Source organism: Muscardinus avellanarius, assembly GCF_963383645.1.
Source record: "Muscardinus avellanarius genome assembly, chromosome: 11".
NCBI classification, from domain to species: Eukaryota; Metazoa; Chordata; class Mammalia; order Rodentia; family Gliridae; genus Muscardinus; species Muscardinus avellanarius.
In genome coordinates this window covers 56,493,643-56,554,590 of record NC_137797.1, presented here as the reverse complement: position 1 = coordinate 56,554,590, position 60,948 = coordinate 56,493,643, and the positions used below count along the sequence as shown (strand labels likewise).

Below are 60,948 nucleotides of genomic sequence, written 5' to 3'. Positions count from 1 at the left end.
AAAGGAAGTTGGGATTTGGCTTTGTTTCGGGGTGGGAGTTACGCTAACCAGTAGTTTTGTTTGGTTTTCTGAGCAAGGAGCCTGATTGTAACACATCTTGGTTGTTAAGGGCATGGGTCTGGCTCATTTTAGCCACCAGTGGACCTGTGTTTGGCCCTGTGTGATTCTGAAGTGGAATTCTAAGGGTTTCTGTACTAGATGGCTATCCCATTTATACAGGTGCAACAGAATTGGTTTAAATTCTATGACTTACATAGCAAAAAAACATTAGTATCTTTCCCCAAAACTTAAAATTTTTGAATTATAATTCTTTGCAGGTGGGGTGTCAACAACTTTAATTCCAGCCTTTTTATTCAGAATTATAAATGGTGCCTTCAGATTTTGATTCAGAATAACAAACATTTCAATTTGTTTTCTTGTTCATGTGATCAATTTTGGGGTAAGATCCAAAATACCTTCTAATGCTTTATCCATAATAGATGCTTAGCTAGAAATGATAGCTGTAATCCCAGTACTTAGGAGGCTGAGACAGGTTTGCAAATTTGAGGTTTGCTTGGACAATTTAATGAAATTCTGTCTCAAAACTAAAATAGGGAGTTATAAGTTATAAACTATAAGTTATAGCTTAGTGGCAGAGCACTCCTGGGTTCAATCTCCAATATCCCCCCTCCAACATGCTTGTTTGAGAATATAAGGAAAACCATAGGAATTTAGAAACTTGGGTGCCACTGTCAACATACTCCAAGTTCCATTGCCTTTCTTCCAGATAAAATGTTTCTGGGAGTTGATTTGTGCTGAGGAAGAGAGTAAGCTTAAAGAAGATGAACACAGCTGGGCATGGGGGGGTGGGTGCATACTTAGGCCCTCTGCAACTGAGTAAGACTCTGTTTCAAAAATAAAGAATAAGCTGGGTGTGGTGGCGCACACTTGTAATCCCAGTATTTGGGAGGCTGAGACAGGGAGATTTCAGGTTCATAGCCAGCCTCAGCAACTTAATGAGGCTCTATGCAGCTTAATAAGACCCTGTTTCAAAAAAAAAATTAAAATAGGCCTGGGGGTATAGTGCAGAGGCAGATTGCCTCTGGGTTCTATCCTAAATAAAACCCCCCCCAAAAAAAAGAGTAATATAAGGCAGTGCTTGTGGAACACACAGTGCATATATTGGAGGTACACGCCTCATTATGATTTACCTGCTTGCTTCTTCTGTTCTGTCGTGTCTTTTGAAGACTGTGGATTTTTCTGTTGGGTGTCTAGCTTCAATTTTGACTTAGCAAATTTTTTAATTTATTATTATTATTTGTGTGTGGGGGGGTACTAGGGGTGGAACACAGAGGCTTTCTACCTCCGTGCTATACTCCCAGACCCATTTTATATTTTTTAATTTGGAAACAGGGTCTCACTAAGTTGCTGAGAGCCTCACTAAGTAGCTGAGGCTGGCTTCGAATCTGTGAGACCCTCCTGTCTCAGCCTCCCAAGCGTGGGGATTACAAGCGTGCGCCACCACGCCCGGCAGCAAATTTTTAAAAATCTCATCTGTACGCCATTTGCCACACACGGTTGAGGAGGATGCGGAGCAAAGTGCGCAAGTGAGCAGATGCACTTGGTGTCCAGTGCCACGTTTACTGGGTTTTGTTTTTTTCTTTTTTTGGTACTATGGACTGAACCCAGGGGCATACTACCCCTAGTTATACCCTTATCCCCTTTTTACAATTCTTTTATTTTGAAGCCTGGTCTCACTTTTGGAGGGCCTAAGTAGCTAAGGCTGGCTGCAAACCTGTGAGCCTCCTGTCTTCATCTCCCAAGTACTGGGATTACAAGTGTGCGCCACCATGCCCAGCACGTTTTTTTTTTTTTTTAGGTTATGAAGCTTTATTTATTTATTTATTTATTTATTATTTAATTGGTGGTACTGGGGTTCCTGGAAACCCTTCTACCTCCGGGCTACACTCCCAGACCTATTTTATATTTTTATTTGGAAACAGGGTCTCTTAAGCCAGCAAGGCTGGCTTTGAACCTGCGCGATCCTTCTGTCTCCGCCTCGCAAGCGTGGGGATTACAAGCCTGCGCCACCACGCCCGGCTATTATTTATTTTTTATTGGTGCATTGTAGTCATACATCTCAAGGTAAAGATGGTAGAGGTATACATGCACACATCACCCAGTTAGCCCTTAACTCAATTCCCAACCCCTTCCCTCCCCCTCCCTCCTTTTCGTGTTTGGTTTAGTGATTGACTTTGATATGTTTGTTAATGTACATCATGTGCATTAGAGAATTTCCCTCTTCCCCCTTCCATCCCCTCAGTTAGGATGCCTTATTTGCTCTTCTATAGAATCTCCTTCTTTGTCTAGAGTTCCTCCTATGACCTTTCTTCTCCCTAGCCTCTGCATATTAGGGAGAGCATCCAATTTCTTGTTTTTTATGACTGACTAATCTCACTTAGCATAATGTTCTCCAGTTCCATCCATTTCCCTGTAAATGATGTAATTGTGTTTTTCTTTATGGCTGAGTAGAATTCTGTTGTGTACATATCCCACAGTTTTGTAATCCATTCATCTGTTGATGGACATCTTGGCTGGTTCCATAGTTCGGCTATGGTGAATTGTGCAGCTGTGAACATAGATGCACATGCATTAGTTTGGTAGTTTGGTTTCCATTTTTTTGGCAGATACCAAGAAGTAGTATGCTGGATCATATGGTAAGTTCATTTCCATTCCTCTGAGGATCCTCCATACTGTTTTCAAAAGTGATTGCACTAATTTGCAATCCCACCAACAATCTATTAGGGTTCCTACTTCTCCACATCCTTGCCAGTATTTGCGTTTTGAATGAATTATTGCCATTCTAGTTGGAGTTAAGTGAAATCTCAGGGTAGTTTTGATTTGCATCTCTCTGATTGCTAATGATGTTGAGTGTTTTTTCATGCATTTATTGGCCATTTGAATTTCTTCTTTAATGAAGTGTCTGTTTAATTAACTTGCTCATTTTTAAATTGAGTTGTTTCCTTAGTGCTGAGTTTCTTGAGTTCTCTGTATATTCTAGATATTAGTTCTTTATTGGAGGAGTAGGTGGCAAAAATCTCCCATTCTGTTGGCTCTCAGTTGAGGTTCTTGATAGTTTACTTTGCTGTACAGAAGCTCTTCAGTTTAATGTAATCCCACTTTTTTTTTTTTTTTTTTTTTTGCGGGTCTGGGGGTGGAACCCAGGGGCATTCGACCTCCGAGCTACACCCCCTGCCCTATTTTTTATTCTTTATTTTGAAACCAGGTCTCACTGAGTTGCAGAGGGCCTAAGTAGCTAAGGCTGTCCGCAAACCACAATCCTCCGGTCTCAGCCTCCCAAATGCTGGGATTACAAGTGTGCGCCACCACGCCCGGCTGTAATCCCAGGTATTGATTCACCTTTTAGTTGTTACTGTTAGTTATAAAACAGTAACATGGTAGACTGGGGATATGGCTCAGCGGTATGGTGTTTGACTAGCATGCTCAAGCACCAAATCTGGCACAGTGGTGCACGCCTGTAATCCCAGTACTTGGGAGGCTAAGACAGGAGGATTGCAGGTTTGAGGACAGCCTCAACAAGTAGGGAGACTCATCAACCTAGTGAGACTCTGTTTCAGAATAAAAATAAGTATAGGGTTGAGGGTGTAGCTTGGAGGTAGAATGCCCCTGGGTTCAAACCCCTGTACCAAAAAATAAAATAAAATTAAAATAAAACTTTATGCAAAAGGAAGGAAACTGAGTTAAAACAGAACGTTTAAACTGGGCGTGGTGGCGCACACTTGTAATCCCCGCGCTTGGGAGGCAGAGACAGGAGGATCACGCAGGTTGGAAGCCAGCTTCACTGGCTTAAGAGACCCTGTTTCCAAATAAAAATATAAAAATAGGTCTGGGAGTGTAGCCGGTGGTAGAAGGGTTTCCAGGAACCCCAGTACCACGAAAGAAAGAAAGAAAGAAAGAAAGAAAGAAAGAAAGAAAGAAAGAAAGAAAGAAAGAAAGAAAGAAGAGAGAGAAGGAAAGAAAGAAAGGCCAGAACATTTAGCCAGGTGTGGCAGTGCACGTGTGTAATCTCAGCATTTGGGAGGTGGAGACAGGAGGATGCTGGTTCAAGGACAGCCCCAGCTACTTAGTGAGGCACTTTGCAACTCAGTGAGACTCTGTTTTAAAAATAAAGAATAAAAGCTGGGGGTGTAGCTTGGATGTAGAATGCTCCTGAGTTCCATCCCCAGTACCACAAAACAAATACCAGTAACAAAAAAATGGAATATTTAAGGCAGGTATGGTGGTGCTGAGACAGGATTGCAAGTTTGAGGCCAGCCTCAGCAACTTAGTGAGACCTGTTTCAAAGTAAGAAGGGTTTGGGGTATAGCTCAGAGGTAGACTACCTCCAGGTTCAATACCAAAAATCAAAACAAACCCAGAACATTTAATATTCTAGGGTGATTAGTAGATCAAGAAATCATTTAGGGTCTCCCCTTGTGATCCTCATAAATGCAGTCATAAAACTGTCTTTCTTCTCTGGCAAATTAGAACCGTAGTGCTCAGAGCAGCAGGGACTGGGGCTGCCTAGTCTGTGAGCCATGTGCAGCCTGGAGGCCTCAACCTGTTTCTAGTGTCTGCCTGCCAACTCCCTCTAGACAGTGTAGTTTAGGGACCGATATTCAGCTCATTTTGCATGTCTCCTAGCTGCATGGCAAAAAGTTTGCAGTAAGTTTTTTATAGACAGGCGGGGAAGCAGCCACTTGGGAAGTTGGAGACAGACAGGAAAGGCTCCTTTCTAGACAGACCCTACACAGCAGCTTCCTGACCTTCCTTCTGCAGTGTTAGCCTCTGGCTGCACTCTTAATGGCATTGCAGGAAGAAGAAAAAGAGCCAGGATGATGGGTCCACAGTTTCCCCCTGCTATCTAGAGGACCGGACATAGACCTGTGGGCTTCATTCTCTGCGGGGACATTCAGTAGAGAGAGGTCAAAGGCTGTGAAGGCTGCTCTGAGAGCAGATTCAAAATTATTCAGTACAGACTGCTAGAAAGAATCCATGTTAGCCAGGTGTGGTGGCCCACGCCTGTGATCCTGGTACTTGGGAGGCTGAGACAGGAAGATCACAGTTTCAAGTCCAGCCTCAGCAACTTAGGCAAGATCCTGTTTTAAAATAAAAAATAAAAGCCAGGCATGGTGGTGCACGCTTGTAATCCCAGCATTTGGGAAACGGAGACAGGAGGATCGCAGTTCAAGGCCAGCCTCAGCTACTTAGTGAGGCCCTCCGCAACTCAGTGAGACCCTGTTTCAAAAATAAAGAATAAATAATAGGGCTGGAGGTGTAGCTCAGAGGCAGAATATCCCTGGGTTCCATCCCCAGTACTGCAAAAAATAATAATAATAATAATAAAAATAAAAATAATAGGGGCTGAGGGTGTAGCTGGGAGATAGAATGCTCTGGGGGTTCAATCTCCAGTACCAAAAAATAAAGAATCCAAGTTGTTATGTTGACCTAATAATGTTATGTTGACCAAGTTATGTTGGGCCTAATAAGGCTGCTGTTCATCTAATCTGGAAGATGCCATGAGATGGGAACTGGGGGTAAAAGTCTGAAAGCAGCTGCTTGCTTAGGGACTGAGGCAGGAACATAAAAGACTGCATCTGAGCTGCTGCTGTCCTAGCAGCGTTGGAGGAGGCAAGAGTACAGAGTAGTGGCAACAGGTGCCTCCGAATCCCAGGCAGAATTAGGCATGCTGCAGCTGCCGAGGGGCCGCTCCTCTCCCCCGCAGCAGCTTTTGGGAGTTATGGAGAGCCACCGGAGAGACCGGGTTTGTGACTAGCCTGCCAGCCACAGGAGCCCATTAAAATATTTTCCAACATGTGCTAAGGACATTTTAGCCACCATTCCAACAAAGACTCTTCTACTTGGTTTTAGTAACAATAGCTGGGAACCAGCATTTATATTTTTGGGGTATGTAACATACATCAGACTTGTGCCTCCTCTGGCAACAAGTTGAATCTGTACCACTGGATAGCTTTGGTCTGCCCCAGTTTTGGATGGGTTTGGGCAAAAGACCTGGACCAGTTTTTATCTTGGTAAAGCAGCTTTGATCATTGTATTAGTCATGTATTGCTGAGTAATAAATTACTCCCCCAAAAGTAGCTTCAAACAATACTAGCCAGGCATGGTGGCGCCCGCTTGTAATCCCCGCGCTTGGGAGGCGGAGACAGGAGGATCGCGCAGGTTTGAAGCCAGCCGCACTGGCTTAAGAGACCCTGTTTCCAAATAAAAATATAAAAAGAGGTCTGGGAGTGTAGCCCGGAGGTAGAAGGGTTTCCAGGAACCCCAGTACCACCAAAGAAAAAGAAAAACAATACTAAACTTTGGTTGTATCATATTATTCTGTGCTGTGCGTGGGTGAGGAGTTTGGGACCAGACTGGCTGGTGGTTCTAGTTTGGGGGTTTCTCGTGAAATTGCAGTGAAGGTGTTGACTAGGGCTGCAGTTCTCTGAAGTTTTCACCAGGACTGGAGGAGTTGCTTCTGCCGGTTCATACACATGGCTGGTAGGTTGGGGTAGGTCTTTTGCAGACAGCTTAGTCTCTTACCGTGAAGACCTGTCGGGCTGCTTGGGTATCCTCGTGTGGCAGACTTCTCCCAGAGTAATAATCCAAGTTAGAGCAAGGCAGAAGTGGCCGCACGACCCAGTCTGAAGTTACACCATCGCTGGGCACAGTGGCACACACCTAGAAACCATGTACTTGGAGGCTGAGACAGGAAGACTGCAAGTTTGAAGCCATTCCCAGCAATTAGTGAAACTGTTTCAAAAGAAAAAGGGCTGGTGGTGTAGCTTAGAGGTAGAATGCCCCTGGGTTTAAAGCCCAGTACCAAAAAAAAAAAATAATAATAATAATAAAAAGTCACACAGCATCACATATGGCTTATTCTGTTGGTCACATGGTTCAACACCACGGGAGGGATGACGTAGGCTCACTGGGAGTTGTCCTGGAGGCTGGCTGCCACCACTGTGCTGGGAATAGTTAAATGCAGTATAGAATGAGCAGCTGTGTTTTTCTGCCAGCAATGGTGTGAAGAGGGATAAGAGGCCAACTGAATGGTAGTGGCACCTCTTTTTTTTTTTTTTTTTTTTTTTTTTTTTTTTGTGGTACTGAGGTTCCTGGAAGCCCTCCTACCTCCGGGCTACACTCCCAGACCTATGTTATTTTTGGAAACAGGGTCTCTTACGCCAGCACGGCTGGCTTCGAACCTGCGCGATCCTCCTGTCTCCGCCTCCCAAGCGCGGGGATTACAAGCATGCGTCACCATGCCCAGCTTGTGGCACCTCTTTCTAAGTCTGATACCATAATTTCTCCTAAAGACAAGTATGACAGCCAAGTTTTCAGTCTCTATAGTAGTGTCATGAAGGACTAGAATAATTCCTTTTTATCATTAACATGAAGCTCAGCACCAGGTAAAGTAGGCACTCAGAGGATGAGAGAGGAATAAACCCTTCATACATCATGGAGACAGGAGAGTTTAAGGAAAGATGGGTTTGGGGGTGGGGGTGTAGCTCGGTGGTAGAGTGCAGGCTTAGCATGTGCAAGGTCTTGGGCTCAATCCCCAGCAACCCCCACAGCAATGGATTAGAATCCAGACCTTTGAAATCCTGACTCTTTTTTGAGCTTGGGTATATTAAGCTGAGGGGAAAAAAAAAACCTTAACCTATTGATATATTTTCATCACAAAAAATGATAAGCATCCTTTTGTGTGTGTGTGTGGTACTGGGGATGGAACCCAGGGGCATTCTACCTCCAAGCTACACCCCTGGTCCTATTTTTTTTTAAGTCATTTTATTTTTTTGAAACAGGGTCTGAGTTGTGAGGGACCTCGCTAAGTAGCTGAGGCTGTCCGGGAACCGTGATCTTCCAGTCTCTGACTCCCGAATGCTGGGATTACAGGTGTGCACCACCATGCCTGGTTTATAAACATACTTTTTGTCTTTTGAGACCTGTCACCATCAGAGCTGCAGGCTAAGAGGATATGCATGGATCTCAGGTCTCAGAGGCAGGTGGTCATGAGCTCTTCCTCTTAAAGACTAAGGCCAACGAGGCATGATGGTACCCACCTATAATCCTGGCACTTAGGAAGCTGAGACAAGAGGATTGCATGTTTGATACCAGTGCTGGAAGGTAGAATGCCCCTGGGTTCCATTCCCAGTACAACACACACACACACACACACAGCCAGGCATGGTGATACCTACCTGAATCATCCACCCGAGAGGATGAGACAGAAGGATTGCAGGTTCGAGGCCAGCCTCAGCAACTTAAGTGAGATCCTGTTTCAAAAATAGAATAAAAATAGGGCTGAGGGTGTAGCTAGGAGATAGAATGCCCCTGGGTTCTATCCCTAGTACCACACACAACAACAGAAGAAGACCCACCACAGGTTTAGAACTGTCCTCTATCTACTCTAAGACACTTGAGGACTGGGTTCCCATATCCCACAGCTTGAGCTCATCTCTTACAGTGATTCCCAGGCCACCAGTAGCTGTCTTGGCACGATACTCTCCACTCAGGTTCTTTGGATTCTGTTTGTTGCCTCAAATACTTCAGTGTACGCATATGACCAGCCCTTTAAATCCACTGCTGGTAGAGAAAGATGAAACAAACTCTCTAGAGAATCTGGTTCTATGGGCAGGTGCAGTCTCCATGAGAACAGCGAGATGTTAGGAAGATGGGTCTAGTCAACTATACTTACCCTGTTTCTAAAGAGTCTGTGTGAATCAACACTGTCCTCATTGCTGATGGCTTGGCATTATGATGAAATTAGAGTTCCCATTTTTATGAGAGTAATTACATTTTATGGGTGCCCTATACCATCTTGTTTTTCTACCTGGTTACAGACTAGAGACTCACTTTTCTCCAGTATTTAGACAAAGGTCACACTTGGTAGCTATCAAAAGCAAGCCTGATCTGGACATTTAACCCATGTTAGCCTTTCCTTCTTTATTAAGGTTTTAGTATCTTTGATTTGTGTATGTGGTACTGGAGATTGAACCAGGGGCATTCTACATCTGAGCTCCACCTTCATCCCTATTTTATTCTTTATTTTGAAACAGGGTCTAAGTTGTGAAGGGCCTCACAAGTTGCTGAGGCTGGCCATCAACCTGTGATCTATCACAGCCTCCCAAGGAGTTAGGGTAACAAGCATGTGCCACCACGCCTGGCCAATATCTTTGGTCTTGAAATCTAAAAGGCCAATATCCAGGCTTTTCTTACTCTATATATTTCTTACCCTTAAATCAAGGGGAAAAAAAATCCTCATTTAAGCATTTATTTTACAGCTGCTACTCTTGGCCCATCTAGCTTTCCAGTCTTTGTAGACAGGAAAGGGGAAATATCCAGCTAGATGAACCCTGCTACCCTGCAGCTGAGAGCTGCTGGGGGAGGCAGTTCACCACAGGCCCCAAGCACTGCTAAACGTCCTTGCTGGGTATGCCAAAACCCAAGGCTCGAGATGCTCTTTATGTAGGATCTTGTTTGCAGTGAACAACTTTGAGGGATGAAATCATCCTCTTTGAAAGAGCAGGCTTGCTTAGTGCCTTGCAGCAGATTCTCCAAGCTCATTGTTCCTTTCCTGTAATGTAACAAAGCCCATTGCATGTGTGGCCTGCTGGGGGGGCCCTGTGCATGGCACCCACGGGGCTGGGGGCTGGAGCGAGCTAATAAGGCTGAGGCTCAGTGCTCTGCTGTAATAGTCATGTCTCTACCCCAGGAGTCTCACTTCTGCAAAAACCAGCATCCATGGAACCATCACAGGCTAACTGGTTAGCGCATAAGGATGAAATCAACCCCCGACCCTTATAAGTGACTGACATTTTGATATCCAAGTTACCTGTTTTTCTGACAGTATTCAGGCAACTTTATGGGCGTCTTATTTTCTACTTGGTCATTAGAACTGCTAAGTTATAAGGCAACTCACTAGGTCTGGGGTTAGCAAATTATGGCCTACTTGTTTCTGCAAAGCTCTATTGGAACACTGCCACACATACTCATTCACATATTGTCTAGGGTTATTTCTGTACTACAGGAGTTGCGATGGATATTGCATTGCCTAAAGCCTAAAATACCAGCTCTCCCTTTAAGAAAAGGTCTGCTGACCATCTCAGATAGGAGGCAAAGCACCTTCGAGGTTGACCTTCATCTATCTACTTGAAAGCCTGCCGAGACATTTTTTCTTCCAAAGCTATCTGTAGATAACGTGCCAGGATTTTCTACACAGTGCCTCATGCAGGGATCAGTAGGGAACATGTATATGAGCGCTGACCAGGTAATGAGGACAGACCGCTGAGGAAGCGTACCGCTTTCACTCCTAGGCGAGTGATTAAAGCAAACAGCATCAAGAATAAAAAGCTTCTTGTCAGAATCACTACTTGTGGACTAAAACAAAGGACACATTCCCACTAGAACAGAAATAAATTTTAATTCATTGAAAAGTGCAGCAGTGAACAGGGTCCTTTGAAGGGCACTTTCTAAGTGAAATGAGATGACACAGAGCCGGGCAGAGGAACTTCTAGGAGCAGATGATGCAAACACGGGAATTTACAAGATTCAGTGAGAACCAAAGTGGTAAAACTAAACCCCAGTACACCCATCTAATTCCACTGGTGGGTCAGCTGAAGTATCTCTTGCTTTCTCTTGATAAGGATCCTGGGACAATTTATCTTTCATTTAAAAAGCACTAACCCTTAGACACTAAAAAATAAATTTGAGAGCATTTCTCGCAGATTAAGGTATAACTTCTATGGCTATCATTACTTTGTACAAAACCCCTAGTGTCAATTAAAATGTGTCTGCAATAGCACCCTGTGTCAAATTCAAAGACTCAAAATGTGTTCCCTACTTTGTATGTATGTGAGGGAGAGCTTTGTAACAGGAGATCTTGTTAAGGCAAAAATCTTTTCATTCCCAAGGCCTCTGTTCATTCCGATAGTTTTATGTTCCTTACTTTGGAGGGCGCCAACGGGCACGGACCTGACCTTAAAAGGGAAGCAGAATCCAAGTCAGCACAATTAAGAACAAGGCAAGCCTCTTGCAATAAACATTTTGATTTGTCAGAGCACCCTGCAGTCTGTTAGGCAGAAAAGATACCAAAACTAAGAGGTTCAGAGAAGGCCATCCCCCACCACCCACACACATCAGCTGAACGTGAGAGCATGTGGCAGTGACACTGCTGGTGGCTGGCATCTATCACTCTCAGGGCGTCATCTGCTTTCAGGAACCAGCCAGCATCATAAAACTAAATAATATGACATCACAGCCCAAGACCTGGTAAGAGCTGGTTTCTTTTTATTTGGGAATAACTATGGTCAACTTTCATTAATAGCAAAGTTGACTGATAATGTTAAGAATCAAAATGGAGAATAAAGCCAATACCCATATTCAACACTATAGTTTGCTTTTAGTTACAAGTTTGCTTTTTTTAATTTAAAGTTTCTTTCTCTGAAGCGTTCACAGCAGAGGTGTTCACAGCAGAGGTGTTCGTTTCACTGGCCTACTCGCCCCTAGGTACCACCACAGTTGCTGGGGTCACGTGAGGTAAAAGAATAAACCCAATGGCTATTAACCCAAGATGGCTGTGTAGAATTCTGGTAGAAAAGTGACTTATGGCCATGTCTTACAAAGTGCTTAAAGCTTGACAGAAGGCCTTAAATAAAGCTAAAATCACATATTGCCTGAGTTGAACAGGTTGCAAACCATAGCTCTTCCTTCTCCCCTGCTGGTCCCTCCACTAATTGGCCTTTTTGTGACTAAGACATTAGAAATGGAATCTGTCTTCAAGTCAAGAAACAAAATTGAAGTTCTAAGCAGTGAGAAACCTAAACTGATTTCAACAGGGGCTACTGAAAGGAGCCCTAGTTTCACAAGACTTAAAAACTCAGGAAGACCTATTTGAAATGGGAAAAAGTGGAATAAACATCAACTAGAAGAGATTTTTACATCTTACAATAAGTGGACAGAAAGAGAGCAAAATAAAGGTAGTCAAAATGACTTCAAACATGGCACTGATACCCAGGGTCCCTGTGGAACAGGTACTTCCTTCCTCCCAAACATAGCCCTTCCTCCTGAAGGCCCTCAGGAATCACAACTCTCCCACCCCTCGGCCGCTTTCTCCTCACTGAACGACCTTGCCACCGTGGGGGGCGCCTCAAGGAGACGTTTCCTCGGTACTGCTAGTGCTGGCTGCCACTTCGCGTGGTGAGCAGCTGCTGCCCGGAATCCCTTAAGCTTGCTGCTCTCAGGGCAGCACTAGCCCAGAATTCCAAATGAATGCGCCACCTTATCACACTGTGATGGGTTTTATAAACAGTGTATCTCTACTTATTTTAAAATAATAGTACTTATTCTGAACCAGGTGACTCAGCTCTCAAGGTTATTCCTCATGTTCGCAGTTTTGATAGTGAGGTGCTCAGTCTGAGATGCCACTCAGGTGCTTGGATCTTAGGTCAAGCTGTACACCAAAAGGTTTTCTTCCAAAAACCTTTTTTGCCCTCAAGTATTCCCATTTATCTGAATGGATTACAAATTCAGACTTTGACCACAGGGGGACTAATCAAGAACTGGGGCCCCAGGGCAGAAAGAACAAAGACCTCAGGAGTATTTGCCTTCTCTGAGGGAAGAGATCAAGGGCAGCCACTCCCTACACTGGGGCAGAGTTCACAGTTTAACAAGTTCACAAGGAAATCAGTGGATGGGGTTGCTTTTCAAACAGGCCTTGAAACGGAGCAGTCCAGAGCTCTTCCAGGCATGGTCTCAAGATGAGCTACAGACACCTACTACAATCACTTCATCAGAAAGAGGCGTGCAGGGATCCAGCTGTGGAGGCCAGCACGGTCGCTACAGAGGGTGTTTTGAGAACCTTCGCATCCTGACGCTCCCATGATTGCTGAACATGAGACGAGGGTCAAACCTATACCTGGGAACGAGAAAGGAAGGCTGTCTGTCACATGAACTTTAGCTAGCTGCTGAGTACTTCCTCAGAGTGTTATTCAGCAGAAAGGTTGGCAGGGAGGTATATAAAAATAACAAAAGCCAGAAGGGACTCGCAGCAGTAAAGATTGAGCTGGGCATGGTAGCTCACACCTGTAATCCTAGCTACTCTGGAGGCTGAGGCAGGAAGTTCATAAGCTAGAGGCCAGCCTGAGCAGCTTAGCAAGATGACCCCGTCTCAAGACAACGGAAAGGGCTGAGAGAGTATAGCTGGGTGGCAGAGTGCTTGCCTAGCATGGAAAAGCCCTCGAGATTAATACCCAGTACCAGACAAACATAAAATTTCACAGTAAGCCAGCAAGCATAAGGTCACATAGTAGTATAAACTGAGAGGAGAAAAACAAGGTGTCAAAAAGCTAGAGGAGCCTTTTTTATTTTGAAGGAGGAGGCATGATCCCTCAGTTATAAATGGCCAAGTGGAAGGGTCTAGCCCCTTCAGGAAGCTCTGCTGGCATTTCAAAGCCTTTTCTTCCTTCACAGTTAAGACACACGTGGTAAGTGCACAAGAGTAATACTGAGACATTTTAGAATCTAGCTCTTGAACTCAGACGTGCTAGTAACCTCTCTGGCCATCAATAAAATAAGGAGGCATTCATGTAAAACAACACACATATAGTAATTTGACTTTGGACTTGGCAGATATAAAGAATAGCCATTGGTGCGGGGCGTGGTGGCACACACTTGTAATCCCAGCGCTTGGGAGGCTGAAAAAGGAAGACCGCGCAGGTTCCAAGCCAGCCTCAGCTACTCAGTGAGGCTCTCAGCAACTTAGTGAGACCCTGTTTCCAAATAAAATATAAAGGCAGAAAAGCCCCTGGGTTCCACCTGCAGAACCACAAAAAAAAAAAAAAAAAAAAAGAAAAGAAAAAGAAAAAGAAAAATCCATTGGCCAGAAATATTTTAGGTGTGCAGACTAGAAATAAATTGTATTTACTCTTACTTCCTATCTTGTGGGATAAACTAAGTCTAAGTCTTAGTATTATTTTACAACAGTGGTTGGCTTACTTTTTTTTTTTTTAAAGGGCTCAGTAACTCTTTAGGGACTGTGGGGCATACAATCTCTGTCCCAATCTTTCAACTTTATCGTTGAAGTGAAAACCAGCCATCAATATGCACAGGCTGGGCGTGGTGGCGCACGCTTGTAATCCCAACATTTGGGAGGCTGAGACAGGAGGATACCGGTTCGCAGACAGCCTCAGCTACTTAGTGAGACTCTTTGCCACTCAGTGAGATCCTGTTTCAAAATAAAGAATAAAAAATAGAGCTGGGGTGTAGCTTGAAGGTAGAATGCCCCTGAGTTCCATCTCCAACTCCGCAAACAAAAACAAAAACATGCACAGGATATGTGTGGCTGCGCTCTTAACTGGGTGGCCCATAGGAGATAGTCTCCCACCCTGTTTCAGAGGATTCTATAGCACCAAATATTTAGTAAGTAAGTCAGGGCTAATAAAACAGAAAATCAGAGTTTAAATAGCTCAGGCAAACTGGAGCTCAGCAAGGCCAGCATACAGAACCTTAGTTATTACAGGATTCCACAATGTAAGCAAGAACATTAGTCCCATTTAACAAACAAACTCTACTTGGGAAATAAGACCATACGGTATCTGTATGTTCCTTACAGGGGGACCCTTGGACAAATCAAAATCCAGCCGATCTCCTCACTTGATTTATCTGTTTGGGCTCCAAGAGCTATATAGAAAATCTGTAACTGAATCCTTCGAACACTTAAGAGCCAGATGTTCACAAGAAACTAGGCAGCTCCTGTATCTGCCTTGCACTGGGGGTGGATGCAGACGCAGCAGGTCTGTGTTCTACCCGCTGAGTGGTCAAGGCTGTTTGGGTTGACCTTCCATTCAGGGTTTTAGTTAAGATAGATGGTTGCCTTTAAATTTGGAGTCAGCCAAGGACTAAGTGGCTGAAATTCGTCAACTACTATAGATATCTTTGTCTGGTTTGATATGTTGTGAGCTAAAGTAGCTATTGGAAACTGCAGTCAGCATCTCAGCTGAAAGTGCTAAGCTTTTATTTTGGAGACTTAACTTCCTATTTCATGGAGGAAAGACCAATGCCAAGCAGTCAAAACACTTGACCAAGCTTGTGCCCTAAAAAATTACCTTTATTTAAGGTTATATAGTTGAAGTGATATAAATAATAACTTATTTCTTTATATTGTTTTTTTTTTTTTTTGATGTGGTACTGGGGATTGAACCTGGGGGTATTCTACCTCCAAGCCCTCTCCCTAGCCCTTTTTATTTTTTTTGGAAATAGGGTCTTGCTAGGTTGTTGAAAGCTTCACTAAGTAGCTGAGGCTGGCCGCAACCTGTGATCCTCCAATCTCAGCCTCCCAAATAGTGGAATTACAGCATGGACCACTGCACCTGGCTTCTCTGGCGAGTTTTTAACTTTGTAATCTTTAAGCACAAGTGACATGCTTTTTGACAGGGGCAGCTCAGATGCATGAGGTACTTTACCCAGTGTCCTGCTGATGCAGGAGATGGGGAGGAACAAGCTGATCTGAAAGGTGATAAACATCTTTAAACTCCCAAATTCTGTAGTGGGCTGATGTATTTCAACATCTGAATTTATACCTACCTTCTAGTGTGTTTTTAATATAAAGTTTGCTGATAAACACTCAAGTTCTTAGAGTTGGGGTTTCTGAGAAATGAAGTGAAGACATAGTATTTTGGAAGCTCAAGGAATGAGGAAGCACCGGGTCAGAGCTTAAAGAACCAGGTGGCACCAAGACAAGAACTACAGCGGGGATTGGAGGACCACCTGTAGCTAGGCCTGTAGCTAAAGCATCAAACACACCATTCCCTCTCCAAAGCAGAATGAACACCTCAGCTCAAAGCAGAAAGGACCCACTGGGCTTCCTTTGTCTTCCAGACAACTTGGCAAAGAACTGAAGAGAGAGGACACTTACTCCGGGTCAAAGACCCCTGGCGTGCGACAGGTTGGCCCAGAGCAGGACTGTAACATCATTAACCGGTAGTTCATTTTTCCCAAGAGCTCCGGGTCTATGCTTTTAGCAATGTTAGTCATTTGGTCTGGGTCTGCAGTCAGATTATAGACTTCTACAAACACCTAAAGGAAATTACAGAGTGGAGGAAAAGAAAAAAGGCAAGGGTTATATTTGAAGAAATATTCCTAATGTGAATTATTTCTAAATGGGGAGGGAGGAAGTAGATAAAACACAACACCCAGCAGAATATCATCTGGTCTCAAGATCCTCAAAGAGCTGAATATACACTGAGACAATGGCGCATCTGTGCTGGGGTTCAGCTGCTTTGGGTCTACGGCCCTTGTGCTACAGGGGCCATCTGCACACCCTGTGCCTCCAGGCAGGCAGGAGAGGGCAGCAGGAGGAAACTTATTACTATCTGTAATTAGAGCAGAGAGCAGAAGGCAGGGCCCCGCGGCGGCAAGGTCTCAGAAACCAGACTCAGTAATAAAACTACTGAAGTGAGGGCTAGCATCCGAGGGCTTATTTCTGCCTTAGAACTGTGAGATTCAAACGGGAATGGATGTGAGAAGTGCTCTAACTTGTGCTAAGCAAATACTGTTTTCTCATTTTAAAAAGTAGTTTTGGACATATACCACCAACTGGGGAAGGAGGCAGTATTACTGCCAACATGAGACTGTCAGTGCTTCCCTCTAATCAGTACACTATTCTCCACGTTGGAGTCAAATGATAGGCTAGGAAGATGGTAAGTGTTGCTTACAATAGCTCTAAGTAGCCATCCTCGGACTATCATTTACCATTGTCAAACTGATACGCAGGGGGAGGGAGGAACAGGAGCTGAGTTGGGGGGTGCACTCTTGTTTGTTCTATAATGCGTCTGAGCTGCAAATGGATGGTGAGTATCAGTTTCTGGGCAGCACAGATGAGCGTCTACTCTAGGGTAACCTAAGGCTGCCAGATGGGGCAGGGCCACATGTGTTGATTAACAGCATGAGCTCATAGGACTAGAGTTCATGTGGTCCTTCAGATAATCCACACTATCTGTGCTGGAGCCTGGCCTTGGACCCCTCTCTAATCTCTGAGCAACACTAGAGTGTGTTGTGCTGGGAACAGGTATTTCTGAATGAGTCTGTGCTGGTCAGCTCTCCAGGAAGTGCTCCGATTCCTCTCACCTCCAATGAAGGTGAAGTTCTTCACTACTTTCACCCCAACTACCAGGAAGGCTGGCAGACAAGGCATGTATTGTTCTGAAAGAGTGTACTAGAGAGAGAAAGAGAGAGAGAGAGAGAGAGAGAGAGAGAGAGAGAGAGAGAGTGTGTGTGTGTGTGTGTGTGTGTGTGTGTGTGTGTCAAGTGGAGAAAGGCCCACCCAGAAAGACCAGAGTAAGAGAAGTGAGGCACGGCCTTTTATCTGCTTAACTCCCCACGAAGCATGCCTGGGATTGTTCTTATGCCATCAAGTCCAACCAAAAGAGCGCTGTTTGTTGTAGACAGAGGAGCGGGGGGAGTACAGGCAAAAGGCCCTCTTACCTCCTGGTCGTCAAACTCGCAATACTGTAGATTCCACAATGCTGACATGGTCCTCACACAGGCATAGGTGTTGTTATAAGCATCTTCACAGACGCAGTCAGGGAAACATTGCTGTGGGGATATTTGAAAAGTTCCATGAATTTGATGCTTCCAGGTTACCAAAAACCTAGTTGCCTACCAAACCCACCAAGTTGGCTGAAGCTAGTAGACAGGGAAACCCACAGAAATGAGGAAACCTCCCACAGAGAAGCTGGTAAATCAAGAACAGATGTAAGGCTCTGCTCCCTATGCTGGCTGGCTGAGGAATGTATGCTTGGAGCTGGTATAGACTGCGGCCATGCCTGTCTGCAAGTCCCCTGAAAAGAGTAAGTTTTAATGAGCACCTGGTACAGGACGGACAGGAGAAGAAATACTCAACTGAGCCACTTCAGAGGACTATTGGGAAGAGTGAACAGCAACAGGGAGGTTTGTGGACTCGTGTATGACCTGATTCTGCTGACTTCGTCTTCCAAAGGCCCAGCTAGTCCACTGTGGCTGGTCCTTTGCTGTAGTCACAACAGTAAAAGACGTGAAAGCCTGTTTCTCCAAAACCAGGCCATTATGTCTCCTGACCACGTCCGCGACCTGTCTGCCTGCCACCTAGGGAAGGCGCTCAGGATGGGACAGTCCCAGGTGGGAGCACTATCTCTTTTTTTGAGGTATGGGGGACAGAAACCAGAGCATCTGACCTCTGAACTATCCCCCAGCCCTATTTTGTATTATTTTTGAAACAGGGTCTCACTGAGTTGCAAAGGGCCTAAGTAGCTAAGGCTGTCCTCAAACCACGATCCTCCCATCTCAGCCTCCCAAATGCTGGGATTACAAGCCTGTGCTACCATGACCGGCTGGGAGCCCCATCTCTTTATCAGATGCCTCTGATAATATCCCTAATAAAAGTGGGAGGGATAGGAAACAACAGGGAAAGAGTACTGATAAGGTCAGAATGTAGACAGATACAAGTTCTGATTATATGAAATGGAAGAACTAGAAGGACAAGTCCTGGTTACAGGTGAATTTACTACTGTCAATCTACAAACAAGATCACAGACAGGTGACCGTGGAGTAGGACTCATAGTAAAGGTTTTGATACGCAGCACATCTAAGCAGCACCTTGCTGACTGTCAGTGAGAAAGCCGTCCAAGCCCATACCAGCTGCTACTCACAGATACACCAGGACTCAGGGAAGGACAGGTGGGGTCAGTGACATTCCGGCCTTCTCCTTGATACTCCACCAGCACATCTGATCGCCAGGTCAAATTACTGGCACCTCTCTAGAAAAAGGAGAAAAAGTAGTTTCCATAAGGCATGCAGACTGGGATAAGCATCACAGTTTTTACTTGAATGCCAAAGGGCCCTTGGAAGTCAACACTAATTGGACTGTTCAAAGGGAATGATTACATGGGATACACAAAAAGTGACTGAGCATCATGTTTGATATTTAGGGAGCTTCTGAAGCGATGGTCAAATGATCTGAACATTTATTTATTTTTTTGCGGGTCTGGGGATGGAACAGCAGCATTCTACTTCTGAGCTACACCCCCTGCCCTATTTTGTACTCTTTATTTTGAAACAGGGTCTAAGTTGCAGAGGGCTTTACTAAGTAGCTGAGGCTGTCCGCGAACCATAATCCTTCAGTTTCAGCCTCCGGAATGCTGAAGCGTGCGCCACCACGCCCAGCTTGCTCTGAACATTTAATGGTGCCTCCCCAAGACTACTGTGAAGCAGGCCTGGAATGGGAACAACAAAGGAGCAAACAAGCAAGAATCAGTCACAGCGCAAGCTGCTCAGAGTCTAGATTAAATAGTACTGCTCATATTCTATATGTAAAAACTGTTCTAAGCTTAGACTAAGGAACTTATAACCTAATAGACACAAGGAAAAGAAAAAAAACTGGCTGGTGTGGTGAGGCTGCATTAGGCTCAGTGCTCAAGAAAGAAGGGGTGATGCATACCTTAACGCATTCCCTCTGCACTGCACGTTAGTGGGGTGGAAGGAAAGCGGCAGCAGCTTCTGAAATGCCAGTTTGCCAGGCACGGTGGCGCAAGCTTGTAATCCCAGTACCTGGGAGGCTGTGACAGGAGGATCGGCCTCCCTTCTGCAACTCTGTGAGACCTTATTTCAAGATAAAAAACAGGGCCTGGCATGGTAATGCACATTTGTAATCCCAGCATTTGGGAGGCTGAGACGGGAGGATCATGGTTTGTAGACAGCCTCAGCTACTTAGGCCCTTTGCAACTCAGTGAAACCCTGTTTCAAAGTAGAGAATAAAAAATAGGGCTGGTTATGTAGCCCAGAGGTAGAATGGCCCTGGGGGTTCCATCCCTAGTATTGAAATTAAAAAAAAAAAAAGCCAAAGTTTAAGACAGGTACACAAACTGAGAAAGGAGGAAGGTTCTAGAACACAGACTCCCAGTCTGCAGTGGGGATCTATGCACTAGAACAAGGGCAAGTTTTCCATCAAAAGCACAAGAATACAGGACAGAAGCAGAACACTGGGCTGCATGGTTTTGTGAAACCCAGCTTTCAGACAAGGAAGCAGTGCAGTCGGGGTGGAGAGGACTAGGACTCATACAGGAAGAGGCCCTGAACACCAGGCAGCACAACTGTCCCATGAAGAACACAGGTGAGCCGAGTGCTGTGGCCCGTGGCTGTATTCACAGCTGCCTGGGGGACTGAGGCAGAAAGACTGCTTGAGCCAAGAGTTGGGAGACCCATTCTCACAAGACTAATAAAAGAACAGCAGGTGAGGGGAAGAATGAGAAGTTTTTGAGCAGGGAAGCAACATGCCATTGAGAGAGAGAGAGAGAGAGAGAGAGAGAGAGAGAGAGAGAGAGAGAGAGAGAGAGAGTGTGTGTGTGTGTGTGTGTGTGTGTGTGTGTGTGTGTGTGTGTGTGTGTGTGTTTTACTGGGGATGGAACCCAGGGGCTTTTCTAGCCCCGGGCTACACCCCCGACCTATTTTATATTTTATCTGGAAACAGGGTCTAAATTGCTGAGAGCCTCACTAAGTAGCTGAGGCTGGTTTTAAACCTGCGTGATCCTCCTGTCTTAGCCTTCCATGCGCTGAGATCACAAGCGTGCACCACCACGTCCAGCTGAGACTGTGTTTTAGAAAAGTCAGCCCAGGAGCAGAATTGAAAGATGAAGTGGAGATACTAAGATAGGGAGACCAAGTTAGAAGATGCTCTTGAAGTGGCCTAAAGCCTTCCTTTTGTGTGTGTGTGTGTGTGTGTGTGTGTGTGTGTGTGTGTGTGTGTTACTGGGGGTGGAACCTAGGGGCATTCTACCTCCAAGCTACACCCCCAGCCCTATTTTTTTTTCTTTTTTTTGTGTGAGTCTAGGGATGGAATCCAGAGGCATGTGACCTCCGAGCTACACCCCCTGCCCAACTTTTTATTCTTTATTTTGAAATAGGGTCTGAGTTGCGGAGGGCCTAAGTAGCTGAGGCTTCTGCAAACCGTGATCCTCCGATGTCAGCCTCCCAAATGCTAGGATTACAAGCGTGCACCACCATGCCAGGCACCAGGCCTATTTTTTATTCTTTATTTTGAAACAGGGTCTCACTGAGTTGCCAAGGGCCTTACTACGTAGCTGAGGCTGTCTGTGAACTGCAATCCTTCTGTCGCAGCCTCCCACATGCTGGGATTACAAGTGTGCGCCACCACGCCCGGCTTAAGGCCTTTCTACTAAAATGTTGGGTGAGAACTTGCTTGAAATGCACATCTCAGGCCCTGATAAGCCAAAATCTTTTACAGTAAGGTCCTCGTGTGACTTCCACGAACACAAAGTCTGAGAAGCACCACTCTAGAGCAGGGGTTCTAAAAGTGGTTCCAGGGATCAGATAACTTTGGCATCACCTGGGAAATTGCTACAGATGAAAATTCTTAGCTCCTAATGCAGATAGGGGACAGCCTGGGTTTTAACAAATGAATCCTAGTTTGAGAACCACTACTTCAAAGACAAGCCACAAACAGAACATGATGTGCAAAAGCAGAGTCCACCTCACAGGGAAAAAACACAGAAGGCATAGATGAGCCAGGCGCGGTGGTGCAGGCTTGTAAGCCTAGTACTTGAGAGGCCAAGACAAGAGGATGGCAGGTTCACGGTCAGCCTCAGCAATTTAGGCCTTGTTTCAAAATAAAATAAATTCAATTAAAAGATAAAAATAACCGGGTGTGGTGGCACATGCTTGTAATTCTAGCATTTGGGAGGCTGAAACAGGAAGAGCCAGGTTCGCGGCCAGCCTCAGCTACTTAGTAAGGCCCTCCGCAACTTAGTGAGACCCTGTTTCCAAATAAAATATAAAATAGGTCTGGAAGTTAGCCAGGAGTTAGAAATCCCCTGAGTTCCATCCCCAGTACCCCACCCACACAAACAAACAAACAAACAAATAAAAACATGTTTTTTGTGTGTGTGGTACTGAGGATTGAACCAGTTAGGGCTGGGTGTGTAGCTCAAAGGTAAAATGCCTATTTTATTATTTTTATCTTTTTCTGTATGTGTGTGGTGCTGAGGATTGAACCCAGGGGCATTCTGCCTCCGAGCTACACCCCCAGGTCTGTTTTTTATTCTTTCTTATTTATTTACTGGGGTTCCTGGAAACCCTTCTACCTCTGGGTTACACTCCCAGACCTATTTTTACATTTTTATTTGGAAACAGGGTCTCCTAAGCCAGCGCACGGCTGACTTTGAACCTGTGCGATCCTCCTGTCTCTGCCTCCCAAGCGCGGGGATTACAAGCATGCGCCACCACGCCCGGCTGTTTTTTATTCTTTATTTTGAAACAGGGTCTCACTAAGTTGTGGAGGGCCTAAGTAGCTGAGGCTGGCTGCGAACCTGGATCCTCCTGTTTCAGCCTCTCAAATGCTAGAATTACAAGCATGTGCCACCACACCCGGCTATTTTTATCTTTTATGTTTTCAGTTTCCTTCTATTAATGCTGCAAGTACATTTTTATACTTAGCCCTGGCATGGCAGGTACTCTAAGATTTCTAAAACATTTGTTTCTTTTCTTTTTTTGTGATACTGGGGATTGAACCCAGGGGCATTCTATCTCTGAGCTACACCCCCAGCCCGATTTTATTTTTATTTGGAAACTGGGTCTCGTGAGGTTGATGCAGAGTCGCACTGCTTGCCAAGACTTGTTTCCTCTCTGATGTAATTGCTAGTTGTGTGTTTCTGAAGTGGCACGTCTCTGGTGTCCTGGTAGGTTATGCTGCTTACACCTCTGAGAAGTGTGTAAGTAGTTCTTAGTTTCTTAGAGTTCTGCAAATACTGAGTATTAGTCTTCTTAATCTTTTCAGCTCACAGTGATAAAGGCCCCTTTAAGTTAAGCCTTTCTTTGATCAGCCCTGAAGTAATCTTTTTTTTGGTACTTACTTTGATCATTTCATCTGTGAATTAGACACTTTTTTGCCCATTTTTCTAGTAGATTAATTTTTGTTAAGAATTGGTATATTAGGACTACCTACCCTTTGTTAAATATATTGCAAATATTTTTTCAATTTGTCACCTATTTTAGCTGTGTTTATAGTTCTTTTTAGGGTTCCAAGAGAAAGGGGAGGATATAGTGCTAAGTTTGTATGTGGTCCAATCAGCCTACTGCTTTGGAAAACTCCTTTTTACCACAAGGATCAGAGAAAAATCTTATTCTCTGTATCTTCAAATTCAGTAGCATTAAACATTTAGTTTAAGTGTTTATATAACCTTGAACTTATTTGAGTTTTGGTTAGAATTGAGGGCTTTATACTCACCAAAATGGGCAATAAGGACATTCCATCCATCTGTGTCTTATTCAGGTCATAGCCGGCAATGTCCAAAATAGTAGGACCCAAGTCAATATTGGCAACAAGCATCTATGAGAACGAGGAAGACACAAAATGTAGAACACAATTGGTCCCATTTTCTCTTTCCATCTATGCTAAAGCTCTCTTTCCACAATTCAGGTGAGACAGGCAGCATCACTATCACCCGTGCACAGCCCACTGTGGGGTACTGGGGGTGGAATCCAGGGATGGTCTACTTCTGAGCTATCCCCCCTCAATTTTACTTTGTATTTTGAATCAGGGTCTAAGTTGCTGAGAGTATCATTTAGTTGCTTATGGCTAGCCTGGAACCTGTGATTCTTGTCTCAGATCCCCAAGTCCTGGGATTACAAGTATATGCCACCATACCTGGCTCCATTCTTATTTTGAATTTATGGTTTCATGCATTCAAATGTAACAACTTAAATAAAACAAATGCTTGTAGGGATTACAATGTATGACTCTGGGATATGTTTATGGCACTCAGACTGTTGAAAACATCTTTTAAAAATTCCTTTGCAATTGTCTTATGAATCATAAGAAAAATGATTTTATAAAAAGTATTTTCCACCTTGATTATCCAGACTAGTTCACTATAAAACTTTGCATGGACTCCCAACATTTTAAAACACTTCAAAAGTTGATTATTTGCAACCAGTGGGGATTATTCATCCATTTTATAGCTTTCCAAAGTAGTAACACTGCTAACAAATGGTTACAATAGGCTGTGTGTGTGTGTGTGTGTGTGTGTGTGTGTGTGTGTGGTACTGGGGGTGGAAACCAGGGGCTTTTCTACCTCCAGGCTACACTCCCAGACCTATTTTATATTTTATTTGGAAACAGGGTCTCACTAAGTTGCTGAGAGCCTCACTAAGTAGCTGAGGCTGGTTTCGAACCTGTGCGATCCTCCTGTCTCAGCCTCCCAAGTGCGGGGATTACAAGCGTGCGCCACCACGCCCGGCTCCAATTGGCTTTGAAGGCTACAAGAAACTTACTCCAAGGACACCAACAAGATTCCTTAAAGAGCACAAAACAATTGTTATTTTTTGGTACTGGGGATGGAATCCAGAGGCTTTCAACCTCTGGGCTACACCTCCAGGCCTATTTATTTTCTATTTGAAAACAGTCTGAGTTGCTGAGGCTGGCTTTGACCCTCTGATCCTTCTAAGTCTCCCAAATACTCAGATTACAAGCATGCACCACCACACCTGGCAAAACAAACATTCTGGAAATCAAAGACACAATGTCTTCATATTTCCTTATACCTTGTCTTATTTTCTCAGCTTATTAAGACTATTTTCTCCTGTGTACTGTGCCTCTACATGGTCTCAACCACCACAAACCAGTGTAAATATCACTGGGGCCACATACTTAATTCAAAATTGTCTAATAACTCCATTGAAAACAGGTAAAATTCGCTGGGCTTGGTGGCTTTTGCTTGTAATCCAGCACTTGGGAGGCTGAGACAGGAGGATCACACAGGTTCGAAGCCAGTCTCAGCTACTTAGTGAGGCTCTCAGCAACTTAGTGAGACCCTGTTTTCAAATAAAGTATAAAAAAAATTGGTCTGGGAGTACAGTCCAGAGGTAGAAAGCCTCTGGGTTCCACCCCCAGTACCTCAAAAAAAAAAAAAAAAAAAAGAAAACAGGTAAAATCCATTATACATATACTTTTTAATCCAACATAGAAAATATTACCATTTCAACGGGTAAGGAATATTTAAAAATGAGATTTTATATTTTTGAATCAAGCCTCTGAGATCTGGTATTTTATAATAATACATTTTAATTTGGACTATCCACATTTCAAGCGTTCAACAAGACACTAGCTGATGCCTGCTGTAGTGGACAGCACAGGCCTAGACAGAGCCTAAGTGTAGGCCTAGAAGGCATTTGGTTATAGACCAGGAAATGCCTTCGGATGTTGGAAACAAATTAGGGAAACAAAGGGGCAGTGAGAATAAGTGGGAACTAAAGTTTACTCAGCATCTGTTCTACATATGGTATTTAGCCTTTACTTTTTTTTTTTTTTTTTTTGGTACAGATGCTTGAACCCAGGGACAGTCTATCTCCAAACTAGCCTATCTAGTTAGAAAAGCTCACAAAGCTGGGTCTCTAGGGATTATATAAATCCCATGGTTACAGAAAACTTCTCTAGTTCCAAGTGCCCCAGGCAAACTGAACAGCTTGGAACACAAATCAGCAAGGCTGGGAGTGAATCCAGAGGAGATCTTGACATCTCCAAACTAGTCTATCTCCAAATAGCCCTGGCCCTTTACCTGGACCAAGATCTCGCCAAGTTGCTGAGTCTTGCTAAATTGCCTGGGCTGGTCTTGAACCTGCAACACTCCTTTCTCAGCCTCTCAAATACTGGGATTACAGGCATGCTACCTGGCCCAGTTTAACCTTTATTCTTTTTTTTTTTTTTTTGGTGGTACTGAGGATGGAATCCAGGGGCCTTCTACCTCCAGGCTATACTCTCAGACTATTTTATATTTTGTTTGGAAACAGAGTCTCGCAAAGTTTTGGAGGGCCTAAGTTGCCGAAACTGGCTTCAAACCTTGCTCCGATGCTCATGTCTCAGCCTCCCAAGTACTGGGATTACAAGTGTGTACCACCATGCCCAGCTTAACCTTTACTCTTATTTATTCTTTATCAGAATCTTAAGATGTAGCACTACCCCCATTTTATAGATGGAGACATGAAATACATGAAGTAGCTGGAACAAAGTTTCAATCAATATATCAACAAAAGTTTCAAACAATTTTGTTCCAGCTTTTAATTAGAAAAATCTTGTTAAGAAGAAATAAGTTTTTAAAATTCTTAAGACAGATCAAACAAGAATAATTAAAGAAACCCTCACCCAATCCTGCCACTTTTAATAACAATACCAAAGGTACAGATAGGAAAGGCCAAGAGAACATCTCAGAGGACTATTCATCAGGGGTCAGGTTTCCTGTCAGCCAGAATGGCTCTCGGAAGGCCAGTGATGTATGTCCTGGCTCTGAATCAATTAGTGTGTCTCTGCAGCTGTCAGGAATTACCATTCAGCAGAGAATTCTGGGAGAGGTATTCCATATGTCACAGAGAAAAGCTCACAAAGCTGGGTCTCTAGGGATTATATAAATCCCATGGTTACAGAAAACTTCTCTAGTTCCAAGTGCCCCAGGCAAACTGAACAGCTTGGAACACAAATCAGCAAGGCTGGGAGTGAATCCAGAGGAGATCTTGACATCAAAGGAGACAGGGATGGAGACGCGATTCCCAGAGAGGTCACAACAAGAACAGAGTGAAGCCAATTCTACAGGCTACTAGCATGTCCGAAGCAATTAAAAAAAAAGAAAAAGGGATAAACACCCAAACAGTAAAGCCCACTGGGCCAGGCATGGTGGTGCACACCTGTAATCCCAGCTACTCAGGAGACTGAGGCAGGAGGATCAAAAGTTCTGGGCCAGATTGGGGCAATTTAACAAGACCCTGTCTCAAAAAATAAAAAAGTAAATGGCTATAGCTCTGTGGTAGAGCACTGCTTACCATGTGCAAGGCTCTAGGTTCATTACCAGTACCACAAAACAAAAAACCCCACAAAGATATAAAATGATGACTGCTAGTCTCAAAAAAATTTCCTCAAGAGCCAGAAGCTATATGATGGGAGACTCTACTGGTGTTTTGCTTAGTGAAGAGGAAGGCCTATAAGTTCCACTGTGAAGCAAGAGTAAGATTCAGCACAAGTACCACGAACACATTCCATCCCAGGACTTCCTTCACAGATAGCGACAATTATCATACCTTGCCTTAAATATGATGAATAAATTGTAAACTCTAGATTTTACCTAAGAAGCAGTTAATTTCAAAATCTGCATACTGTATTAAGAGATGGGACACCAAGTACGAGTAAAGAATTCAAGAGAAAGAGATTAACTACAAAGAAGAAATAGGTAACACACACCAGAACCAGAGAAAAAAGATTTTCCATCCAACAGACAACTAAGATTGGCTATCTTTGGAGATTCATTATTTATGTTAGTCTTTTACCTATTTCTAAATTGTATTGTTTGTTTTTATTGTTGCTAATTTTTAGGATATCTAGTTAGAATATTAATATACCTTCAGATATAGCATTTGGAAATATTTTATCCCATTGTATCAGTAACTTTTAACTCTGTCTACATTGTCTTTGGATATACAATATTTTTTTTATTTTCTAGGGAGTTTGTTTACCCTTCTGTTGCCTGTGCCATTGAAATTATATCCAAGAAAATACTGCCAATTTCAATGTCATGAGGTTTTATGACCCAGATTTTCTTCTAAAAGTTTATAGTCTTAAGATTTATATTTTGGTCTTTTATCTATTTTGAGTTAATATTTGTATATAGTGTTAGGTAAGGATCCAATTTTATTCTTCTTCATGTAATTATTATTTTTCAACAATATCTAGTTAAAAGAATATTATTTCCTCCACCAAATGTCTGTGGAAACCTTGTCAAAAATAACTTGACAATATAGGGAAGAATTTATCTCTAGGCTTTTATTTAACTCCAATGGTTTATATATCTGCCTTTAGAACAGTACTACACTGTTTCAATTATTGTAGCTTTATATGGTTTGAAATCAGAAAATATACATCTTCTAGCTTTGTTCTTTTTCAAGATCGTTTTGTGTACCTAGAGTCCATATTCCATATTAGGATAGATTTTCTCTGAAAAATAAATAAATAAAGGTGTGATAGTTTCACCTAAAAAAAAAAAAAAGAAAAAATATTCTCTGGTAAGAAAGAAAGCAAAAAGAAATATTGAAATGTTATCTTTAAGTCATCAAAAGCTTGGTATCAGACAAATGAAAACTGTTATGTGAGATTATCATTTTTAATTTTAGATAAATTGCTATAATACTAGATGTCAAACACTAAGCCAAGCATGGGAAGGAGAGATGGGGAGGGAACGGGGTGGGGATCGGGTATGGGCTAACTGGGCGATGTGTACATTACATGTATGTCTACAAAAGTCTTTTTTATACCATTATGATGTATGAATACAGTGCACCAATAAAAAAAATCACTTTATAAAAAAAATAATAAAGTTTCTCAAAATACTAAAAAAAAAAAAAAAAAAAAAAAGAATTCAAGAGCACCAGGCGAGATGGCACATGCCTATAATCCTAGTACTTGAGAGGCTGAGACAGGAAAACCTCAGATTTGAGCTGAGCCTCAGAAACCTAAGATCCTAAGAAACTTGGTGAGGCCCTCTTTCAAAAAGGGCTAGGGGTGTAGCTCAGGGGTAAGAATGTCCCCTGGATTCAATCCCTTGTCCAAAAAAAAAAAGCAAGAAAATTACACATACCTGGTTTTATACAACCAAGCATTATTACAGATTCTATGGGCTTTCATGGTAATGACTCTTGAAACCTTCGTGTTCCAGTTTCTAGAAAAATACTGCTTTTATCACAAGGTCTTTAAGTATAAACTTAAAGATTCATTTATAGATTGGAACACAAAAAACTTTCCCAGCTTTAAAAATAAATCCACATGTCCCAATCTCTCAGTTTGAGGATGCTAATCAAATAAAAGGCCCTCAAAGCTCCTGGGGCATGAAAATCAGGGATGCCAGGTGTCACCCTTATTTTTAGCTCTTGAAGACTGGCACTGCTGCATGGTTACTGGAAAGAACAAGGTGAGGGGCTCGGGAGAACACATCAGGTTTCCAAACAGAAACTTAAGCTCCGATGTTAAACAATTCATGTAGGACTACCAAAGACTCAAAGCACACCAGAAGGCACCTGGATCCATTTGGTAAGAGGCACTGTAAATCCAAGAGAAAGCAGAGATCCCATTTGCTGGGCTCCTCTAGCTAGCTCTGTGCCCAGCACACACTTCCCTAACAAGGAAGATGAGTGTCACCCACTTACCATCAAGGACAGAGACCTAGCATTCGCCTGACTTCAAACAGGGAAGCAAGGCGTGTTTTGTTCAATCTTGAATCCAATAGGCAGTCTTCCTGACTCTGGCTCAGTTTATTTCTCCTGCACAATGTGTTGTCCTTCTGGTTCTCCTATCGGTCCAGATAGAGTTAAGCAGATCTAGAACTAGATCAACGTCTAGCCAGAGGAGAAAGACGCAGGCCATCTTTGACATCTGTACACACCACCTGCCTTGCTTCTGAGCAATGATGCACAGCCAGGTCCGTGGGTCAGCTACCACTTGCCACCTTGCTGTCAGGCCGCTAGGGCTCAGCTCCTCCTGCCCAGCCATGACCCTGAATCACACGTAGAGCAACCGGCACCCAGGTGACTGCTGCCAACACATGTACGTCCTGAACTCCTTGGGCTAGGTAAAAGCCAAGGCATTTCATACATCTCCAAGTAACTGTCAGCACAGCAGTGTGACAAGCACAGACTTTTGAGAACAACACGATCTGCTGTCTGTTGTGGTTCTGCCACTTACTCTATGACCTTGGTGATACCTATGCAATTATACCGTGGATGTCCACCAGTGTATGTTCAGCACTGGCTATTCTAAATCTAGACTGTTCCTCTTTGCTAGGACATCCTGATAGAAAAGACAAACTCAGTGGGAGCATGAGGCAGCTGGAAACACGCAGGAAGGGCAGCTACCCACAGAGGGACAGTCTCTACTGACATCCAGGCAGGTCAGCTAGGGAGAGATGAGAGTCCTGAAAAACAGATAAGCTGGCCAGGTAAAAGGCGGGCACTCCGGACAGTGAAGCCATCTGTAATGCCAAGGCCAGGAGGTGAGAGGGATCCTTTAGAAGTGAAAGGTGGCCGGGCGTGGTGGCACACGCTTGTAATTCCCGCGCTTGGGAGGCAGACACAGGAGGATCGCGCAGGTTCGAAGCCAGCCGCGTGCGCTGGCTTAGGAGACCCTGTTTCCAAATTAAAAAAAATGTAAAAATAGGTCTGGGAGTGTAGCCCGGAGGTAGAAGGGCTTCCAGGAACCCCAGTACCACCAAAAAAAAAAAAAAAAGAAGTGAAAGGTGAAAGCAGTTTTCAGTACAAGCTCCATATTCTGTCCCTTAATATAGCTTATTCTAACATGTGCCTTCACATTTATTGTTCCAGAAGCTCCTCGGACTTGCGTGTGACTATGTTCTTCTCAACATCCATGTTTCTGCTCAGATCCTCAGAGGCTTTCCCTGATGGCCACAGCTAATGTACCTGACTCTCCCTGACTTGGGGATTTAAGAACTGATCTTCCTTGGCTGCATCTAAGGCTCCTGGAGTATTGTGCTGGCAGAAGAAGATACTTAAATTCTTGTTGCCTGAGCTATAGAATGGGTAAAGGTATGGACTAGAGCTGGACCACATGAATTCAAATGCAAGGCTTTGCTATTTCTTGGATATGCAATCTTGTGCAATTAGCTTCTATACCCGTTTCCTCACCTGTAAAATGGAGACAATTGTGTATGTATCTCTTAAAACTATGAAGAATAGATGGGTTGGTTCAGGTAATACAGTTGAAATAGCACGTGTCACATCCTTTAAATGTGAGGTATGGCTGAAATGGCTTCCTAGGACCAGGCTTCATTTAGATTGTTTAAAGAAGGTAAGTTTCTGATTTTAACATTTACATGGCACTGTTAACTTGAAGAAATGAACAGTTTGTTCCCTGGGCAGCTGGCTGACACACTGCACTCTGTTCTTATTCAGCCTTCTTCCCCACACTGGGAATATGTCCTAGTACCTTTGCTTCTCAGAAATGCTCAGTGTCTCCCTCATTAGCTCCAAATGTCAACCTCAATAAAACACTTCCAAGATTTAATGACCTTCCAAGATTGCCCATCTCCTTCAAAGGAAGAGACTTGTTTAGAGGGCACTGAAATTTATAATGGAAAGTGACTAGTTTTAGTGATAGAGCTCTTAAGAGTAGAAGAAAAGCACGTAACACTTATGAAGGATTTTCTCCTTTTTGAGAGAATTTTAACAATAACACATCAAGAACATGGTAATAGAAAATCAGAAGAAGGTACACAGTGAAACATTACCCCCCAAATTAAACCAAAGTTCCAAATATGCCCCAAAAGTCCATTTTATAATTTTTGCTTAAGTTATGTTATTTGGTTATTTTCTTTGGTCTCATGGAGCTGAGACTGGAATTGTGCTATCCAGAAGGAATAAAGACATAAATTATCAATTATCTTTTGAACACTAGGGGCAAAATGTTTCAGATTCAAGTGCCACCATCTCTAGGAACAAGTGCCTCAAAGCTAGGTTCCAAGTTTGAAAAAAGGACAACTGAGACCAAATGGAAACTATAACAGAAGAATGTGTTACATTATAGACAGTTCTAGAAGCAAGAACCCCTGGAGCAGAAAATCAGTAGTAAGGTAGAATCCCATGTAGGAAAAGGAAATTCTCAGAAAATGTTTTCCATAGCCTAACACTCAAGGAGGTCAGACCACCAGCAGATATTGCCTAGCAGCTGATCGAATATAGAGAATCAGAGCCAGGAATGGTGGCTCATACCCGCAATCCCAGGACTTGGGAGGCTGAGACAGAAGGATCACAGGCTCCAGGACAGCCTCAGCAAGTAGTGAAATGCTTGTCAACCTAGTGAGATGCTGTTTCCAAATAACAGTAAGAAATGGGGCTGTGGGTGTCACTGGGAGGTAGAATACCCCTGGGTTCAATCCTCAGTCACATACACAGCAAAAGAAAAAGAAAAAAGAAATGGAGAATCAGAACCCATATCTTAGAGACCAGTGGTATAGCCCAACAGTACAGTGCTTGCCTACCATGCACAACACCCTGGATCTAACCCCCAGCACCACACACACCCTGCATTTTAACAAGATGCTCGGGACACACACATAGCACACCACAAGGCTCTGCCCTGCAGAAGAATGGGCATCAAGTCAGCCAGTCACAGAACTGTCTGTAAGCTTAAAAGGCAGAGGCTGGATCCCTCTTCCACACCATGTAAATCAACCAAATCTTTCTGGATGCTGCCCAAGCACATGCCATTTTTCTTCTTCACAACTTCACAGGGTGATTTTGATGAGCACTCTCTGTTGAGAGTCAATGCTTCAGGACAAAGTAAATATCTAAGTCTCAAAAGACAAAAGCTCTGCATGTTGATGTGACATACACGCGAGGGCAGAGAGACACTTAATAGAGGTTAATGGGGAATTTTTGAAAAAGTCACTGTTTCCAAGGCTCCTGAACACACATATCTTTCATGGACCAGCCTTTATCCTCATAGGGGAAATTTGACCCGTCCCTTCTCAGGAGAAATGGCCTTATTCCTCAGGCTAGAGCTACCCAAACACAGTGTTGGCTTGTCAGGCACCTACCTTGCTTGTCTGATTTGGTTTGATTCCAGGCCCTCGAACCAACAGTGGAACTTTGATGTCAAACTCATAGAGTTGTCTTTTGTCTATCGGCAAAGAAAACTGTCCTGAAAATAAGACACATTAAGTAAAGATGGAGCCCAAGTAGACATGTAGCTCACTTTATTTCATGTGTTTAGTCAACAGTAAATACTAAAAATATTTTGCTTTATTAATTATGATGTTTTAATAGAAAGCTTATATTTACCATGGTCTCTCAAATACTATAAAGCCAGAAAAACAATGAGTTCATGATCTTTTCATACATAACTAGAAGGGACTCCCTAGTGTACAACCAGACAAACTGAGCAAAAATGACTGAAAAGAACCAAAGCACAAAGACATAAAAAAGTACACATGACATTCAACCTGATCACAATTGAGTAATACATAACCAAATACTGCCAAATAAAAAAAGACACAGACACTTATCCTGCTTTTCCTGGATGAACTGCAGTTCAAGACAACCAGATATCGGAGGAGAGGAGGGCCCCAAATAAATGTAATAGGGCAGAATTATAAGGTCAACATTCTGCAATTTCTGTTTGAGGGAAAAATGAACTTCACACAACAATCATCAAAGAGAAAGCCGGGGGTGGTGGTGCACACTTGAAATCCCAGCATTCGGGAGGCTGGACAGGAGGATCACGGTTCACAGCCAGTCTCAGCTACTTAGGCCTTTTGCAACTCAGTGAGACCCTGTTTCAAAATAAAGAATAAAAAATAGGCCTGAGTATGTAGCTCAGAGGTTGAATGCCCCTGGGTTCCATCCCTAGTATTAAAAAAAGAGAAGCTCACTGACAGAAAGGCTCAGGCTGAGGCCACTGGAGCCGTCGGTCAACAATGGCATCCTCAGCTCGGGGCCGCCAGATGCCGCAGACCTCAAGACACAATGCAGTAGGAAGCACACAGCAGCATCGCTGAGGAAACAGTCTCACCTAAAAAACATTTCTATCATATCTCCAGGTCTCACTACCAACCTATAGGAAATGCTGGATAGATATGAGTAGATATGAACACGTGGAGGCCTTACAAAATAACAATTAGCCAAATATAGAATGTGAGACATTCTGCAGGACAAAAGACTGACTCTGCCAGTAAATCAGTAGCAAATGAGTCCTAAGAGACTTAAAAACTCTAAAAATAGTGTGTGGACCTTATATGGATTGTGATAATAAATTAGTCTAAAAATAGTGTGTGGACCTTATATGGATTGTGATAATAAATTAGATGCATGATCAGATATTATGTGTGAAATATATGTGTCTGCAACTTAAATCAAAACTTCCCTGCAAAAAATAAAAAATATGGGGAGTGTAAGAGGAATTCAAGACTAGCCACATGGAGCTGAAAAATCTAAGTTGGATAATAGAAATTACTAGTTGATACTTTTTTTGTTGTTTCTTTTCCCCTAAGGTGGTCTTATTATGTTGCCCGGGCTGCCCCAAACTCCTGGGCACAAGCATCCCTCCTGCCTAAACCTCCTGATTGGTGGAACTACAGGCTCACAACACCATACCCAGCCCCACTAATTTCTAAATTGAGTAAAAATTCACCATAGGGCCAGGCATAGTAGTGCATACCTGTAATCCTAGTACTTGGGAGACAAAAAGATCACATGTTTGAGGATAGCCTCAGCAATGTAGTGAGACTCTCAGAAACCTAATGAGACCCTGTTTAAAAAAAAAAAAAAAAGAAAAGGGTAGTACTGGGCATGGTGGTACACATTTGTAATCTCAGCACTTGGGAGGCTGAGAAAGGAAGATCCGGGTTCATGGCCAGCCTCAGCTACTTAGTGAGACCCTTTACAACTCAGTGAGACCCTGTTTCAAAATAAAGAATAAAATAAAGAGCCGGGCGTGGTGGTGCACACGTGTAATCCCAGAGCTTGGGAGGCTGAGACAGGAGGACTGTACAGGTTCGAGGCCAGCTTCAGCTACTTAGTGAGGCTCTCAGGAACTTAGCGAGACCCTGTTTCCAAATACATTATAAAATAGGGTGGGGGGGGATAGCCTGGAGGTAGAAAGCTCCTGAGTTTCATCACCTAGTACCCCCCCCCACAAAAAAGGATAAAAAATAGGGCTGGGGGTGTAGCTTGGAGGTAGAATGCCCAATACCGCAAAAAATAAAAACAAGAACAAAAAACAAGGCTAGAGGTGTAGTTCCTTGGGTTCAGTCCCTAGTTAGACACTCACACAATTAAATATCTAATCAACCTGCTTCTGTACAAACAAGCCTGAGGTTAATGCCTTCCGAAGAGGAATGTATAGACAGAAAAAGAGAACATTTTTTTAAGTGTAAGAAATCCAACCAGGTATGGATGGGAATTTAACTTAGTTGGTACAGTGCTTGCCTAGCATACGTGAGGCCCTGGATTCTACTCCCAATGCCTTTCCCTACTACCACCAAAAAAAAAAAAAAAAAAAAAAAAAAAGGGTTCAGGTAGAAAGGATGAAAGTAGTCAAGACAAGCTAACTAACTCATGCTGCAGTTTTGAAAAACACCCAAAATAAAAAGAATTCCAGGATTCCATAACTTATTAGGAAAGAATCTACCTGCTCAAGAGCACCTTCTCCTGGTTCTCTTGTCCAGGATGCCTTACTCCTATTGTCTAAATTCTACTTATTTTTTAAATAGAGTTCAATTTCTCATCTCTTCCAGAAAGCCTGCCTATTAAGCTCACTTACTGACCAGGAAAGAGTGAATCATGAAACCTCGTACCTCTACGTGGAGAAACGTGGGACTGATGTGGCCCTCTAAACTAAGGGCAAGACCCTCCCTCTGGCAAGTCCACAGCTATACAAGCACTAACAAGAACTGCCAGAGCTACTGATTGGGTGGAAAAAGGAGACACATGGTCAACGATGACAGGAGAAGCTGATGCCGCCTCTCACCTGTGTGATAGCCATTGTCTGAGGTATAAAAGATGTATGTGTTGTTGAGCTCCCCAGTGTACGCCAATCTCTTGACCAGTTTCTCCACAAGGTCATCAACTGAGAGCAGAGTCTGCCACCTGGATGGAACATAGGGGCAACAGCTCACATTATCACTAACTTGACAAAACGGGCAAAAACAAAGAACCCCAACCCCACAAAAAAAGCACTTAAATGCTCAAATTCCAAATTGCCATCCTCTCAGACCCTGCCACAGCAAAGAGAGATTAGAAAATTCCAGAGCATAATTAATTTATTCCAAAGGTAACTATTACCAAAGAGGTAAACTAGGCTTTTTATAATCAGTTTTATTTTTTATAACCACTGGTGATGAGAGTAATCAGAAGAGAAAGTTGTCAATTCACTACAGATTACTACTATAGAATGACTCAAAAAGGTCTATGTTTTAATAGTCACAACTAGGGACTGGCAAACAATGGTCTAAGGACACAGTCGCCCACTGTGTTTTTTATTAAGTTTCATGGGAATAGAGCCATGTACATTTGTACTGTTTAGGGCTGTTTCTATGATGTAACAACATAATAATCAGAGAGTACATGGCCTGTAAACTTATCATATTTACTATAAAATCTGGCTCTAAAAAAGAGATTTACTAGCCAGGTGTGGTGGCGCATGCTTGTAATCCTTGGTGGTGCATGCTTGTAATCCTAGCAGTACTTGGGAAACTTGAGACATGAGGATTGCAGGTTCAAAGCCAGCTTTACCAAACCGAGTGAGACCTTGTTTCAAAATAAAAGACAACAAGGGCTGGAGGTGTGGCTCAGAAAAAATGCCCCTGGATTCAATCCCAAGTTCTGAAAACATAACAAGTAGTTTACTGACCTCTGGTCTAAACTAACTTCATCCTAAGAGAAAGTAATAGATTTCCAAATAATGCCTTGGAATTTCTTAAAAATTCTAAATAAGAAATATTTTGCTCACTATTTGGGTTAATTTTTTTACTTTTCTTTAAAAATAGGGGGGAAAACCCCAACCAAACAGTACAAGTTTGCAATCTTCTTTAACAAATCCTAAAAATGGGTGGTTATTAGACCACCTCATCACCTGAATGTAAAGCAATCTGTCTGCTTCAGAGGCAATAAATGCCCCATGAAAACATCTCTCCCACTGCCTTGCTTACTTCTGTTTAGAAAATAGCATGGTATAGGAGCCGGGCGTGGTGGCGCATGCTTGTAATCCCAGCATTTGGGAGGCTGAGACAGGAGGATCACACAGGTTTGAAGCCAGCCTCAGGTACTTAGGCCCTTTGCAACTCAGTGAGACCCTGTTTCAAAATAAAGAATTAAAAAAAAAAACAGGGCTGGAGGTGTTGCTCAGAGGTAGAATGCCCCTGGGTTCCATCCCCAGTACCGCGTAAAAAAAAAAAAAAAAAAAATAGCATGGTATAATCCCTCATCCTCAAAACCACTCAAAGTGAGAAAGCAGCAGCTCTTACCTTTTCCTAAATGCATTGTCTAAAAACTGTATTGAAGAGTTAGTCATTGGAGTCTTGGCTTGTCTAATTAACCAGTGCTTGTTCTAAAATTTAGAAGAAAAAAATATTAATGCCAGGTCACCATAGTAAATAAATGACTAGATTACTAAAGTTGAAACAAAAAGGATTATCTAATACTTTAGGGAAAAAAAACTGAGATCTGTGTCAGCAGCCAGACCTTCTCTCCCTTCCCCTGTGCTCCTAAAAGGGAAATTTCTCAGATTAGCTATCACTATGAGTGTCACCCTCTTCTTCCTGTGCCTTGGACTAGCGAGTCTCTGGGGAGACTGGCCCAGCTCAGTCCCCAGGGACATGTCTCAGCTATTGCCAGGAGGAAAGAGCCAGCCCAAAGGTTCCCAGGAAAGCCTGAGCATGCTCCTATAATCAGGAAAGATGGCATTTCTTACCACTCCTTGCGGATGCTCTAGCTGCACACTGCATGTGTGGCTGGGACCTTATCTGTATTTGTGAAGGCAAGTTTATACTATCTGTTGTACTAGAGACAGATACAGCATTACCTCTAAAAGATCTTGAAGGAAAATCCACTATCTGGCTCTAAGGTTTCCTGACAAGTATGTTATACAGCTACACTAAGTATGGCTTAATTCAAGGGTTAGGGGAGGCTACCGTTCCATGGATGTTGAAGTTCTTGTTTCTTGGTGCAAAGACATTCTGGAATGACTTCTGGTACTGAGGTGCAGCTGTCCAAGGTGAATGAGGCGCAGGAGTGGAGATCATCATGAAGAATGGTTCAAAGTTGGACTTGTAGTCCAGGAAGTCCAACGAGACATTAGCCTGACACATACAAAGATATGTCATCTTCTATCCTACCCAGTAATTGAATACTTAGCAGATAAATGTCCTTTGGTGGACAGAGTATACAGGGTCATATTAGCTGTTAATCAATCTTAGCACGTGATCATATTTCAGTCATGTGCAAGCATGTTGTTGGGATAATGCACTTGGCTTTTAGGCAATATTTACAAACTGAAAAGCATACCATCATAAGAAAGCAACTGAGATTTTTTTGTGTGTGTGTAGGTCTAGGGACGGAACCCAGAGGCATTCAACCTCCGAGCTACACCCCCTGCCCTATTTTTTTTTAATTCTTTATTTATTTATTTATTTATTTTTATTTATTTATTTATTTTTGGTGGTACTGGGGTTCCTGGAAGCCCTTCTACCTCTGGGCTATACTCCCAGACCTATTTTTACATTTTTATTTGGAAACAGGGTCTCCTAAGCCAGCACGTGCGGCTGGCTTCGAACCTGCGCGATCCTCCTGTCTCTGCCTCCCAAGCGCGGGGGTTACAAGCGTGCGCCACCACGCCCGGCCTTAATTCTTTATTTTGAAATCAGGTCTCACTGAGTTTCAGAGGGCCTCACTAAATAGCTGAGGCTGCCTGCGAACTGCGATCCTCTGGTCTCAGCCTCCCAAATGCTGGGATTACAAGCGTGCACCACCACACCTGGCTACCAACTGAGATTTTGATGACTTTACATGATCAGGAGATTGTTATGTTACCCACATTAAAAAAAATAGTAATTTGGTTGTTTTAGTATTAATTAACATTAATGAAGATTAGAGTGTATATATTTGATACCTTAAAGAATGTAAGAAGCGGATGTGGTGGTGCATGATTGTAATCTCAGCATTTAGGAGGCTGAGACAGAAGGATGGTGGTTTGTGGACAGCCTCAGCTACTTACTGAGGCCCTTTGCAACTCAGGGAGACCTTGTTTCAAAATAAAGAATAAAAAATAGGGCTCAGAGGTAGAAAGCCTCTGGGTTATATCCCCAGTACCACAAAAAAAAAAAAAAAAGTAAAAAGAGAGTAAATCTAATTCTTAATAGTGGGAAAAATAGATGAAGTTACCTTAACCTTATAAAAATATGTGAAAAGTAGATATTATTAACTATGCTAGGTAAAGTAGCTAAGCCAAACGAACATTAAACCCAAATCCTAGAGCTGAAGATGTAGCTCAGGAGTATAGCATGTACTTAGCATGCACAAGGCCCTGGGCTCCATACTAGCACCAAAAAACAACAAAACCAACCTTCTATATTTCGTAGTAGGCTCTAATTTAATAGGGCTTACATTTTTCATTTGTCTATCAGGGAATACTTTATGAAAATAAAAGTACCCCACATGCCTGTTGTCTTTCATTGTTTAAGTTACATCTTCATTTATTCCCAGTATTAGTGCAAAACACACCGAGGCTTTCAATTTCCTATTACTTCCCACCTATCTGCTTTACCCCAAGCCCCATCGGCCTTCTGTGGTTTCTAAAATGCTCAGTCAGGCCTGCACCCTCACTGTTCCCTTGGCCTGTGACACTCTTTCTCCTGGTTTGTACAGCTCACACTCCTCTCCTTCAGGTGCCTGCTTAGTGTTACCTAAGTAGCCCTCTTCACCCTTTCTTATTTCTCCGATTACCATCTAGTGAGTAAATAAATGTGTGTACATCTCCATATACACATGGCACATGGGAAAACTCCTGTTATGACAAAGTTGCCCTTCATGGAATCAGACTTCACTTCACTTGCTGCCGAATACCTGCTATCCTAGATGCTAAACTATTTGATGAATAAATGCTCTAGGAGGAGTTCCCATAAAGACACTTCAGGACAAGAAAGTCTCCAAATTCACCTGACTTTAGTAATTTATTTTTTTATGTGGTACTGGGGATGGAACCCAGGGGCCTTCTACCTCTGGACTATACCCCCAGACCTATTTTTATATTTTATTTAAAAACAGGGTCTAAGCCGGGCGTGGTGGCACATGCTTGTAATCCCCACGCTTGGGAGGCAGAGACAGGAGGATCGCGCAGGTTCGAAGCCAGCCGCGCGTGCTGGCTTAGGAGACCCTGTTTCCAAATATAAAATGTAAAAATAGGTCTAGGAGTGTAGGCCGGAGGTAGAAGGGCTTCCAGGAACCCCAGTACCACACACACACACACAAAAAAAAAAAAAAAAACAAAAAAAAAACAACAGGGTCTAAGTTGCTGAGAGCCTAAGTAGCTGAGGTGGGCTTCAAACCTGCATGATCTTCCTGTCTGAGCCTCCCAAGCTACCACACCCAGCTGACTTTAGTAATTAATATAAATACACAATGCCCAAAGAATTCCCCTTATCTTGTAACTCTATCCACATAAGGCCTATGAAGCTGCTGTCTTATTGCTGTGAGTAAAACTGGGGTTAGGAGTGGAAACCGCAGCTGGGCACAGTAGCACATGCCTATGATCTCAGCTACTTGGAAGGCTTAAGCAGGAGGATAATATATTTGAGCCAGCCTGGGTAACTTAGTGAGATACTGTCTCCAAATAAAATATAGGGCTGGGGATATAGTTCAGTAGTAGAGCACTTGCCTAGCATGCATTGAGGCCCTGAATTCAATCCACAGTACTGAAACAAAACAAAACAAAAACCCTTGGAAAAGAAATTCATTGCTGGAATCTCAAGAACATTAGATATCAACCTGGTTTACATACAAAGAAAAACACCCCCCTGGAAAAAAATTTTATTTATTTTGGTAGTAGGGATTGAAGCCAGTGACATGCTACCTCTGAACTACAACCATAGCCCCTTTTTATTTAATTTTGAAATAGAGTCTATTTGCTATAAGAGCCTCACTAAATTGCTGAGGCTGGCCTTGAACCTCTACTGGGCTGTACTTCAACCTGTACTCCCACATACTGGGATTACAAATGTGGGCCACGATGGCTGGCCCTCAGAAAATTTTAATCAGCTGGAAATACTCTTGCAGTTAGACCAAATCATTACACATTTATGTCACCTGACACATGAATCAAGACTAAAGGTTTTCTAAGCAGAGTAAACCAAGTGCGTGTCAAACCCACAGGGAGAATTCAACCCAGCAACTCACCAGAACATCTGTCAGGTAGTCCACACTGTAGTTCTCACCGTGCTTCCGTGCCTTCCCATTAATGGAGAGGGTGTAATTGTAGTATTTGGAATTCTTTTCCTATTTAAAAGGGGAAAGTAAAATTTGCTATGAAGTCAGCACACAAAATCAAGTTTGAACCCATGCCAGGCTAAAGTGTACTCCATTTAAACACTGGTAAAACATATAAAAGGCAATTACTCAAGCCTGTATTGAATTGGATTTTCTGACAAGAGCTTTATCAAAGACTAGCATAATTTCAATAATTTGTTGTTTAAAAGCTAGATGTGAAGTCAGGCACAGTAGCCCACACCTATAATCCCAGTACTCGGGAGGCTGAGACAGGAGGATTACAGGTCCAAGGCCAGCCGTAGCAACTTAGTGAAACCCTGTTTCCAAATAAAAAATAAAATAGGGCTGGGGTATATGTATAGCTCAGAGGTAGAATGCCCCTGGGTTCAAAACCTAGTACCACTAAAATAAAATAAAATAAAATAAAATGAAAAGAATGGTACTGGGGTTGAAACCCTGGGGCATTCTGCCTCTGAGCTACACCCCCAGCCTTATTTTTTATTCTTTGGTTTGAAACAGTCTCACTGAGTTGCAAAGGGCCTCACTAAGTAGCTGAGGCTGTCCATGAACCGTAATCCTCCTGTCTTAGCCTCCCGAATGCTTGGATTATAAGCATGTGCCACCAAGCCCAGCTTCATTGTTATCTTCTGTAATGCAGGAAAAACATACCAGAATGCAGTGACTCACCAGTCACAGACTTTAAAGATATAAGTCAGTTAATCATAAAGCAAAAAAATAAAACGTTATGTCATATCAGAGTTAGAAAGTAAATATGTTGCATCTGTAGGGCTGTATGTGTATAACTATCACTGATTTAAGTAATCACTTACCAAAGCATACCAATAACTCCAGCCCAGAGGAACATGTTCTAGTCCACCTGCATCTGGGGCTCCATACTGAAAAGACAGACAAGTAGGACATTAGAATTCCTTAGAAATTACCAGACCAGATAGAAATGGGAAATTTACAATCTTTATAGACCAGTGCCTGAAAGAGAATAGACGCTCGATTTTCAGAGACACATAAACGAATCAAACGTAAAGAACTTGCCTGGTGTAGTGGCACACAGCTCTGCAACCCTAGTGATTAAGGAGGCCAAGAAAAGAGGATTGCAAGTTTGAGACAAACCTGGGCAACTTAGAGACTGTTATGGTTCGGATACAGCATCCCCTGGAAAAGCTCATGCATGACAATGTAAAATGTTCAGAGGTGATATAAGTGAATAATGAGGGTTCGAATCCCATTAGTGGATAAACCCGCCTATGGATTAGTGTATTCTTGGGTAGTAAGGTAGGTAGGTAGGGTGTGGCTAGAGGATATGGGTCACTAGGAGTGTGGCCTTGGGGATTATGTATGTGCCTCTTTCCTTTCCCTCCATCATGCCCTGAGCTCTGCAGACAAGATTATCCTGCCTAACATGGACCAAAACCTGAAATCTCCAGAACTGCGAGCAAAGAAATCTTCCTTCCTCTAAGTTGATAGTCATCAAGTACTTTGGGTTATAGCAATTAAACTAAGAGACCCTGTCTTAACTAATAAAAATGTCTAGGTATGTAGCTCAGTAATACAGCACCCCTGGGGTTCAATCTCCAGCTCTTTTTTTTCTTTTATCTTTTTGGTGGTACTGGGGATGGAACTCAGGGGCATTCTATCTATAAGAGACAACCCCGGTCCTTTTTTTTCATTCTTTATTCTTATTTTGAAACAGGGTCTCACTGAGTTGCAAGGGCCTCACTAAGTAGCTGAGGCTGGCCACAAACTGCAATCCCTCTGTCTCAGCCTCCCAAATGCTGGGATTACAAGTGTGCACCACCATGCCCGGCAATCTCCAGTTCTTAAAAAAAAAAAATAGAGGACCTCTATACTCTTAGAAACTTCTTAAGCTAGAGTTGGCGAACTACAGTGGGTAAATCAAATCTGGCCTCCCAACTGTTTTGAATGGCAGATTCTAAGAATTTTCTTAGCCATTTGAAAGGTCTGTGAAATGTAACAGCTCACATTGAATGTGACATGAAATTCAAATTTTGGTGATTACCGATGAGAGTTTTATTTGAACACAGCCATGCTCATTCACTTAGGTGATTTTTACAGCTGCTTTTGTGCACAGTGGCAGTGCCAAATAGCCACAGCAGAGATTTGTGGCATACAAAGCCTAGAACATTTACTATCTGGCCCACTACACAAAAAGTCCAGGTGGCCTATTCATGGGCTGAGCACTGAGTTATGATGGCATACAATGAAAAGTCCAGCTGATATTATGGCTAATACAGCCATATAATCAGATTATGAGTTATAAGCCTATTACTTCAGTCATCCTCTGATGAAAGTTGAGCAACTTATTTGACGAATACAAGAGACCACAGAATGTTCCCACTTTATTTCAACAAAGTTTAATACTGCCCACTTAAGGCAGAACTTAATCTCTAAGTATGCCTTTGAGCTTTGAAGCTTTCGCCTAATTTCATATACACATCAGATGACCTTCAATATTCAAAGTAGCATAAGTTCCCTTTATGACCCATAGTCCCAGTACCATAACTGAGTATCCCACTTCCTATTTCTCATGATTCTTTCAAACTGACTAAACTTCCTTCAACCCTACAAGGTTGCAGATTCTTTCAACTACTGGAGCAAGGCAGGGGGAGAAAGAACCAGCAGAAAATTCAAATCAGATATTAAGACATCCAGAAACCACAGATAAAGTACATAATATACAGCTTCTTTTGTCCTGCATCTTGAGTTTTAACTGTAAGAGCTAACCTCAAACACCTCTAACTACACTATTTCCTATAAGCCTGGACTTTGAATAAAAGCTAAGGCCAACCAGGCCAATGAGGCCCGCACCTCACCCCTTGGCCATCTGCTTTGATGGCCTGTGGCAGTCACAATCTCACCCCAGTCTGTCCTCACTTTGCAGGTCAGTAAATGAGCTACACACTGAGTAGTTATAATTTGGAAATGATTCTAAGAAATGTGAGGAAAAGAGTTGAGTCCCTCACCCAGTGACCCCCAACAATTTACTGGGGGTACATGAAACCTAAAGGGAATCATACCAAGACATGTGTGCATGTCTGTTTATATGATAGTCAACCTCACTGAGATACAATCTCAATGCACCAAGTGAAAAGGAAAAGAAACAGGAGGGAAGAGTAAGAGGAAACAGTTCTTCATATTGGATGAACAATTTTTCACTGATAAAAAGGAAATGGAAAGAAAAAGATACCACAGCCACATGACAAGCAGAATTCTGAAGGAAAAGGGAAGATTCAGCAGACGGCAACAGTCTTAGGACAATTTAGAAATGTATCTGGGATTATTTAAAGAAGAGTAACTACAGTACCCAAGTGATGTAACTATGTTCCTATAATTAATGGACAGATTAGGAAAAAAACAACACATATCAAAACCCTTCAACATGACTTGTATTGATACTAATGAATAAATAGGAATTATATCAGTTCACACTTAAAAAGCTATTATAAGAAAAAAGAACACACCATTCATCATACCTCATTTAAGTATTTCCCTGCAAAAAAGGTCTGATAACCACACATTGATCTGAGAATTGCTGGGAAAGTATTTGGCTCCTGGATCTTCTGCCAAGACTTGCTGCTGCAGTTCCCCTCCAAAGTGTTGTTAACAACGTGGTGATTATGCGGGTACTTCCCCGTCAGGATGCTGGCTCTGCTTGGGCAGCAGAGAGCACTTGGCACATACTACAAAGGGAACAGAAGTAAAAAAGGCAAAGTTGTAAAGGAAAGGTGGACTTTTCATCATCTCAAAAGAGAATAAAGGAAGCTGCTCAATGCCTTAACTTCAAATTTTTAGTTTCTCATTGAATAAACATTTTTTTTTTTTTTTACACACAACATATTGCTCTAAGTGACACAATGGAGACACCAAAGCAGATAAAACCAACCAAGAAAACAAATTTTCTCTTCAGTTGGTTTCTTCGTGCAGAACACAACTTTAATCTCATCTGCAGGAAATATTTGTATGCAAGGAACACAGCCTTATGAGAGCAAGGTCTTACCAAAGATAAATGCTCTTCAATCTCATGTAGGAGAGGTGCCATTTTCAGGCTGCTATATAGCTTAACACACTGAAAAGGACCTTTTTTTCCCCTTTCTCTAAATATGTTTCCTTAGCTATTGTCAACAGACTTTCCCCATTCTACCCAATAACAAGGTGTGAGTATAAGGTGTGTTTAGGCATTCAAACACGTTCATGCAAGCCTTAGATACTGTCTTTTTTTTTTTTTTTTTTTTTTTCCAATACTTGGGATAGAACCCAGGGGCATCCCAAGCTATACCCCCAGCCCTATTTTTTATTCTTTATTTTTTGAAACAGGGTCTCACTGAATTACAAAGGGCCTAAGTAGCTGAGGCTGTCCACAAACCCCAATCCTCCTGCCTCAGCCTCCCAAATGCTGGGATTATAAGTATGTGCCACCACGCCCGGCTAATAGTGTCTTTTAAATACTTCACTTTTTTGTTTTTTGGCCTTTCAGGTTGGATTTAGCTTTTTCTGTGTGCACACATGCTGGACATTAGAACTAGGCCTTTGCTAAGCATGTGTTCTCACTGAACTATACCCCCAGCCCAGATTGGCATACTTGAATATTGTTGAGGATAAATGTTCTCCACATGCATACTGACCAACTGTTTCTATATGAATTGTTTGGCTTCTTGTTATCTAAGATTTGAGTTAATGAAGATTTGAGTCCTATTACAATGCTTCCTATTTTCACTTTTGCCATTTGATTTTATATTTGACCTATTTTTTCTTTTTCAGTACTGGAGATCAAACCCAGGGCCTTGCAAATGCTAGGCAAATGCTCTACCACTGAGTTGTACTCCCGGCCCTCTAGATAACTACTGAGATCTCTTGAGTCTAAAAGAGTCTGGTTGAAGCCAGGCATGGTGGCACACACTTGTAATCCCAGCATTCGAGAGGCTGAGACAGGAAGATTGCGGTTCACAGACAGCCCCAGCTACTTAGTGAGGCCCTCTGCAACTCAGTGAGACCCTGTTTCAAAATAAAGAATAAAAAATAGGGCTGGGAGTGTAGCTTGAAGGTAGAATGCCCCTGGGTTCCATCCCCAGTACTGCAAATAATAGTAATAGTAATCATCATCATCATCATCATCATCATCATCATCATCATAAATAAAATAAGCCACATATGATGGCACACTCTTGTAATTTGAGCATTTTGGAAGCAGAGACAGGAGGATCCATGTTTGCAGACAGCCTCAACTACTTAGTGAGGCTCTTTCCAACTCAGTGAGACCCTGTTTCAAAATCAAGAATAAAAAATAGGACTGGGGAGTGTAGCTCAGAGGTAAAATGCCCCCAGGTCCCATCCCTAGTGCCACAAAAATAAATACAAATTTTTAAATTTTTTAAAATTTAAAATAAAATAATAAAGTCTGATGGAGATTCTGATTAGAACATGTCTTCCTACAGGAAATTATGTGTATATCTATATATTAAGTTATGTATGTATGTATATATTTATTTGATACTAGAGATTGAATTCAGAGGCATTCTACCTACAAGATACATCCTCATTCCTATTTATTTGGAAACAGGGTCTCATAGGTTACTGCATTTTGCTAAATTGCTGAGGCTGGTTTCGAACCTACAACCCTCCCATCTCAGCCTCCCAAGTACTAGGATTACAGGCAAGTGTTACCACGCCTGGCGCATATCAAATATTTAACCAAAGCATGGTGACTTCATTTATACAGGTCTTAACCATTTCTGGCCATTACTAGTTATTCCTAGAGTTTATATTTTGTTGCTGCTATCAGTAAATCTCGTCTCCTTCTTAATTCAAGTTTTGGAAGTAAGTTATTTTTACCTTTTCATTTCTACTTTACTGAAATCGACTAATTTTAAAGTTTCCTGGCCAGTCACAGTGGCACATGCCTATAATCCCAACTACTATGAAGGTAGAAAGATCCCAAGTTTGAGGCTAGCCTGGGCAACTAGCGAGACCCTATCTTGAAATAAAACTGGTCCAGGGATGTAGTTCACTGCCTTGCATGTTTTAAGGCCCTGTCTTCATTACCCATAACATCACAGTACACAAAGGGCTTGAACAATCTTTTTATGTTTTCTAGGTAGAATATCCAGAATGGGAATAATTTTTACTTTTCTCTCAATAATTTAATTTTATCTCTTATTTCCAGAGATATGGCAATAACTAGAATCCAGAATTTTTTTATTTATTGCATTACTGGGGATTGAACCCAGGGGTATTCTACCTCTGAGCTACACCCCCTGACCTATTTTTTATTCTTTATGTTGAAACAGAGTCTCACTGAGTTGCAAAGGGCCTCACTAAGTAGCTGAGACTGTCCGAGAACTGAGATCTTCCTGTCTCAACCTCCTGAATGCTGGGATTACAAGCGTGCCCCATTACGCCTGGCCCTAGGGTCCAGAATATTAAGTGAGAACTATTAAGCCTTTATCTCATCCCAAACAATCATGCCCTGAATCTTTCACCTTAAGCATAAGAGATATGCTTTTTTAAAAATTATTCATTACAGTAAGGATGTACTCCTCTAATAGTTTAGTAAGTTATCGAGAAAGGATGCTAAGATTTCAGAGAACTTTCTAGCTTCTATTGAGATGAACATCTAATTTTCCTTTTTTCAACGACTGATATCATTTTGGTAGACAATATAATAACTCAACATCATGTAGTAATCACTGTAAGTGCAGAACTGGTTTTATGCTTTACAAGTATCAACTCATTTAACTAAGTGACTCTGAGGTAGATTTTAGTAACTTCACAAGTAGGGAAACCAAGGCCCAGAAAGGTTAAATAACTTACCCAAGGTCATACAGCTAGATAAACAAGAAATTATTCAAAACTAGATGGTCAGGCTCTAGAGTTTGTGTTCATGAATAACGCCGTACTACTATGCAATAGATTTCATGGTATTAAGCTACCACTAGAATACCACTTACTGGGTTATGTGTATAGTTCTTGAACTCGAATTGCTAGCAGTTTATTTTGGATCTTTGCATCCATACTTTAATATATTTATGCATTTGGTATTTTATATATAATTATTACACATATTATAAAATATATAACACATATGTTTTAATATATTTATATATTTGTATTTTAATATTTTTATGTTGTAATATGTGTTATTATCTTGTTAAGTATGACTAATAGGTTAAACTGACTTTACCATAAAAAGGTTATAATGCATAAATATTACTTGATTCTTACAATTTTTTCTCAATCTATAACAGGTTTTAAATAAAATGCTGATTCTGCCGGGCATGGTGGCGCACGCTTGTAATCCCCACGCTTGGGAGGCGGAGAAAGGAGGATCGCGCAGGTTCGAAGCCAGCCGTGCTGGCGTAAGAGACCCTGTTTCAAAAATATAAAATAGGTCTGGGAGTGTAGCCCGGGGGAAGAAGGGCTTCCAGGAACCCCAGTACCACCAAAAAAAAAAAAAAAAAAAAAAAAAAAATGCTGATTCTTAGTTACAGCACAGACTAGCTAAGAAAATACCTGCAGCTAATCTTCAATTGATAGAAAGTAGTATTTCAATTAAAAGGAATTACATTAAAATCCTCTTTCAGTTCAAATATTCAACTATAAAACCCTCACACAGATTCCCAGATGAGCGTTTCTTCTTAAACCATAAATATAAAGTCAAACAATATTAAATTAGTTTAGACACTTACAGCACTGGAGAAAGTCATCCCCATCTCTCCAATGAGGGCCTTGGTTTTCTTTAGTGGTGTCTGTAAAATAAGTAATTATCCATTAAACAATTTATTCTGATAGACACGCAGACCAAAGTTCCTGCTTTTTTGTTCTGTTTTGTTTGTGGTGCTGGAGATCAAACCCAGAAACATTCACCTCCAAGTTATACTCCCTATTTTACTTTTTATTTGGAAATAGTCTCACTAAGTTACCAAGAGCCTCACTAAACTGCTGAGGCTGGCTTTGAACCTGTTATCCTCCTGTCTCAGCCTCCCAAATACAGGGATTAGACATGTGCCACCATGCCTGGTTTTGTTGTACACTCATCTTTTATTCCCAAATGGTCAGCTCTATCTGACACTAAGCAACAGCTGAGAGTCATAATTCTGGAGATAAACCAAACAGGTTTGGTTACATTCGGTTGTGTCCTGTGTGAAAGTGCAGGGGTCCGTCACTCGAACACGAAGGCAAAGTACAGTTGATGGTGTTATCCCAGCGATGCCGATTTCAGTGTAATGCAACTGTGGTCCCCTTTCCCATTTGTCACCAGTCACCTACGAGGCAGGCAGGGAAGACCTGTCTGCAAGTTTATCTTTAAATGAAATAGAAAGCACCTTCCACCCTTTAAGAGACAAACGAGAGGCCAGGCATGGTGGCACACACTTGTAATCCCAGTACTTGGGAGGCTGAGACAGGAGGACTGCAGGTTCCTGGACAGCCTCAGCTACTTAGTGAGGCCTTCCAGAACTTAATGAGACCCTGTTTCAAAATAGGGAAGGATCGCGGTTCGCGTACAGCCTCAGCTACTTAGTGAGGCCCTCTGCAATTCAGTGAGACCCTGTTTCAAAATAAAGAAAAAAAAATTGGGCAGGGGGTATAGCTCGGAGGTCGAATGCCCCTGGGTTCCATCTCCAGACCCCCCCCCCCAAAAAAAGGGAATAAGGGGTTGGGGACTTGGCTCAGTGGCAGAGCGCTTGCCTAGCATGTGCAAAGCTCTGGGTTTGATCCTTGGCCCTGTTAAAAGCAACGGAAAAAGTATAAAAAATACAAAATAAAAATAGGGAATAAAAATAGGGTTAGGAGTGTAGTTTGGAGGTAGAATGCCCCTAGGTTCAATCCCCAGTTCTGCAAAAAATAAAATTAAATAAAAAATAAAAGAGAAGACAGCGCAGATTCTGAAAGCCCAATAAATCCTTGAGGCTCAGAGACTGCCACAAATCTCACATATCCAGTGGCAGACCCCAGACCCACACCTTTCAACAGGCAGTTCACTGCCCCCTGCACCAGACCAGTCGCGATCACAGGGTAAGCACCTGAGATAGATGGCAGGTGGCTATACAAAGAAACCTGTTAGGAGGATGGCTAGCCAGAAATAACTTTGTTTATATCCTTTTCATCTTTGGTTCAACATCTAATATTCTGACAAGTTTAGAAAACAATTAACTTCATCCTAGAGTAAAGATAGCAGTATCTTGAACATAGTCGTTATTTACTTATTTATTTACTTATTTATTTGTGGGTCTGGGGATGGAAGCTAGGGGCATTCAACCTCCAAGCTACACCCCCTACCCTATTTTTTTATTCTTTCTTTCTCTTTTGGTGGTACTGGAGTTCCTGGAAACCCTTCTACCTCTGTGCTACGCTCGCAGGCCCATTTTTATATTTTTATTTGGAAACGGTCTCTTAAACCAGCGAGGCTGGCTTCAAACCTGCGTGATCCTCCTATCTCCGCCTCCCAAGTGCGGGGATTATAAGCGTGCACCAGCACGCCTGGCGTATTCTTTCTTTAATTATTTTTTGTGGTACTGGGGATGAAACCCTTCTACCTCTGGGCTACACTCTCAGACCTATTATATATAGATATAGATATAGATATAGAGATTTAAAAGAAGTTTATTAAAAAGATAGAAATACAGAAAATAGAAATACAGAAAATAGTTACAGCCCCATGCCAAAATGGCATGAGGGGGGAGGGTGGCCCGGGCCAACTCACCACTTCCCTTTATATTTTATTTGAAAACAGGGTCTCTTAAGCCAGCGAGGCTGGCTTCGAACCTGCACGATCCTCCAGTCTTTGCCTTCCAAGTGCGGGGATTACAAGCATGCGCCACCACGCCTGACTTCTTTATTTTTTATTTTTTTGATACAGGGTCTCACTAAGTTGCAGAGGGCCTGAGTAGCTGAGGCTGTCCACGAATTGCGATTCTCCGGTCTCGGCCTTTGGAATGCTGGGATTACAAGCGTGTGCCACTACACCTGGTGAAGACAGTCATTTAAATACAAAAAAAGAAGCACTAATCATCTTCATTAATATTCCAGATGACAAAAAGTGACAAGGAAGTGGTTCCTTTTAGTTGCATAATGAGGCCGTTCATGATTCCGATACACCTTTGAAACAGGGCCATATCAAATGCAGTGTTAAACATATTCTGTATAATCCCAAAGAGACTCATTATCATTAATGTAGTAAAAACGACCTTTCACCACTGTTTTACAGTGATAGCAGAAAACCTAAGGAGACTATAAACTCAAAAGGATGAGGCTCGCCAGATGTGGTGGCACAGGCTTGTACAAATCCCAGTATTTGGGAGGCTGAGACAGGAGGCTCACAGGTTTGCAGCCAGCCTCAGCAACTCAACTAAGTTGAGGCTCTCCACAACTTAGTGAGACCTTGCTTCAAAATAATAAAATAGGACTGGAGGTACAGCTTAGCAGTAGAATGCCCTTAGATTCAATCCCCAGTGTAAAAAAAAAAGAAAGGAGGATGAGACTTCTTATGTAAAACTAACTGAGCTAGGCATGGTGGTGGATGCTTGTCAATCTCAGCATTTAGGAGGCTAAGACAGGAGGATCTTGGTTCTTGGACAGCCTGAGCTACTTAGTGAGGCCCTCTGAAACTCAGTGAGAGCCTGTTTCTTTTCTTTCTTTCTTTCTTTCTTTTTTTTTTTTTTTTTTTTTGTGGTACTGGGGATGGAACCCAGGGCCTTTCTACTTCCGAGCTATACTCCCAGACCTGGAGTAAGTAGCTGAGACTGGCTTTGAACCTGTGTGATCCTCCTGCCTCACCCTCCCAAGCGCGGGGATTACAAGTGTGCACCATCATGCCTGACTAGAGACCCTGTTTCAAAATAAAGAATAAAAAACAGGGCTGGGGTATAGCTCGGAGGTATAATGCCCCTGGGTTCCATCCCCAGCACCACATACACACACAAAAAAAAACTTTGATAATTTCATGAATAGACCCTTTAAGATCCCAGGAAATGCTATAACTTAGAGAAGTCTGCACTAATTCTCATAAGCAATGTTACCAGCTCTCCTCAAAACACTACTGAGTGCTATCCTCAGACAAAGAGGAGTGGGCTGAGTGAAATACTGACTTTACAGAGAATCCAAGTTACCAAGAAGATACCGGGAGAGAAAAAGAATTTTAAGTTTATGTGGGGAGAAAAGGACTATGAGTTGATTGAGTGAGACTTGTCAAGTTAGCTGATAAATATGCAAAACTGCCTGAGTATCTGATCTACAAAACACTAAACTGACCATAACACATTTATTAAACACCTAACGTGTGCCTGGCACTGATCTAGGCAATTTGGCAGGGAAAAAAGATAGAAGGTCCTTATCCTCATTATATAACATTGCTTATTCTCATAATAATGGGAATAAGGACCTAAACAACAGGCAAGCAATCATTTCAGTTAGTGGTAAGTTGCTAGCAAGAGAGTAAGCCAGGATCATGTGACTGCAGCTGGTGGGAAGAAATGGGGGAACTACTTTAGATGGGTGGTCAGGAAAGGTCTCTTTTAGGAGGAATTTTGTTGCTAAGAGCAGAAGTCAGTCATACAGAGACCAGAAGAAGGTGTTTTCAGGCTCATGGTGGCAGGAAGGCTGCAGAAGAAGGAAAAGCACCTGTGAGGAGCAGAGTCAGGCCAGTGGAGTAGAAGCAGCCCAACAGGCAAAGGAGAGAAAGAGGTAGTCAGGAGCCAGACCACGGAGCACGACTGCCTAGGATTTTTCTTTTAGTCTAAGAAAGTTTATTTTCATCACCATAGTCAACATATTCCTAGTACCTAAATCTGTGCTTAATCAAATCCCAAGCAAGAAACAGGACTACTGAAAAGTGTGTGTGTGTGTGTGTGTGTGTGTGTGTGTGTGTGTGTGTGTGTGTGTTCCATGCTCATCAAAACAGACAGAGCTGGGCATGGTGGTGTCGGATTGTAATCCGAGCATTCAGGAGGCTGAGACTGTAGGATTGCGGTTCACGGCCAGCCTCAGCTACTTAGCGAGGCCTTTCACAACCCCAGTACAAAACAAAACAAAGAAATAGAACTGTTTCCTGGGAAAAACACACTTGCCTAAAAGACTATTAAGATGACTGAAGAATTCCACATTAAACCCAAATCATAAAAGTGTTATAATTTTTTTTGAGTTAGTCTGGGAGGGTAGATCATTGCTTATTTTGCCAACTCTGGCAGCAATTTGTAATCTTTTTTGGGTTACAGAACTGCCTCTCTCCATAAAAAGGAAGCTACTACACAAAAAGTTTCATATGTAAATTCTGGCATTCACTGGCACCTCTAATGTCACCTGAACAATCTCTGATTTATGATAGAAGTGACCGGGCTGGTCTGTGGAATGACATCTGACAAGTTAATTATACAAAACAGGAAAAAAAGGATACTCTGGGATCATAAAATACGCAAGCCTTGACCCTTACTAGCTATATGAACCTTAACTAAGTTACTTAACCATCTCTAAGCTTTCGTTTTCTCTTCTTTAAAATGAGGATAGTATTAGCAGGGCACCATGGTGCAAACCTAATACTATCCTCATTTTAAAGAAGAGAAAATGAAAGCTTAGAGGTGGTTAAGTACTTAGGAGGCCGAGATAGGAGGAGTCCAGGCTCACGACCAGCCTCAACAACTTAGCAAGGCCCTCCACAAGACCCTGTTTCAAAATATAAAAATAAAACAGGGATTGGGGTACAGCTGAGAGGTATAAGTCCCCCCCAACATAGATATGGATAATATCTACAGCAGAGGAATCCTGTGATGAGCAAAGCAAGTATAAAACACCTCACCCTCTGCTGGCTCCAAGTAGGTGCTCAACTGCTGTTCTTGCTTCCTCTTGGTGCCCTTTTTGACAATTAGTGATAGAATATTCTGGAAAAGGCTACTAGAAAAATCAGAATTCTCTGAAAAGTTTGGATTAATACATTTGACTTGTTCCCTTCACTCAATTTTGGCTTCCTTTTCCAGTATAAATACTTATAAAGAAGCAAATAGGATTAACTAACAGGACAAGATCTCAACTACCCAGACAACAGCTGTGGTCAATAAGAATAAAGAAGATTGGGGAAGCTAAGACAGGAGGATCACAGGATCGAGGCCAGCCTTGGCAATTTAGCAAGACCCTGTTTCAAAATAAAAAGGGCTGAGGATGTAGCTCAGAGTTAGAATGCCCCTAGTACGGAGGGGGAAAAAAAATCCCCATTACAAAAAACAAAACACTGGAATTCTGAAACCTATAGTTAAGTAATAAATTCTCTTCTGTACAGAGATATGAAAGCTTGACCTAATTAATTGCTTTAGTAACACTCTTCAAGGATGTTTTTGTTTTTGATAGTGGGTACTGAACCCAAGGGCAGTCTACCTCCAAGCTACACCCATATCCCTATTTTATTCTTATTTTTTTTTTTTTTTTTTTTTTTTTGCGGGTCTGGGGGTGGAACCCAAGGGCATTCTACCTCCGAGCTATACCCCCTGCCCTATTTTTTATTCTTTATTTTGAAACTGGGTCTCACTGAGTTGCAGAGGGCCTCACTAAGTAGCTGAGGCTGTCCGCGAACCGCGATCCTCCTGTCTCAGCCTCCCGAATGCTGGGATTACAAGCGTGCGCCACCACGCCCGGCTTTTATTCTTATTTTAAAACAAGGTCTCAGCCAGGCATGGTGGTGCACTCTTATAATCCCAGCATTTGGGAGGCTGAGACAGGAGGATCACAGTTCTCAGACAGCCTCAGCTACTTAGACCATCCTCAATTCAGTGAGACCCTGTTTCAAAATAAAGAATAAAATTTTGGGCTGGAGGTATAGCTCAGAGGTAGAATGCCCCTGGGTTCCATCCCCAGTACCGCAAAAACAAACAAAAAAGGTCTCACTAGGTCGATGAGAGTCTCACTACTTGCAGAGGCTGTCCTTGAACCTGCAATTCTCCTATCTCAGCCTCCGAAGTACTGGGATTACAAGTGTGCACCACCATGCCTGGCTAAGGACATGATTTTTTTTTTTTTTTTTTTTTTTTGGCAGTACTAGGGCTAGAACCCAGGAGCATTCTACCTCTGAGCTACACCCCCAGCCCTATTTTTTATTCTTTATTTCGAAACAGGGTCTCGCTGAGTTGTAAAGGGTCTCATTAAGTAGCTGAGGCTGGCCATGAACCGCGATCCTCCTGTCTCAGCCTCCCAAATGCTGGGATTATAAGCGTGGGCCACCACACCTGGAAAAAATATATTCTTGAGCACACACTTGAGTGCAAGGTACATTTTACTTCACAACCTGAACAGATACACAGACAGATATGCTTACCATTATACACAACTCACATGCGTGCACACAGCCAATTTCCATTCTATGCTTCCACAGGAAAACAAAAATGTTGGTAGCCACTCACTAAACTGATTTCACAACACATTCACTGGTTGGAAATGAGTGTGAAGGACTCTGAGCTCCCATGTTACCACTCAGGAAAAGTTAGGAATCCCCTGCCTGGAGTTCAGTTTCAGCATTCAGCTGAAAGCAAAAAGAGAACTGAAAGGAAGAAAGTTATGAAGCATTCAGTTTTCCAAAATGATGAGAGGAGGGCTGGACTCGGAATCAGAGGGCCAGGCAGGGTTTTGTCCTGAATCTGCCTTGAGGCAAGAGTTATCTGTGTCCCAGAGAAGCCCCATTTTCTACCCTTTTAAGGGGTAGTTGTTCCTAAAGGTAGTAAATTTCAGAACTCTAAGACACAGGAGCAAAATTGGCAAAGAGTTTAGTTTGGTGTCAGGTGTAGTGGCACACACCTGTAATCTGAGACTCTCAGGCAGCTGAGGCAGAAGGATTTCAAGTTCTAGGGTAATTTAGCCAGAGCCTGTCTCAAAATTAAATAAAAAGCTGAGCAAGGTGGTGCGATGAAAAGCAATAGATAGGCGGTGCAAGGGTGTGATCTCAGCAATTGGGAGAATGAGACAGGAGGATCACAGGTTCAAGGCAAGCACACAAGAACTTAGGGAGACTCTACTTAAAAGTAAATTTAAAAGACTGGGAGTATAACTAAGAGGTAGAACACCCCTGGGCTAAAACCCCAGTGCTACTAAATAAAGTCTGTATATATAGCTCAGTGGTAGAGCATAGCATAGCAGGCAGGAGGCCCTAGGTTCAATTCCCAGTACTGCCAAAAAAAAAAAAAAAAAAAAAAGTCTCGTGACATACCCTCAGACGCAGAGAGTAACTTCTCAGCCAGGCATTCAATTAGTCTAATTGAATCTTCTTGATTCTTGTAAGGCAAGGCCCACTCGCTACAGTTCAAGAGCCTACTAACTAGATTGGTTCATTCAGCACTTATTTTACAGATATCATACAAAAACATTGTATACAGGCACAATTGCAGAGGTGAGGCCTTTCATAATGAGGGTTGGCCTTGGCCTCTGATCCTCTAATCCAAAAGTAAGCCTGTCAAGGCTGCTTGCTCTTCCCAGCTCCCGCTCCTCACGAGTTCAACTTATCCTCCACTGGTATCCACGTTATCTTAAGATGTGCACACAAACTCGGCAGCAGTGAGATCCAGACTAGAAGCATCGGTGTGTGCATGTAAATCAACTCGAAACAGGAAACAGAGTCTTGGGACACGTCGAACCCGCGAAAAGGACCTTGAGCAGCAAAATCAAAGTGACCCGGGGGCAGCGTAGCCAATTGGGGGGTGCGGGTAGAGAGAGGGAGCCGGGAGCCGGGGATCGGCCGGGGAGCGGAGGGGCGGGGCAGAAAGGAAAGAGTTACCATGCCGCCGAGCACTTCGTCCTGGTCGTCGGTGAGGAGCAGCACCACATTGGGCCTCCGAGAGCCTGCCGCCGCCCGCGAGGTCCCGGGGCAGCCGCTCAGCAGCAGCAACAGCAGCAGAGGCAGCGGCGACAGCCAGGGTCTCCCAGCGGGCAGGTGGCAGGGTCCGCCCCGCCGGGGCCCACCGCGGGCGGGAGGCAGGAGCCGCATGGCGGAGGCTCTGGGGCACCCCGGCACTACGCTGGGGGACACGCAGGCGAGCGAAGGGTGGGAGGCGAACGAGACGCGAGAAAAGACTACCCGGTGAAGGCCCGGGGCTGGGGGTCAGGCGTTTTCTCCCTAGGCGCGGTCACGTGAGCCGCGGCCAGGGAGGGGGCGGAGCGCGCGGTCACGTGAGCCGCGGCTAGGGGCGGAGCGTGCGGCCACATGATGCTGTCGGGGGGGGCCGGTTGGTCACGTGGTGCGCGGTGGGCGGGGCCGGGGCGGGAGCCGCGGGGAGGGACGCGCCCAGCAGTGACCGGAAAGGGCGGCGAGTTCAGAGCCCAGTACGGCGGCACTGGCCGGGGGCTGGGGCTGCGGTTGCGGCCTGGTAGGACCGGTTTCTGAGCGCTGGCTGGGAAGGTTAAAATGGAGGCCCGAGAAAATGAAAAGCCTCCGAGGAGGAGGGAGTCAGCAAGCCCAAACCACTGAAAGAGGAGGACCACACACACACCTGCCAGAGGGAATAAGATCAGCTGGGGGGTCAACCATATTTAAATTCCTAGTTAACCAGCACTTTTCAGGACCTTTATGTTAGTGGTCTTCAGTTTTCTCTACACCTTGTGAGGGAGATTTTGCCATTCTCATGTAGATCAGCTGTTTAAAGACGCCTGATTACGGTCTTCAGGTGACCTCGTTGTTGTTTGTTTTGGTCCTGGGAATTGAACTCGGGCACTCTATCCCTAACCTTATTTTATTTTATTTTATTTGGAAATAGGGTCTTACTAAATTGTAGAGGGCCTAAATTGCTGAGACTGGCTTCGAACCTGCAATTCTCTCGTCTCAACTTTCCAAGTACTGGGATTACAGGTGTGCGCCATTATACCCGGAGACATCATGGTTTTAAATAGACAGTTTAGGGATAGCCTACAACTTTATCCTTATATTCCTTGGCAGTATTTGGAAGCCTTCTTAGAAGACGTTGGAAGACGTGGATGTTGAACAAAAACAAATTTGAAGTGTGGTCACCCAATCTCATTAGTAATTTTTAAGGGAAATTATTCCATGAAAGAAGCCCCAAATATTTCTATGGTAGCTCTGAAACAACTCTACCTAAGGTAAATCATCAAGTTATATCCCCAACTCAGTACAACTTGCTAGTAATAGTGTTTCTTCTCTAGATTGAGACAAATCTTTTAAAACTCAGAAAAGCAGTATTCAAAAAGGTAAAAATAATTGTGAAACCTCATGTATACAACTAGGGGCTTTTTAAAAATTATTTTGTAGTTCTGGGCATAGAACCCAACAGGGATCTACCTCTAAGCTACACCCATCCCTATTTTATTTTTTTATTTTGAAACAGGCTGTAAGTGGTTGAGGCTGTCCTCCAACTGTGATCCTATCTCAGCCTTCCAAATACTGGGATTACAGGCATTCACCACCACACCTGGCTTGTTTTTTATTATTATTATTTTATTTTCAAACAGGGTCTTGTTGAATTGCTGAGGACCTTGCTGAATTCCTGTGTCTGGCCTCAGATACACAATCCTTCTGTCTCAGTCTCCCAAGTACTGAGATTACAGACGTGCACCACCACCACACCTGGATTTTAAAAATTATTTTTGGTGCTATTTGTTACTGGGAATGGAACCCAGGGGCATTCAATGTATGAGCTATTCCCACTTTTTTATTTTTTGTATTTATTTTAAAAATATTATTGGTGCAATTATACATCATAATGAGATTCACGGTGATACATTTACATATGCACACAATCTCTTTTGGTACTAGAGGATTGAACCCAGGGGCATTCTACTTCCAACCTACACCCCCAGTTTGTTATTTCTTCCTTCCTTCCTTTCTTTCTCTCTCTCTCTCTTTCTCTCTCTCTTTCTTTCTTTCTTTCTTTCTCTTTCTTTCTTTCTTTCTTTCTTTCTTTCTTTCTTTCTTTCTTTCTTTCTTTCTTTCTTTCTTTCTCTTTCTTCTGTTTTGAAATGGTCTCCCTAGGTTGCTAAGAGTCTTGCTAAGTTGCTGATGCTGATCTGGAACCTGCAATTCTCCTGTCTCAGCCTCTCAAGTACTGGGGTCACAGGTCTGCACCAGCACACCTGCCACAGTATACCTTTTTGTGTGTGTGTGGTACTAGGGATGGAACCCAGGGGCATTCTACCTCTGAGCTACACCCCCAGCCTTATTCTTTATTTTGAAATAAGGTCTCAATGAGTTGCAAATGGCCTAAGTAGCTGAGGCTGTCCACAGACCACGATTCTCACGTCTCAGCCTCCCAAATGCTAGGATTACAAGTGTGTGCCACCACGTCTGCCATAGTATCTCGTTTTATTTCCCTTCTAACTTCATCTTACTACCCCCCTCTTTTCTCTGCATTCATGCTAGTAAGGTTGTTAGTGGCACCTTCATACGTGAACATATTATTTGGTCTGTTTCCTTCATCAGGCCTTCTTTAGCCCTCTTCTTATTCCCTCCTCCAGTCTTCTTCCATTGCTCTACTGGTCTCTCCTTATTATCATGAAGTCACTTTTACTTTTTTCTCAATATCTTCCACATATGAGAGAACCCATAGGACCCTTGACTTTGAGACTGTCTGATTTCATATGGCATAATGTTCCTTCTAATCTGTCAGCAAATCTTGTGAATTTCTACCTTGAAATAATCCAGGATCCCATTATTTTTTTCTATGCTCACTGCTACTACCTTTATCCAAGACATTCTAATTCTCACTTAGATTATTTCAATACCACCTTAATTGGTTACTGTTATTTTACCCATGTTTCCCTGCAGTTTATTTGCAGCCCAATAGCCAGAATGATCTTGATAAACTGACTATTTATTTATGGATTGATCTTGATAAATAAGATCATGTCATTCCTCTGCTCATGATTCCCCAAATGCTTCCAGTCTTTACAGTGACCTACAAGGCTGTTAATGCTCTTTTTACCACCATCCCTTTCAAGGAAAACAAGCACTAACGTCCACTACACGTATTTTTCCGTTTCCTTATTTTTCCTTTTTCTTTTAGCCATAGTGAAATGTTGGGGCCCACTCGGCAGGACCGAGGTGGCACCCAGGCTTGTTGCCAGCGTGGACTCAAGATGGCGCCTGGGCTTGCAGCCAAGTCACGAGGCTCACGAGGCTGGCGGTGCCCTGAGCCTGCGCAGTGAGCCCTATCAGGCGCCTTACGGATAATTAGTGACGCAACGCCTCGTGCTACCACCTGCCCGCCCAGGAGAAGGTTAAAAAGCGCGCATGCCCTAGCAAGAAAAAGGAGAAGGAGCTAAGAGGGTTGGTGGACAGGAAGAGCGGTTCCTTGGCGGACTGCTCCGGACTCCGAGCTGGGACGGACATGTTCACAAAGCCACCATTGTGACCGGTGTGTGCTGCAGCAGAGACATAGAGTGCCAGAAGGAGGGTTGATGGAGTGATGAGGGAGAGGATAGAAGACTGATGTTGTTTTTACCTGAGAGGGCGTTGAGAGAGCATTAAAGAGGAATGGTAACTGTACAAGAACCTGGGGTAATAAAACTGCTTGAGGAAGATCGTGTAAGAGTCGTCACTGCGCGCGACAAATGGTGGCCCGTACGGGGAACTTCGCTTTGATCAGAACCTCGGCAGTCCCGGGCAGCCGGCTGGTAAGTACTCCTTTGACTCCGAAAAGGGAGGAGGAGGCTCCATTAAGGAGGATATTTTTTAGTGTTTTCCCCGATCAAAGGGGGCTCCATTAAGGAGGATATTTTCCCCGATCAAAGGGGGCTCCATTAAGGAGGATATTTAATAAATAAGGCTCGCGGATAAGCGAGGCTCGCGGAAAAGCGAGGGACAGCGCTGTATTTTCCCCGATCAAAGGGGGCTCCATT

At 42.9% G+C, this 60,948-nt stretch overlaps 1 protein-coding gene across 1 annotated transcript; it reads right to left on the bottom strand.

Moving 5' to 3' along the window:
- Positions 1 to 12,873: 12,873 nt before the first annotated feature.
- On the bottom strand, positions 12,874 to 57,088 carry GNS (glucosamine (N-acetyl)-6-sulfatase; the record flags this gene model as incomplete). The annotated part of the gene is made up of 14 exons (XM_080705152.1): positions 12,874 to 12,952; positions 15,950 to 16,110; positions 17,518 to 17,628; positions 18,720 to 18,827; positions 23,309 to 23,410; positions 32,664 to 32,767; positions 35,594 to 35,712; positions 37,089 to 37,171; positions 37,755 to 37,922; positions 41,014 to 41,112; positions 41,934 to 41,999; positions 44,613 to 44,819; positions 48,822 to 48,881; positions 56,879 to 57,088. 14 exons carry the CDS (start codon positions 57,086 to 57,088, stop codon positions 12,874 to 12,876), a joined length of 1,677 nt encoding a protein of 558 aa, XP_080561278.1.
- Between the last annotated feature and the right edge of the window lie 3,860 nt (positions 57,089 to 60,948).